The 72,089-nt window shown below is 40.6% G+C and overlaps 1 long non-coding RNA gene across 1 annotated transcript; it reads right to left on the reverse strand.

Moving 5' to 3' along the window:
* Positions 1-28,936: 28,936 nt before the first annotated feature.
* Positions 28,937-41,465, reverse strand: LOC311095542. The gene is made up of 4 exons (XR_014608858.1): positions 41,354-41,465; positions 40,942-41,071; positions 29,952-30,026; positions 28,937-29,834 (listed from the first exon to the last, which is right to left on the reverse strand). It is a non-coding gene; the product is annotated as an uncharacterized lncRNA (long non-coding RNA).
* Between the last annotated feature and the right edge of the window lie 30,624 nt (positions 41,466-72,089).

Here is a 72,089-nt window from a genome sequence, read left to right on the forward strand (position 1 = left end):
GGAAATTCCGCTCTGAAAAGGCCTTAAAAGAAAATGCATCTCCAAAGACGAGCTGGAGTTGGCGGTTTTGCAAGCTGTTGTAGAGATTTTTTTTATCGCTACTATCTGAACAAATATTTAAAACTCTTGCTACAGAGAGTTGTTCAATTAAAATGTGTTATTGTATATTAATAGAGAATGTGAACCTACGTCACATTGCGTTGCATGCTGGGGCGGCGCCACCATTCTGGGAGGAAAACCCTCTGTTATTAATTTGGCTTGAAAAAGCAACTTACTGATATTGTATATAACGTTACCGGTAAACATTATTATTATTCTTTTTCTTCTGAGCCAAAAGTTTGACTGTATCTCTTCCTAGAGCTTTAAAGCTACAACCAAACTCGGCGCAGACCTTCAGACTGTTCTGACTTTATCTTTTCTAACTGATGGTTTTTCTTAAAAATGCTGATCAAAACTCGGAAAATCTCTCATTGACTTTCAATGATGGAATGTTAAAGGTCCCATTCCATGGATAATTTTATTATTTTATAATGTTTCCTGGGGTGCCCTTATAATGTTAGTGTGTTTTTTAGATCAAAATTTTTTATAATTTAGAAATAAAAGGCATATTTCCTAGCCTGATTTCATCACCTGGTTTGAACACTCTGTTTGAAGGGGCGTGTCTGCTGTGAGACTTCAGTGTAAACGCCCTCTGCTGTGATTGGCTGACATGCTTGCATATGAAATATCTGGCATTACATGTGGAACTATCTGGAAAACTTTTACTATTACAGCTATTATACGTTTTTACTATTACAGCTATCGGGATTAACGAATCGTGAGAAGTTTTTTAAGTATTTAGATCTATTCCCATCACATAAAAGGTTGCAGTGATGATGAGCATTGAGCAGATGACAGCCTGTTGATCGCGTGAAAAAAGATCTTATCATTGCAACGCAGTTTCTGCACTCTCACTAATGATTTCACCAATGCAAACATGAGGCATATAAATACAGTAAGAGCTTCGTTGTGCAGTGTAACAGCGTCATTGATTTCATAACGAGTTTTGGCAAGTGTCCAGATAAACTCGCGCTGTGTGATTGATTGACAGCTTGGACAATTGGAAAGGGATTGTTCTTTGATCGCTTTCTGTATATTAATCACAGTTTAAGTAAGATTATTTTCATCCTACTAAGAGAAACGATGTGAAGTTGATCGCTACTTCCATATTAAATCACTACTTACCGCTTGCTGGAATATAGTTGAAATTGCCCCCTTCGTCAGTATGAAACGCTGAGAGAAGCCTGCTTGATATTATCCCAGGTTAGAAAAACAGTCCGTGGTGAAATGGACAGAGCAAACTAACAACTTCGAATTAAACTTTTGCGGTATCCGATTATAGATAAACATCAACCACGTCTGTCGTTCGCCATCAATACGCCTGTGTTCCTGTGGGTGGAGGTTACGGTTCTAGTGACATCATTAAAGAAGGAAGTAGAGGGGTGTAGTCCAATCCAGCCGTTTTTTGTAGGCGACTTCTGTTAAATAAAATATCTCGCTTGGCATTGAACTTTGAGCTTTATAATTTTACAGATATTATTTATACTCTAACAACAACATTACACACTAACTAAAGTTTGAAACATGGGATCACGAAGAACGGGACCTTTAAGGTTTTCAAACTCCTAACTGTCAAAAATTCTCTCAATAACTTTCTCACACACATTCTCTCTCTCTCTCTCTCTCTCTCTCTCTCTCTCTCTCTCTCTCTCTCTCTCTCTCTCTCTCTCTCAGACACACACACACTCGTTTTAATGTACTAATAAGTCAGTAATGTTAAAAGACATGCAGATATGCCAAGAATATGAACACAACGTGATCGGTGTAGACGTAGTACAACCATCTACCAAGTTTTATTCATTTATATGATTACACTGTCAATACTGTACTTGATACTGTAAGAACTGAAACAAAATGACGTAATATTTAAGAAATGTTGTCAACTGTATTCTACTGTTACAAAAAAAGTTGTAAAGTTTTTTTCCAAATACATCGGCAGTACTGATGAAAGGTTTACATATTCATTATGTGCTGTTATCCTGTTTAAAACTTAAAGCCCAAATGATTAATTGATTAACCAATAAAATCCATTAAAATGAACAGGGACAGACCTTAATGAAATGTTTTATGTTTAATGTTTTACTTGCATTGCATTCATTTTCAATTACCACAATAAGATATATCTAGATGAAACATTTATTAAAGATTTATTAAAAATATGCCAAAACATCTGAAAATATATTTACCACCTGAAAAAGAGAAATTGAGTTTTGCAATGAATTGCTTTACATTTATGTAATCATCTTGTATCTAAGTGACTTATTTGTGTGTACAGACTGGACCATATTACGGACATAAAATGATGACGGGCTATCTTGCTGCACAAGGAGTTTGTGCATCAGAGGTTCGAGTGGGCCGGACATTGGCACAGATGCATGAACCTTATCATCAAGCTCGATGCCAGTTAGGGTGCTTTCACATCTGTAGTTCGGTTCATTTGGTCCGGACTCAGGGCGAAAAATGATACATTGTAGCATTTTTCAGGCGTTTTGGTTCCTTTTCCCACCACACTGATCGCTCTGGTCCGAATCAGTTTATGAGTTGATAAAACGAACCAAAATGCAGTCACGTAACAGCATCCATATCACTCATTGGCCAGATGTGTCTTGAACGCATTTCCATATCTGCACTTCGATTGGTCAGAATTAACGTGCAGGAGAATTCCAACAGAACTCCCAGAGGTAAACAAAGAGGTGGAAAATCCGACAGACAACACGCGCTGTTTACTATGGAGAGACGACTGCGTGGACTGCTTGTATCCCTGGTCATAGTGTGGGCAGGTGCAAATCCTGCTGGAAAATGAAGTCAGCATCTCCATAAAGCTTGTCTGCTGAAGGAAGCATGAAGTGCTCTGGAAATGTCCTGGTAGACGGCTGCGTTGAGTGGACAGCACAGTGGACCAACACCAGCCGATGACATGGCTCCCCAAACCAACACAGACTGTGGAAACTTCACACTGGACTTCAAGCATCTTGGATTGTGTGCCTCTCCATTCTTCCTCCAGACTCTGGGACCTTGGTTTCCAAATGAGATGCAAAATTTCAGAAAAGAGGACTTTGGTCCACTGTGCTTTATTAAATCCAGAGTCAACGCAGCCGTCTACCAGGACATTTTCAGAGCACTTCATGCTTCCTTCATTTTCCAGCAGGATTTGCACCGGCCCACACTGCCAAAAGAACCAAAACATGGTTCAATGACCATGGTCTCACTGTGTAATTACTGTGTGATTTCATGTAATATTAAAATTTTCTGAGATTTTGATTTTGTGGTTTTCACAAGCTGTAAGCCATAATCATCAAAATCATAACAAATAAAGGCTTGAGATATCTCACTTTGCATGTAATGAGTCTATATAATATACAAGTTTCACTTTTTTAACGGAATTACTGAAATAAATCAACTTTTTGATGATATTGTAATTATATGACCAGCACCTGTATATTCATGCATACATTGCTAGGGCACGTCTCTCACATGATTCTCAGCACTAAAGCTGTTGGTCACAATGTAAGCAAAAGCACAAGCAACAGGTAGCATACACATTCATGCATACATATGCATACACATATACAATACATATGAAAAGTGAGTAGTCACAGGAAAGAACAATATTACAGAATCACAGAAAAGGTCTATAATCTATCTCGTCATTTAATCCTGGATAGTCCATTGCTTTAAAAACTCCATATCCAAAAGGTTTCACGTTGCAATAACTGTTTTAGAATGTCACCTCCACGTATTGATTTTTTAATAATTTCAGTGCCCTGAATTCTCAAAGATGATGGGTCACTATGATGTATTTCTTTATAGTGTTTGGCCATAGGGTAATCTTCATTATTGACTCGAATTGCGTATTTGTGTTCATAAAACCGCTCTTTTAGTTTTCTTTTAGTTCTGCCCACATAGAAACACCCACATGGGCACTGTAGGCGGTAGACCACATATTCAGAGTTACAGTTAATCAAACCATTAGTCTTAAATTCTCTCTCCGTTCTCAGATCACAAAAAGTCTTACTTTGAATGACACCCTCACAATGACTGTAAGATCCACACCTATAGGTTCCCCACAACCCTTTTTCTAGCCATGTTTTTTGTTTAGGACCTGGAAGGTAACTTCTTACAAGTTTGTCCCTTATGGATGGTGCCTTCTTGAACACAGTCATAGGCGGCTCTGGAAAAACGTCTTTCAGAATAGAATCACTTTGAATTAACCCCCAATTGGACTTAATTATTTGTTTCATTTCAGAGGCACTACTACTAAATTGGGTAACAAAGACAGGTCTAGAGTTGTTTCTAGCCATGTCTTTCCTCCGCTTTTTTTTCTTTAGTAGATCAGAGCGTGTTGTGGAGCGTGCTTTCATTATTGCTTTTTCTATCATTGGTGAGTAGCCCCTAGCCCTGAACCTTAATGACATATCTTGAGCCTGCATTTCGAAATCAGAGTCAGTGTTGCAGATGCGTCTAAGGGGCTGTTTACACCTGGCCTTAATGCGTTTTCTCAGATCGGATAGCTATCTGATTTATCAAAACGGTTCCATTTTCACCTGGTCACATAAATGTGTTTTGCGAAACGGATTTAAATCCGATCTTCAATTCCCGCGCTATATGCAGATTTAACGGAGTGCACGTCACCGAAAGCAACAGATATGAGCTGCATTTTATTGATCATCAGCTAAAATTTCTGAATCAAAGCCCGCAATAAGAGAAAGCGGAAACAGCCCTGGTAAGATCATTTCGCTTCTCTACTTTTAATGATGATGATTGTGTGTTAAGCATCTGCGACTTACTTTCACTTTGATTTGCGATAGTTTGCACGTTGGTTTAATGAATATATGCTCAGCTTCTCATCTGCGGTGGTGCCGTGTTCCAGTAGCGTCATCATATCTGGCTATAACATTACATATAGCCTATAACACGCTCTCACACGTTTATTTTTTTTAGCATTTTTGGGAGGAGCACAATTTACATATGTGGTTTCAACAACCAGATGCATTTACACTTATCCAGTTTCATCTGGAATGCGGCCCAGACCACCTCCTGAAGTGGTTTGAGCGATCGGATTCAAATCCGTCTCGAATGCGTTTCGGAGGGCATTTACACCTGGTCTTTTCACGATCGGATAGCTATCCCATCTGAGAAAACGCATGAAGTGGCCAGGTGTAAACGGCCCCTAAGATGCTGAAATTGTCCAAAAGGAATGTTATCTTTCAGGCTCCTTGGATGGAAGCTGTCAGCCCTCAATAAAGTGTTTCTATCTGTGCATTTCCTATATATTGTTGTGTACAAAAGATTATTGTCATCTATGGAGATAGTCAAGTCCAAAAAATTAATAGATGTTTTTGAATGTTCAATTGACAGTTTTATATTTGGGTTAGTTGTATTGATGTACTCATGAAACTGCAAAATATCTTCCTCATTCCCAGACCAAACAAAGAGGATATCATCAATAAAGCGTCCCCAAAATACTATCTTGTCACAGAATTTGTTACTAGATCGATTATATATGTATTGCTCTTCCCAGTGACCTAAAAATAAATTGGCATAATTAGGAGCAAAACATGCACCCATCGCTGTGCCCTTGAGCTGTCTAAAGAAATCGTCTTGGAAGAGGAACACATTATTGTGTAAAATCCATTCTGTGAGAGAAAGTAAAAAATGGTTGGGTGGTGACGTCTCCGACCTATGTAACAAATAATGTTGTAAGGCTGATAGCCCTTCCTGGTGGTCAATATTGGTATATAGGGAGGCTACATCTAGAGTCACCAAATAACAATTTTTGACATTTGTGATATTCATAAGTTTACATAGCACATCAGTAGTGTCTTCAATGAAAGAAGGGAGATCCCGCACTAGAGGTTTTATAAAAAAGTCCACAAATTGGGAGCAGGGCTCAGTCAAAGATCCATTGCCTGAGATAATGGGTCTACCCTCAGGTTGTTCTAAATTCTTATGGATCTTAGGCAACATGTAGAAACATGGCGTTTGGGGATTCTCATTCATTAGAAAAGCAAAATCATTGTCTGAGATCCATTTTTGGTCTCTACCAAAGGATAAAATGTCCCTCAGTTCATTTTTCATTTTTACAATTGGATTTCTCTGCAATTGTTCATAATAAATATTATTTCCTAGTTGTCTTTGAGCTTCAATAATATATGAACATTTATCCATTACTACAACTGCACCCCCTTTGTCAGCAGGCTTTATTATTATCTGCTCATTCTTTGTTAGAGAATTCAGTGCATCTCTTTCGCGTTTTGAGAGATTGTGTTTTATTCTGTTCTGTCTTTTGTCAAACATATTGTCTATGTCATGAGAAACCTTTTTGGTAAAAGCAGTCAAGGTGTGATTAGAACTCATAGGCATAAAGTTTGACTTAGACTTAAAATGTCTCTTAGCATCATGAGTGGTATCAAAGTTCAATTCAGGTGTGCTATTCAAGAGTTTATTCGACTGATGGTACCATACCTTCAAATGAAGGTTTCTATAGAACCTAAAAAGGTCCACCTTAGTTTTAAATGCATTAGCTTCACTTGTAGGGGAAAAAGTCAATCCTTTTGATAGCACATTCACAGAGTCTTGGATCTTTTGGTTCCGAAGATTCCAACGTGGTTTTTGAAGAGCTTGACCGACCTCTCCCTCTTCTGTTTTTTTTCTTCTTCCTCCTCCCTTCCAAGTCGATTGTCGACCTCGAGCTGTTGAGTGTGGTTGTTCCTCCAAAAAATCCTCGGACATGTGTGTAGCATCAGATTCCTCTCCACTTGTACTTAGGTTGAAGGACACAAATCGCTGACGGCGTTGTGGTCTTGTAGTTTCTTTCCATTGGTAGACGTTGCCATCTTTGTAGTCTCTCTCATCCCTCTTGAATTTTTTCAGCTTATACTGTTTTAACTCCATAGTAAATTTTTCCAAGCTTTCTTTCAATTTATCTTCAAATGGGGTTGTTTGTATGTCCTCTTTAACTTTTGATATTTCTTCTCTCAGTTCACGTATTCTCTCCTGCACTTGTTCTCTTTCTTTTTTTGTTTTCTCTATAATTAACAAGATGAGATCAAGAGAGCATTTATTTAGGATGGCCTCCCACTTCTCTCGGAAAGCAACATCCTCTATACCAAAAGAGGGAAATTTCTTGATGCGCAGCCCCCTTGGAATGCGTTTTTCTCTCCAATAGTCCGACAAGGTGATGGTATGCCAATGTAATCGAATGTCTTTCAAATCAGATAGTCTCTTCAAATCAGAATATAAATAATCCCGGTCTTCCACCTCATGTGGAGAAACTTCAGGCAGAAGGGAGTGAGGTACCACAATGTGTTTGCCCTCCTCAGTGGAGTATGAAAAGGAGTTTGCTTTTGTATCAGTCATATTTTGTGACACAGTCAGTAATCACAAATTTAACAGGAACACTCACTTCTTCGAGTGGAGCAGCAAGCCAACAAAGGTCAACCTTGTAGTGACCACAAAGATACTGTTTAGATTCAAGATGAATGGCGTGCTCAATTCCTTTTAAGTTTGATTTGGGTGCTCTTCGGTCCAAGGTAGAACATCTTAACCCCCTGGGGTCGGCTATCGCGCCGGCGCGATAGGCTCGTTTTTTTCCTTATCATTGCAAAAATAAAAAATAAAAAAAATATTAATTTTGATCTTATATGCTTGTGTTATACATCAATCGATCCTGTTTAGTGTGTTTTTTTTTTTGTGTATACTCATATAAAAACAAAGTGTTGTGCTTTTCGCCAAATAAAGAAAAATAAACACGATGCGAGTTCTGCCTACTCTCCGTCAGTGTAGTCCATTCTGAAATGCGTCCGAAAATGAACTGTAACTCAGCGAATACTTCTCACACAGACACGTGAGATATGTCTTTATGAAGCTTGAATTCTCTTCTTTTAAGCGAAGTAATTAATATAAAAAACAAATGTTTTCAACTCATGTAATCCGTTTGAAAGCAAGGAGAGGTGCCGTTTTTCCTTCTCCCTTCATTATCTCTATAATGAGTTGAGGCCGCCCCGCCCCGGCACTATTCAAATGGTAAATAGTTTAGGTGATCTATGCTTCGCACCCGCCCCCCGATCAATGCCTTAAAAACACGAAGTTTCATCAGATCAGATTCACTGATAGTTCATCGCGTTTAGAGAGGATGGCTCGTTTCTCCGGTAAAGACGCCCTTCAGATGATTCTGGACAGCGAGGAAGAATGCACCTTTTCCTCAGAGGAAGATTGTAACTCAGACGACGAACGGCAGCATTTTCAAGAGCGAATTGATCCCGCCGAGGATACAAGTTCGGAGTAAGTTGTTTACTGTTATATAATTCCTTTTCTGATAATATAGAACTTTATATATATTTAATTTCTGAATTTTCAGACTATATTTTCCCTAGTTTTGGCTAGCTTTTGACACCTTACAGGAACGATTGCCTTACAATATCCCCTAACATTCGTGTAACTTATATGCTCAAGTGTAAACTTTTTTAAATGTGATATTGCTCTTTAAACATATTTGTATATTAAATATATTTCACTCAGTTTTGATTAGCTTATGACACTGATTCATGCTAAAATACTGCCTTATGCGTAATGTAGATTGTTTGCGAATATCTGCTTATAGGTTATATAATGTGGTTTAGTGCAAATATATTTCAGCCTCCGGTAAAATGTGATACTGTCTAAATACATTATATTTTTATATAAATGTTCTGGTTTTGGTTGGCCTATAACAGTATTTATCATGCTGCCTTATGCACAGATGTTTGTGAATACAGACTTTGTAAATGTTTTAGTGATGTGTCGTTCGCGAACGATCCGTTTATTGCGTGCAATGCCCATCAATACTCGCGGTGACGTGGTATATGGCTCATAAATAGATATTTCTCCGTCCTATCGCCCATCAACAGACATTGTGCGTCCATAACCATCAATTGCTCATCAGTTTACTTTGAATAATGTATGCTAACAGTTGTATATTGTTGTTGTTATTTTAGGAATGTGTCTGCTTCATGCTCTCCTTCTCCAGCACCCCGCAGAGGGGCACGCAGGTGTCGCTCAGTTCTCAGTGCGATCGAGAATAATACTGAGTAAGTACATATGTAATATTTTACAGATGAAATGTAGCCTAAATAATATAAAAGTAGCCTACCTTTTCTTGTGTGAAATTACAAAAAACGTTTTTTTTTTATCCGTGGCCATTAGAGATTGATAATCTCTAATGGTGAGTGATTTTATTTAGTTAGTGATTACTCTTTTAGACTGATTTAGTTAGTCTATGACATTAGTGATTGATAATGATAATACAATTTATTTAACTGTGTTATCAGCATGCTCACATGTTTTTTTTTTTTGTTTTGTTTTTTTACAGATGTGACAATGAACATGTCCAAGCACCTGTCCCGAAGAGAGCCAAGGCTAACCAGCAGGCAAGCAACAGGCAGTCCACTCTGGCATGGAAAGCAGAGACTGATGTTGACATGGTTCCGCAGACTGTGCAATTCTGTCCTGCACGAGAAACAGGACCACAACGGAGTTCTGTTGACTCACATTCGCCTATGAGTCTATTCAAACAATTTTTTTTCAGAAAGTGCTGTCTCAACTCTGTGCCACAACACAAATGCTCAGGCTGCCAAGGCAACTGCAACGGGCTGCAAATATAAATGGACAGATGTCAGCATCAGTGAGATGTACTGCTACATTGGGTTGCTGTTCTACATGGCCATGGTGAAGGTCAGCTCCATCAGGGACTACTGGCGGCAAAGCAGTGATTTCTCTGTACCCTTTCCAGCTACAGTTATGTCCCGGGACAGATACCGCACCATTTCATGGAATGTGCACATGAGTCACCCAGATGCAGATATGGATAATGACAGAAAGAGGGGCACACATGAACATGACCGTCTTTTTAGGGTCAAACCTCTCATGGACACTATCCGTCATGCTTGTAAAGCCATCTATCATCCTAAAAGAAACTTAGCTGTGGATGAAAGAATGGTGGCATGCAAAGCACACACAGGTATGACGCAGTACATGAAAGCTAAGCCAACCAGGTGGGGTTTCAAGTTGTTTGTTCTTGCAGACTCATCGAATGGATACACTGTGGACTTTTCTGTGTACACAGGAAAGAACAACTTTCCCACAGGCCATGGACTGTCATATGATGCTGTAACATCTCTTTTAGACCTCACATTTTTGGGTTCTGGGTACCATGTGTACATGGACAATTTTTATACAAGTCCAAAGCTCCTAAAAGACTTGTTTGCAATGAAGTTTGGTGCATGTGGGACTTACAGGGACAACAGGAAGGACTGCCCTCGGAATGCAGCTAATTCACTCTCTAAAAAATCTGCCAGAGGATCCATCAGGTGGATTCGGGATGGACCTCTTGTATTTGTGAAGTGGATGGACACACGAGAGGTATCTGTCTGTTCTACCATCCATCCTGCTTATACAGGAGACACTGCGCAGAGAAAGGTGAAAACACAAGATACATGGAGGACAAAGACATTTCCATGTCCTGCACCTGTGACTGCATACAACAAACACATGGGGGGTGTTGACCTGTCTGACCAGCTGATACAGTACTACACAACACAGCACAAAACCATGAAGTGGTACAGAAAGATCTTTCTACACTTCTTGGACATTGCTTCCACCAACTCTTTCATTGTGCACAAAGAGCTACATGGTAACTTGTCCCATAAAGAGTTTATGGAGCAACTCATAACAGAGCTCTGTGGTGTGTCACAGAAAACCACACCAAAACCGACCAATAGTGACCATGTACCGGTTCCAGGAGCTGAGCTGGCATCAGATGACAGGGATGCTGCCACAGTTGGTCGCCGCAATTGTGTGCATTGCACAGCAGTGCGTGGTAAAAGACAATTAACACCATGGAAATGCCAGGCATGCAATGTTCATTTATGTCTTCAGTTAAACAGGAACTGTTTTCAGGAGTGGCATAAAGATGTGTGACTGTGTTCAGATGTGTGTGCTCTGCTGACCACCTTCCACTAACCATCAGCCTTCAGAAATCATTCTGATATGATGACTATTTTTTAAAATCAAAGTTGGAAACTGTTGTGCTGCTTAATATATATTTTTTATAACCTGTGATAGTTTTTTCAGGATTCTTTATTTTGCTCACATTTGATTTGTTTGTAGCCCGCATAAACGGGGCACAGGCATTTACTGTGAGATACCTGCCTTTACTTTTGTTTATCGCTCACAATTGCTTTGTTTATAGCAGACTGATTCATTTATTTTGCTCACATTTGATTTGCTTAGAGCAAATTTAGAACATTTAGTTCCTCCACATAGAGGAATTACAATAAAACAGATTAAAAAACAAAACCTTTGAATCTCCTCTTCTTTGTTCAGGCACTAGATGGCCCATTAGCCACTGGGGGAGTGTATGTCACACCCCTGGTCTGAATCTCATTAATATTGATGGGCCATGCATGCATAAACCCCTCCCATGCATAAACCTCTTCTGACAAAAAAAACTGTTTTAGAAAGTTCAAATCAATGTATTGTTTTATGAGAACGATTAGGCAGGATGATTTTCACATCATTTTGAAGCTAGAATTCGAAGTGACAACATTCATTAGACAAAAGTCTTATTGACACATATTTATTATGAGTTTTGTGGTCTTATTTCTGCAACTTTCATTTTAATTTTTTTCAATATCCACGCATAAACATTATTCTCTTAAAAATTCAAACATATACATGCATGTTGATCAGATATTTTGGTAGCCCTGTTTGTGCTATATAGAGTGAATTTACACCTTTGCCATTAACATGTTTATAAATAACTGAAAAAAGCACAAATGTCAGAGCATGTCAGAACACCTCCAGGGCCCAGAAAATCACTCAGACCCCAGAGGGTTAAGAGGCAGTGTAGAGAAAAAAAATATCTGATAGCCGAGGCAATCCTTAATTAAAATGTCTTTATTGCAAAAATGACATGTCCTAACTGGACCACTTTAAAGCTACCAGTTCTGCAGCCTGAGCTGAAAAATGATCTGGAAGACGACCTGAAGCTACCACCTCAATGGTGGACGTTACTGCATAACCTGCTCATCTGTTCCCTTCAATTACTTGAGCTGAACCATCAACAAACAACTCAAATTCTGCATTTTCTATGGGAGTTTCTGCTATTTCACTTGTCGCTGCATATGTAAGCGTAACACAATCATGAGTCATTTCGCCTTCATCCTCTAACACAACTTCAGTCATTGCAGACATCATACATGTTGAGGGGTTCGTGACTGGTGCACGCTGTAAAACAATGTTCGGGGCTGTGATAGTAGTTAACCAATTTCCCCAACGAGAGGAAGTGACAGAAGTGACTTTTGCTTGATTCATTAGTGCGGATACTGCATGAGGGCATCTTATGTTTACAGTCTGTCCTAACACCATTCCTGATGAAGCCTGAAGCGCTAGATGAACTGCCTGTACTGTTCTGAGGCATGGTCCCATACCTTGAGCTACTATGTCAAGTTTACCAGAATAGTAATGAATTGGACGTAAACTGCCCCCATGATCTTGCATTAGACATGCAGTCACAAAGCCTAGGCTAAGTGTTCATGGACATAAAGCACAAAGGGTCTATCAGATTGGGCAATTCCTAATCCTGGTGCTTGACATAGTGCTCTTTTCAAATCATTGAATGCTTTGAGGTGAAGTTCTTCCATACAAACAATATCTGAATCTTTACCATGGCCTTTCAACAAGTCATAGAGAGGCTGAGCAATCGAGGCATATTCTTCAATCCACGGTCTACAGTAACCTGCTGTTCCTAAAAATGAGCGGAGTGTGCTATATGTGTAGAGAAGATGCCCACTGCCTAGTGCCCATCCCTACACACAAGCACAGCCCTTCACACAGGGCCCACGCTCATAAATTCGACTCCGGTCGATCGCGCACACAACATAGTAAACGTGCCCACTGCCTAGTGCCCACAAACACTATGTTCTGCATGTCTCATGGTTTCTGTAAAGATGAAACCTGTGTGCATTCGCTCTGCTCAAGCAGACAGTGCGCTCACTGCAGTAAATGTGCCCGCTCTCCCGCGCCCACATTCACTCAGAGACATTATATGTCCTACGGGACTCGCCCAGCCCTCCCTCGCTCGGTTAAACACCGCAGCTGGGTTGAGCGCGGGCATTCTGCCCGCTGTGATCAGCACGCTTCCCCCTCAAATGTCACAGGCATAACGCCTATGTTACAGCGCACCAAAAGCGCCTCTGCCGCCAAACGAGCAGAGAGCGCTTCGTAAAAAAATAAAAAATAAAAATAAAAATCCCGGCCACGGCCGATGGTGCTACAAGTGTAGAGCAGATGCCCACTGTCCAGTCCCCATCCCTACGCACGAGCACAGCCCTTCACACAGGGCCCGCGCTCATAAAATCGACTCAGGTCGATTGCGCACTCAACATAGTAAACGTGCCCACTGCCCAGTGTCCACAAACACTATGTCATACATGTCGCACGGTTTCTGTAAAAACGAAACCTGTGCACGCTCGCTCTGCTCAGGCAGACAGCGCGTCCAAAGCAGTAAATGTGCCCGCTCCCCCGCGCCCACACTTACTCACAGACATTATGAGTCCTACGGGACTCGCTCAGCCCTCCCTCACTCGGTTAAGTACCGTAGCGGGGTCAAGAGCGAGCGTTCTGCCCGCTGTGATCAGCGCGCTCCCTGCCTCGAATGTCACAGGCATGACGCCTATTCTACAGCACGCCGAAGCGCTTCTGCCGCCCAGCGAGCAGAGCGCGCTTCGCATTCAACCCCTAGCCAGCCATGCGGATGCATGGGCAGCGCTTCCAGGGGTTTCGGAATGGGTGCTAGACATTATAAAGAGAGGCTACTCGCTACAGTTTTGCCGACGCCCTCGCCGCTTCACAGCGCGTGTCGAAACCACAGTGAATTCAGAAGTAGCACACCTACTTCGAGCCGAAATATCAAAACTGATGAGCAAAGGGGCTATAGAGCCTTTATCTCAAGCTCAAAGCGAAGGGGGGCTGTACAGCAGATACTTCCTGGTACCGAAAAAAAACGGGGGTCTCAGACCCATACTGGATCTAAGACAGCTGAACAAAGCATTGGCGAAACGCAGTTTCAAAATGCTCACGACCAGAAAAATCCTTGCGCATATTCGCTGAGGAGACTGGTTTATGTCAATAGATCTGAAGGACGCGTATTTTCAAATACAGATAGCGTCACGTCACAGGCGATACTTGAGATTCGCCTTAGAGGGCCAGGCATATCAGTACACAGTCCTGCCGTTCGGTTTGTCCCTAGCGCCCCGTACATTTACGAAGTGCATGGATGCAGCGCTCGCACCTCTCAGACTCCAAGGCATGCGAGTGCTGAACTATTTGGACGACTGGCTGATTCTAGCTCAATCACGATCAGAACTCGTGGAGCACAGGACCATTTTACTCGATCACCTCGAGAATCTAGGTCTCAGAGTCAATTGGGCGAAGAGCTCTCTGAACCCCAGTCAAACGATATCGTTTCTGGGCACAGTTCTGGACTCACAGTCTATGATAGCGCGGCTGTCTTTCCGCTGCGGCGCGACCGTCCCGCTCAGGAAATTTCAAAGGATGCTCGGTCTTATGGCCTCAGCATCATCAGTCCTTCAGTTGGGCTTGCTCCGCTTGCGCCCTCTGCAGTTCTGGTTGAAAGCGCGGGTACCGCGCAGAGCGTGGGCATCCGGTCAGCTTCATCTCAAGGTCGATCAAAGTTGCCTGGCAGCTCTGAAACCTTGGAAAGCAAGCGACTGGTACCAATCAGGTGTAAGCCTGGGGACTTCCTCGAGAGTGAAAGTGGTGTCGACAGATGCCTCCACCTCGGGACGGGGAGCGCTGCTCGAGGGCAGACCGTTCTTCGGCCAGTGGTCAGAACGGGAGAAGCTTCAACATATCAACTGCCTGGAAATGCTGGCAGTGGACAACGCGCTGACGCGTTTTCGTCCCCAAATAAAGGGCCACCACGTCTTAGTCCGCTCGGACAACATGTCAGTGGTGTCCTACATAAATCGCCAAGGTGGTCTCAGATCCCGAAATCTATACAGACTGGCGGAACGCCTTCTGGTATGGGCTCAGCACAACCTGCGCTTGTTGAGAGCTGTGCACGTGCCTGGGCTGCAGAATTTGGGGCCAGACAGACTGTCCAGGAACAACATTCCGGCGAGCGAATGGTCTCTACACCCGCAAACAGTCCAGCTGTTGTGGGAGAGATTCGGCAGAGCGGAAGTAGACCTGTTCGCGTCTCACGAAAACGCTCACTGCCCTGTGTTCTTTTCCAAGAGCGAGAGCGCGCTGTCCCAAACGTGGCCGCGCTGCCCGCTCTATGCTTTTCCCCCCGTCTCTCTCCTGCCTCAGGTGATAGAAAGGATCAGGGAAATAAAATGCTCAGTGCTGCTTGTAGCACCACTCTGGAAGAACCAACCATGGTTCCCAGTTCTGATGCAGTTAGCGGACACTGCCCCATGGCCAGTGCCTTTGAGGAGGAACCTCCTCTCTCAGGCCAGGGGTTTGATTTGGCATCCTCACCCGGAGCTGTGGTCCCTCCACGTGTGGGCGCTCAACGGGTACCCGCTGATCTCTCAGTGGGAGTGTTAAATACTATCACTCAGGCTAGAGCTCCGTCTACCAGACGGCTCTATTCCTCGAAGTGGTCGGTATTCTCCGGCTGGTGCACAGCTCGAGGCTTTTCACCCTTCAGCTGTGGGGTGACGGAGGTTCTCTCCTTCCTACAGGAGCTGCTGGATAAGGGCAGAGCCCCCTCCACGCTCAAAGTCTATGTGGCAGCTATCGCAGCGTTTTCTAAGACAACGCTCGGTCAGTCAATAGGAAGGAACGATTTAGTCATCCGCTTCCTCAGGGGAGCTAGGAGGCTGAATCCTCCCAGGCCTCCCTCAGTCCCTATGTGGGACCTTTCTACGGTGTTGGAAGCCATGAAAGGTGACCCTTTCGAGCCTATCCAGACGATTAGCCTCAAACATTTGTCTTTCAAGACAGTGTTTTTGTTGGCTCTCGCTTCAGTGAAGCGCGTAGGTGACCTGCATGCGCTTTCGGTGAGCGCGACGTGCTTAGAGTTTGGGCCAAGCGACTCAAGAGTCATACTCAAACCTAGGCATGGTTACGTTCCAAAATCCCTCAACACACCGTTTCGGGCTCAGGTCATTTCCCTGTCTGCCCTGCCGGTGTCGGGCGAGGAAGGGGACGCAAGCTTTCTTTGTCCAGTAAGGGCGCTAAGAGCTTATGTGTCTCGCTCGTCTGTTTTTCGACAGACTGAGCAGCTATTTGTCTCGATCAGTGGACATTCCAAGGGAATGGCTGTTTTGAAACAGAGCCTATCCAGATGGATAGTTGACGCCATAGCGCTGGCGTACACTGCCAAGGGCCTTCAGTGCCCGTTGGGTGTCAGAGCGCACTCCACGAGAGGCGTCGCCTCTTCGTGGGCTTGGTCTAGCGGGATTTCCTTACAAGACATATGTATGGCGGCAGGTTGGGCCTCGCCGTCTACATTTATAAGGTTCTATAACCTGGAGGTTTCCACCTGGCATGCTAAGCTGCTGTCGGTATAGACGAATCAGTGCTGTCTGATTAGGACACCGAGATCGTGAGCGCTGCGCGCCACTGACTGTTTATGCTATGGGCAGTATTGTGTTAGACCCACATTTCCCACATTAGTTCAGGCTTGTCCCGCCTTGTCTATGTGATGTCATGTTAGCATTGCGTCTACGGACGCTGCTGTATATGGATGGAGGGATTCCCCTCCTGTTTTCCAGGACTCTCTGTGAGTCCCTCTGGTGATTGTGCACTGTAATTCCTGGGCTTTGCCTCCAGGTTTATTGGTGTTTGATCCCAGCACGCACGGCACTTTGCATTGGGTCCCCATAGCGTTTTTCAAACGCAGTACGAGAGACCTCTCGTAAGAGAACGTACTCGGTTACTAACGTAACCTCGGTTCTCTCTAGAAGAGGGAACGAGTACTGCGTTCCTTGCCGTGCATGCGACTCACTCTGGTTCGCTTCGGCGATGAAAAATCAGAGAATCAGCCTTCTCGAGCTTCCTTTATAGGGCTAGGCCACGCCCATTTCGGCGGGAAGTAGCGCGGAGGGCGAGAAGCGCCCTCATTGGCCTGACGTCACCTCAGGCCTCGCTCGATAGGCTGATGCAGTTGCCGCAGAGCAGCCAATGAGCGAGCGAGCCGTCTCGCCCATGGCCGCGTGCTGCTGCAACGCGCTTTGCAATAATTCAAAATTATAAGGATAATTTTTTGGCTTCAGTATCTCGTGGAAAAGAGGTTTTCCCCCCATAGCGTTTTTCAAACGCAGTACTCGTTCCCTCTTCTAGAGAGAACCGAGGTTACGTTAGTAACCGAGTACGTTTTTTAAAGGGTAATCCGTACTCACAACCAGTCCAGGCAAAGGTCATAATCCAAAAGGCAATCCAAAAACATAAAAGATAAACACTAGAAACAGGCTCGAATTAACAACGGAAGTGTGGGGACAATAGACAAGGACTCTGTGACAAACACTGAAACAGACAGGGTATATATACACAAGTGCTAACAAGGTGACGAGAAACAGCTGTAAGGCAATGAACAATCAGTGACAGACAGGATCATGGGAATTGTAGTGAGAATGCATAGACACCGTGAAAACTGAGGACCTCTAGTGTTTAACCCAGGGAACCACCAGACACTTGTGACACCTTTTGGGTCCCATTTTATATTAAGTGGCTTTAAGTACTATTTACTTACATTGAAATAAGTAATTCGATACAATGGTGTAAATACATGTTTTTTCTAGGGCTGGGCAAGTTAACGCGTTATTATCGCGTTAACGCATTTAATAATTAACGCCGACAATTTTTTTATCGCACGTTAACGCAGTTTTTTTTATTATTATTTTGAAAGTCCGTTGCTCACCGGCTTAGTTTAGCGGGGATGCTCTGCCATGTGTAATCCCTCCTGTTGATGTCCTGATAACTATTTAGACTCAGGAAACTCACAAACAGCGAGGATCAGTCTCTCTTCAGTCTCGCGTCATTTACAAAAAGGTCAAGACAATTCAACTTCGGCAGCGAGCAGGCGTGTGCGCACAACTGCGACAGTTTCACGGGAACGCACCCGCGTGTCGCTGCGCCTTGTGCTCGACCACTTCACCTCACTCTACCAAACGCGAGTGATTTCAATGTTAAAGTCTATGCAAAGACGCATTTATGCACGTCTGGAGGTCCTGCAGCGCGAATGAGGCGTTTAGCGCGGCGCGCACGTCCAGTTCGCATCAAACCTTTTGCTTTTTACGCACGTCAATTTCGCTCTGGACGTGCTGTCATGATTCTGCCCTCTTGTCCTTGTTTTTTCCTTAGTCTTGAGGCAGGATCATGACAGACCCATGTTTTGTGTACAAGCACATGGCCTTTTGTTTGGGCTGTGCGCTTGTGTTGTCTCGTTCCCTTATCCCGCCCCCTTGTTCTCCTCGTTTGTCATTATTGTTTAATCAGTATCACCTGTTGTCCTTATCATTTTCTCTCCTATTTAAGCCCCTTGTGTTTGCTGTCCTGTGCTGGTTCGTTTTGTAATTTCTATGTGAAGATTTATCTAGTGATTGCTGTCTGTTAATTGTCTAGTCTAAGTCTAGTTTTATGATTTGTATCATCATTCTATGTTATTTGCCCCCTTGTGGGTTTTGTTTTCCCTGTTTTTCTGTCTATAATAAATTGTGTGTTTTGAAGACTGTATGTGCTTGGGTTCGTTTCTGAAATTCGTAACAGAACGAACCAGCCAACTTAGAACCCAGCAGACAGTATGTCCTTTCCTGCCAAACGACAATCGGATGACCATGAACAATGGTGGCAGTCGACTGCTGCCGACTGTAAGAGGGGAAAACTTCCATTTCCTCCCCAGGGAGAGATGTCCCTGAGGAAATATGCCCAGGTCCTGGAGGAGAGGAGGTTTTTCTGGCCAGAGGTCCTCCTCAATTCCTACTTCATCGCGGGTCTTAATGTTCCCCCTCCTCTGACTGAACGGGAGGGGCTGATTCGTCGCCCATTCCTTGAAGTGGTGGACCGTTTGTGTCGGGAGGAGCTGCAGGGTCCCACCATGACATCACCACCTGCCTCACTGCCAGTGATCCCGGAGGGTCGTGTTCTAGCCGTCGCTACGCTTGGGGACCAAGCCCTCTCTACCTCGACTCCCGAGACACCTACCGTATCTATCAGTCTCCGCGGAAAACGAGGTAGACGGTTGTCGTGGGAGTCGGCTTCGGAGTCCTCCTCCACAGAACCTACCTTGCCTGCTGTGGTCTCCCCAGTTCCAGCAACGGTCCCCACCGCGCCCTTTTTACCGGTCACAGGTCCGGCTACGGCCTCTGCCCCACGACCCAGGAGAAAGAAGAGGAAGAAGGGAGCCCCCTGTCCTCTGTCTCAATCTTCCCCTGGGTCCGTGTTGAATCCCCAACCCGCCGCTACAACTGAGAGCGCTGTCCCTGAGTCTGCCGCTGACAACGCTGTTACAGAGTCTGCTGCAGAGAGAGCTGTTCCTGAGTCAGCTGCCGAGAGTGTTGTTCCTGAGTCTGCTGCTGATAGCGCTGTTCCTGAGTCTATTGCAGAAAGCGCTGTTCCTGAGCCAGCTGCCGAGGGCGCTGTGTCCGAGTCTGTTGCTGAGAATGCTGTTACCGAATCAGATATGGAAAGCGCTGGTTCCGAGTCTGCTTTGGAGAGCGTTGTTCCTGTCCCAGCTCCTCAGCCAGCCACAACGTTGTCTCTATCTGCTCCTTTGTCGTCTGCTGCACCCCCTGTCATTGTTCCCTTACCGGCTACAGCGGCTTCCACCTCTGCTAAGCCTCTGTGTGTTTCCCCGGTCACCTCTGACTCCGCTCAACCCCGGTTTGTTTCTCCTAAGACTTCTCCTCGTGTGTCTCGATCCAAACCTGCTCGGATTCCTCGCCCTCAGCCCGCTCCTCGTAAACCCAAGACTCCCATCCCACCTATCCACCCTGGACCACCCCCTATGAACTCTGTTGTTCCTCAGCCTCCCCTTCCTTGTTTGTTATTTTTATTATGTCATCCTAACCCAGCTGTTGTGTATTCTTGTATGCCTTTGTTGTTTTTTGTCATGTTTTGTTGGTTCATATCTGTCTCTCAGTCTGTCATGTCTCGCGTTTGATGTGCTCTTGGGGAGCGTCTGGAAGCCGCTCCTTAAGGGGGGGGTTCTGTCATGATTCTGCCCTCTTGTCCTTGTTTTTTCCTTAGTCTTGAGGCAGGATCATGACAGACCCATGTTTTGTGTACAAGCACATGGCCTTTTGTTTGGGCTGTGCGCTTGTGTTGTCTCGTTCCCTTATCCCGCCCCCTTGTTCTCCTCGTTTGTCATTATTGTTTAATCAGTATCACCTGTTGTCCTTATCATTTTCTCTCCTATTTAAGCCCCTTGTTGTTTGCTGTCCTGTGCTGGTTCGTTTTGTAATATCATGTGAGTAGTCTTGTTGTGTGATTTCTATGTGAAGATTTATCTAGTGATTGCTGTCTGTTAATTGTCTAGTCTAAGTCTAGTTTTGTGATTTGTATCATCATTCTATGTTATTTGCCCCCTTGTGGGTTTTGTTTTCCCTGTTTTTCTGTCTATAATAAATTGTGTGTTTTGAAGACTGTCTGCGCTTGGGTTCGTTTCTGAAATTCGTAACACGTGCGAATGGATTCAAAATGTTCAACACGGTAGACGTGAATTTGCCGCGCTATTTGCGTTTGGTGTGAACTGTGAACGCACAGTAACAGGGAAACTTGCTACTGAACACAGACTGTTTCTGCTGCTTCCTGATGAAAGATACCTGTTGATACCTGTTAAAAAAACAAACAAGAAAACAGGACTAACTTGTTTAAAAAGCTAGATAAAAGGTAATGCCCTGGCAGTGGCAAATAGCTTTGGTTTAATATTTGATTTGATTACATTAATGTTTAAGTTGAGATTTACAATAAATATTTTATTGCTACTGTGTAAATGGAATACTGCTGGTAAAAAGCACATTAGGCTATTTGTTTAAAGTTTTTGCAAACCACATGTTTTTGCACTTTTGTGTATATAGCAGTACATTTAGATCTGCTATACACTATACTTTAGAATTCATTATTAAATTTTGCTCGTAACAATGCGATTAAAAATTTTAATCGTTGCCCAGCACTAGTTTTTTCATTGAACTTATATATTAAAAATACCAGCATGTAATTAATTTATGTAATTACATTTGTAATTACACAGTTGACCCTTCCCTTATACCTACCCACCTCACCACACCTGTCCCAAACCTTACCCGTATCAAATCTCAATAGCAGCAAAAGTGTTTTACAATACAACATGAACACAATAAGTACATTGTACTTATTTTTCGATGTAAGTACATAGTACTTAAAGCCACTTAATATAAAGTGGGACCACCTTTTGTTATCTGATCGTTAAGAAAACATTAGCCATGTATACACTTGATTGGACTGCTTCCTAAAACGGGGATGTTCTGTGCATGTTCATTAATGAGTCATTAAGAGTCATGACAAGCGGGAAGCAGAAATGGCCCGTCGGAGATGTCACAGTGTTGCTAAACATGTTTAATGATTAAAAAAAAAATAGTTTAAAGACTACTTTGTACCATCAGAGCGAGCTTCACACTCTAATTCAGAGACCTACTGCTGGATAAATTTAAGCAGTATGGCACAAATAATTGTTTTCACTTTCACCTATTTAGAGCCTGAAGTTATATTAATTTGAACTTGATATTAAATTGAGAAAAAGTAGTAAAGGTAAGAGGTAGGGATGAGCGAGAACAGCATTATCTGTATCTGTATCTGTTAACCATATGAATTATCTGTATCTGTACTCGGACTGGGTGGGGCCTAACCCGGAAGTGGGCGGGATTTAACCCGGAAGTGGGTCGGGTTGTCTTGAAATGGGTGGGGCTTTAACCGGTATGTTATTTTAAGCATGCAATTGATATGGGTTGATCAGAAATTGTTATATTTATTGCTGATTAGAAAACTATTTACATGACAGCATGAGCATTGAGCTTCAGATCAATGGTTTTGATCACGATAACAAACGAACTACAGAACAAGTTTTGCAACAATGAATACAACACATGCGGTTGCAATTATGAAGTAAAATGTAATGAACAAGAGTTTTCATCTCAACTAGGGCTGGGTGATATGGACCAAAAGTCATATCCCGATATATTTAGGCTGAATTTCGATTTATGATATATATATCCCGATATTTTTTATTTTTCATGTTTTATTTTTTTCAAAATTTGTTAACACACACACAAGTACTGTCCCCCTTTACTTAACATAAATTGTAAGAATATGACTAATAGTAAAGACTAGTACTAATAAACATTAGGCCTACGCTAAAGGTATTAAATAGCAGTCCCAAACTAGTTTTTGTTAATACAATGTTGGTATGAGCCACCACAGTCATTTAAAAATATAAAAAAATAACACAAAGAAAAATAGTGGCATTTTGGGGTTAATATGGAAAGGACAGTTACCTATGGAGGGATTATTGGGTCAGATTTAAAACTAAAAGTCTAAAACTAAAAGTCTTAAACGAAAGCTAAAAGTCTAAATTTGAAACTAAAAGTCTAAGTCGAAAATGAATTTGGTATTTAGGATTGGGCATTTTGTATTTAGGATAGAGCATTTTGTATTTAGGATTGGGCATTTGGTCATTTAGGATTTAGGATTGGGCATTTAGGGATTTAGGATTGGGCATTTGAGGATTGAGGATTGAGGAGTGTATGCAAATAAGGAGGCGTGGCCCAAATACTGGAGGCTGGGTTTGAAATGGCTGGTGCGCAGAGGCACCTTATGGACAGCAGAGGGAGCTCCCAGTGCTAAGGAGCACTGCAATGAAACCAAACAGAGCGAGTGAGCAGGGCTGGAGCGAGTACTGTACTTTATGTAAGGGATAATGTATAGCGAATAACAACCCCGATAGGCTGAACTTGAATCAGCCTGTCGTCGGGGTTGTTATTCGCTATAACAACCGCCTCGCTATACATTATCCCACTTATTACATGGCTACCTACAAAATACATAAATAATTTGACACAAAATATTGATTTAAAAAGGAGTTTATTGATTTAAAAACGATTGTATTGCTTCCGCTAAAGAAAATAGTCCGTTCCGCGTCCATAGCAACGCTCTGTTTTTCATGGCAACGGTGTGTTATACTACGCAGCGGTCTGTTATCAAGAAATAACAGACCGCATTCTACATCGGAATTCAACCAAGCCAAGTAAAAAATATATATATTTTAATGCACCGCATCAGAAAAAACAAGGTTAGGAAACAGTAACTGTACGTTCACAACGCCGCCGACTTTAAGCTCTCAGGGATTAAAGTGAAAAAAATTCTTCTGACTGAATTTTTTTTTTAGGCCAAGTCATATTCCTTGAACTTTTTAAATAGTCGAGACCAATAGTGTTTTAAGGGGAGACGTTTTAAACCGCTTTAATATTGCCAGTAGGCGTATTTTAAAAGCTATTTTAATTTATGAAAACCAGGCAGGGAGCATGTGTACTGTAGAGCACGAACGGCAGCATTGTGATTTTTTTAGTCCACGAACTAAAAGGCTTGCCATTCTCCCCCCATTTCGCTAAGCCTTCCCCTTTACTTAAACTTTCGTTAAGTAAAGGGGAAAAGTACTTGTGTGTGTTAACAAATTTTGTGTAAACATGTGTTATAATTTGCCTATATATTATAAATATATATATATATATATATATATATATATATATATATATATATATATATATATATTTATAATATATAGGCAAATTATAACACATGCACACATTTTTTTAACACACACAAGTACTTTTCCATAAATTAGTACTTTTCCAAACATAAATTGTAAGAATATGACTAATAGTAAAGACTAGTACTAATAAATAAACATTAGGCTTATGCTAAAGCTATTAAATAGCAGTCCCAAACTAGTTTTTGTTAATACAATGTTGGTATGAGCCACCACAGTCATTTAAAAATATAAAAAATAACACAAAGAAAAATAATGGCATTTTGGGGTTAATATGGAAACGACAGTTACTTTGGTGAATACACAATATTAACACTGTTAATGAAACATGGAAACTGCTCCTGGTGAATAGAATGAAAATCATACCTGCATTACTTTTATTTCGTGTAATTTACAACGTAACGGCGTTGCATGCTCGTAGTTTCTTTTGCACTTGATCAGTGTGCGCTACGAGTAACTTTACAGGATAACGGCTGACAGGACAAGAAAGTCCGTTTTTCTGAGGTGAAAGACTTTATTTCAGCGTACACTTATGTCACTGCCTGGTAGTTCCTATTGTGCTGGGTTTTCTGAAGTAGTCATGATTCGCCTCTCATAACATAACATGCTCTAAACACGCACGCAGAGTGGAAAAGGAGGAGGGGCGCGGGGAGCAAGGATCACAGCGCAAATTTGAACTATATATCGATATATGCGATATGGTCTAATTCCATATCGCATTTCAAAAATATATCGATATATCGCCCAGCCCTACCTGCATTATAAGTGTGTCCATGGTAACTGAAATATAGCTCTCTACCTCAGCGCTCAACTGTAGCCTGACACGCACTTTCCGTGAGCGGTAATTGAAAACCCGGAGTGGATCATCAGCGAAGTGATTACAGAGTGCTTAGAGTGGAGAGAGGAACGTGCTTTTGCTCCACTCCAGGCTTTGATCACATCCCCCTCAGCAGGGTGAATAAGCGTCTTTCCTTAATTTAAGACCTATTCAAACTAAAATTAAGACATTTATTACACTATTTGAGAAATGAAAGCCTATTTACAGCCTTAAAATTATGAAAAGTGAATTTAAGACATTAAGGACAGACTGGAACCATATTGACGGAAATCCGTCATAGACTTGCTGCAATTAACGGAAATCCGTCGTAGCGACGGAGAACTTTAATCCCTGAGCTCTGGCCGCCCTGTCAAGGACGCTTGTCAAAAAGTACGGGGAAGCTTGTTGACGCTTGTTGACAATGACAACGGTTGTTGATAGTGAATGCGCGCGCGCAGATCTATTGTAACAGTACACAGTGATATTGTGAAAGCCGTGGCAAGAGACAAGCAGCTTCTTTATTACTATACCTTTGTGCTGTCTATTACAACGTATGCTTAAACAGGTGGTTCCTATCATTATCGGATTAATTGCACAGTTTAACCATCATAGAGTGAAAATTTATCATTTGCATGTCAGTTTAACAAGGGCGCGCTTGACAGGGCATATATAAGAACGAGCAGAGAGAGAGAGCCCCGGCCGCGCGCGCACACTCACTATTAATAATAATAATAATAATAGTTATTCTCGTCGTCAGACCGATAGCACTCCTTTCACTGGTGACTTTGTGTGTGAGGCCACATAAATGTTACAACGCTGTCATTAAGTTGAAGTTATCACATTGTAAAGTACAGTCCTCGCTCCAGCCCTGCTCACTCGCTCTGGGGTGCGTTTCCCGAAAGCATCGTTAGCCAACTATGGTCGCAAGTTCATCGCAATGTCCATTGAACTCTATTGGTAACGAGGGAACTTGCGACCATAGTTGGCTAACGATGCTTTCGGGAAACGCACCCCTGTTTGGTTTCATTACAGTGTGCTCCTGGGAGCTCCCTCTGCTGTCCATAAGGTGCCTCTGCGCACCAGCCATTTCAAACCCAGCCTCCAGTATTTGGGCCACGCCTCCTTATTTGCATACACTCCTCAATCCTCAATCCTCAAATTCCCAATCCTAAATCCCCAAATTCCCAATCCTAAATCCTAAATGGCTAAATGATTAAATGCCCAATCCTAAATACCAAATTCCCAATCCTAAATCCCTAAATGCCCAATCCTAAATCCTAAATGACCAAATGCCCTATCCTAAATACCAAATGCCCAATCCTAAATACAAAATTCATTTTCGACTTAGACTTTTAGTTTTCGACTTAAACTTTTAGTTTCAAATTTAGACTTTTAGTTTTCGTTTAAGACTTTTAGTTTTAGACTTTTAGTTTTAAATCTGACCCAATAATCTCTCCATAGTTACCATGGTGAATACACAATACTAACAAGAACTGTTAATGAAACATGGAAACTGCTCCTGGTGAATAGAATGAAAATCGTACCTGCATTACTTTTATTTTGTGTAATTTACAACGTAACGGCGTTGCACTTTATATACAGTGAGGCGATACACAGCGCGCGACGCCGCATTTGCGCGTGCAATTGAGTGTGCGCTACGACTACAGTATAACGGCTGACAGGACAAGAAAGTCCGTTTTTCTGAGGTGAAAGACTTTATTTCATGTTATAACATAACATGCTCTAAACACGCACGCAAAGTGGAAAAGGAGGGACGGGGGCGCGGGGAGCAGTGCAGAGAGCTCCGGTTCAGCTTGCTTGGAGCAAGGATCACAAATTTGAATTATACCGATGCGATATGCTCAGAAGAAATATATATATATATTCTTTCGATATATCGCCCAGCCCTAATCTCAACATAACTTTCTTTTTGTTTAAATCCGAGCACAGATATTGACTCGTATTACTCGTATAATACTCGTACTCGACAAAAGTGCTTTATCCGTACCGGATACTCGTTTCAGCCGAGTATCCGGCTCAACTCTAGTAAGAGGTAGCTATAAGGTGCATATTTTGTTTGAATATAAGAGGATGTTTGTGTGGTGTACGCAAATGCAAATATATATACAGATTTGAAGCTTGCAACAAAACAAGCACATCGATCTGATTACTTTATGTAGCGTTAAAGTAAACAGTATGTTTGGAATCATCAATCGGAATGAATACATTCGGCATCAAGTAATATGTATCAATCAAGGCAACTTGCGGTCAGATTAATAAAAAAAAAAACTACGCATCTGTAGAGATTATAAATGTATGAGTTGTCCCACACAATAAGAAATCTCAACACTGTTTGGCCAAACTGTCTTTATATTGTTATTACTGTGATGAGTTTTCACTGTGATGCTTTAAAGGATTAGTTCACTTTCTAAAAAAATTTGCTGATAATTTACTCACCACGATGTCATCCAAGATATCCATGTCTTTCTTTCTTCAGTGGAAAAAGAAATTACGTTTTTTGAGGAAAACATTCCAGGATTTTTCTACACAGAATGGACTTCAATGGCAACAACGATCCCAATGTTCAATTACGGACAATTTTGAAGTTGGAGGAGAAGATGAGATGGAGTATTTCGCCCTTCGCTGCCTTTTTGAACCAGAGCACACAGACAAATAACAGATGACGTGAAGTGTCACCTTTCCAACGTGATGACGTAATGCTTGGCGCATCTCAGAGATGGTACATGATGGGCATTTGTGGTTAAAAAAGTATATAATTGTTGTTGTTGTTTTTTTAAATAACAGATCGATTCGCTAGATAAGACCCTTATTTCTCGACTGGGATCGTGTAGAGACTCTGAAGCTGCATTGAGATGGACATTTGAACCTTCTTTGAACATTGGAATATTTGGTTTCCATTAAAGTCCATTAAATGGAGAAAAATCCTGAAATTTTTTCCTCAAAAACCTTAATTTCTTTTTTTTTAACTGAAGAAAGAAAGGCATGGATATGGGGGGGGGGGGGACCTGAAACTGTTAAGTTAATCACTAACCAGTTGGCCGTATCTTACTGGAGAAAGCAACTTTAAAGTTGCTGTCATAATAATTCAACCAAATTTAGGTAATTGCATGTGACATAGACAACATACAACGGCTAATTAGTAAATAATGTGGTACAATAAAAAATATAATATCATAAACACTACTGTATTATCTGCTGTTGCTAATGTAACCTCTTAACAACATTCAATAGTAACTACTTTATAAAGAAATGCTAAGGCTAACAAAAATTTTACTCACCGATTATCGTCAACCGGAAGGGCCTCAAGAACTGTATCTGCTGCTATGACATGGCACGACTTAACATGATTATCTTATTTTTAAAAATATTTTATTTCAAAGTACATTTTAAGACATACGTTTTATTTTCTCCTTCCAGTTAAATTAGAGAACACACACACACATAAAAGAAAAGCGCAAGCAACGCAAGTCTACTCTGTGTAGAAAACGTCTTACCTGCTTTCAACGCTTCTATGTCTGTGGGCAGGAGTACGGGGATCACGGCCTCCCCACGGTCTCCTGGAATACTCAGTTTGATAAAAATACTTAGATCGCTTCCCTCGTCTTTGTTTTCCCAGACTGTTTCATGCAAAACTTTTAAACCTACCCCACGAATCTGTGACTGACGCAGCAACACAATCACACTTTTTGGTGTTTCCATAATCTGAAGAAGAACTGATCATTCCAGAAGAACTGATCATTTAATAAAAAATAATGTCCAGTAGGGGGCAAACAATTTTACCTAAGTGATTAAATACCTTTAAACTAGGTTGAAAAAGTTTTAAACTAGTTTCAACCAAAATAATAATAATAATAAAAAATGTATTGGAATAATACAGTTTCAATTGAAGGAACTGTCTCTAAGATAAAGCAGAAGCTGGTAACATCCAGTTAAATCTGAGTTAATTATTTGACCTTAAGTATTCAAAAGTAACTGAACTTTGACTAAAAGCTATAAAACACACCAAAGCAACTTGTATTAACATACCTTGTGCCTATTTATTATTTCTATAAATTTACTACTGTCAGACACGGTACTTTACTCATTTTGTATATGAATGCAATATTCACATACTTAGAAACAAGTGTAGACATCACATTTCAATCGCCAGGATTCAAATTTCATGTTAAAGGTTTGTATGATGTATGAAATTAAACACATTTAATGTCATTTGGCATTTTACAAATTTTAAGTAAAAGACACAATGTTATAGAAAATTAAAATAAAAGTAAAATAAATAACACTAACCAAACATTTTAACTGGGGTGAGTAGAGTTTTGTACAGTACATGTATAATGATTACAACCGAGAACATAGGCTGGCCATTTCCATAACTTAGATGAACCAGTCTTGCAAAGTGCACAGTGCCTGACAACATAACATTTTTGGACTTCTGGAAATAAAATAAATACATAAATAAACAAATAATGAATGCGAAAAATAAATAAAATACACATTTCAGGTTTTTAGGCCGATTTACCGCAACTCCAAAAAGGAGGGCAAATGAGTGTCTGGCTTGAGGCTGCGCCGGACGCCGGACAGGGGGCTTAAAATCCGGACGTATGGCCACCCTACGAGAACATCACACAAGGACGAAGAACTTTCTTCTGGTTATGAACAGTCTTGTTTAGTCTCATTTAAATTTATACACCTTTTTAATGTCATGAATTAGGCGGCAATAGTTGCACTCAATGAGACAAAGATTTCTTTTTAATGAATGTTCAGTAAGGTTTCCTCTGTAGCGATATATATTTTCTTTATATGAGCGCCATGGAGCCATGTGCTGGGTGTGGGCGCCCGATTGTGGATGGACGAAGAAGCGTCTGTGGTTCACCTGATTGTGAATGTAACCCTGCTGTTGCAAGGTATTGTATGCTCTCCATCTATCACTGAGAATTTGACTCCCAGTTCTTTTGTATGATGGGTAGCAGATGCCTTCTGGAACGGCTTTTGACCAACTGGTCTTCGACGTGTGCCCCTCACCTCCATCAATCCAAAGACCCATGTACGTTTTCTTCTCCAGGCTCTCCCAAATCGTCCACGGTTGTACTACAAATAGTCAAATCAAAATGAAACAGCCATGTTATTATTCATTACCAGAAGAACATTTAATTTTAAAATATTTTTATCTTGCTTATCACCATCATCTGGCATTCAGTGTTGTACCTTTCTTTTGTGGCAGAATTTGCTTTCATCAGTGACAACAAAAGATTGTCTACCACCAATTCTCATCTTTTTTTTCTTCTTAAAGTGTAAATTGCAGGTTCAATTTTTCACAAAGATAATGCAATGTGTTTATTAAACATAAAAATAAAAACCGCCCACCATTGTTTTTTATACCAAAATGTTGATTATAATATGAAAATTCTGCACTTTTAACAGTGGTTTTAAGCACTCCCGCTCCCTTCCACTAGATGAGGCGTGACGTCATAAGAGGAACTCACTAGTAGAGTTACCGGCATAATCCATAGTACGCTAGCAAAATGGTAAACCGTTGTGTTTGTGCCAGATGTACAAATTCGTCAAAAACAGGGCACAGGGTCCACAATTTCCCCAAGGACAAAAGGTTGATTCGTGCCTGGATTGTTGCTACCAAGCGGGCGATTTTACTGCTGCCTCTATGACCTAGTCAGCTGTCATATGCAGCGAGCACTTGAGCACACTGACGATGACTATGACCCTGGAGACCTGCGTCGGCTTAACATGGGGTTTAAATCCCGGGTTAAACTCATTTCGGATGCCATTCCCTCACGGCATTCCCATTCCTGCTCCTCTGCCTGTCCTGTCCGGATAAAGAAGCCTGTGAAGATTGGGTGTGCCTGCCGAAAGCAAGAGTTGACTGAGGTAAGTCTCAGCTATTCTAAAATAGTTGGCTAGCAAGTTAGCTCAGTATGTGCGTCAGTGAGAGCTGTTTTTGTACAGTCAAGTGTCAGTTCTAGTCAGGTGGTAATTGCCAGAATTAGCCAGGTTAGTTGTAAGTAGTGCTATGACAGGGAGGAGCTGGGTCTTCATGAGTTTTTTGAAGAGGGATGTCCCTGCTCTAGTATAACGATAGGGACTGGTAGCGCCGCGCGTTCTACCACCAGTGAGGACGGATTGGCCTGAGCGTACTGGTGGCAGAGCTAGACGTTCATCTGAGGAGCGCAACAAATACCAGTGCCACCTAGCTTCGCCTTTACTTTGTTTTTGAGAGTGCACTCTGTAACGATATTAGCTCAAAGGGGAAATAATAATAATAATCCATAATTACCAATTATGATTAATTATTAATATTTTGGTCATTTAATTAGATTAACTTTGAGGCAAGCCAAATTAATATTACAATCAATTAATCAGTTCCAACGAACTCTTTGATTATTCATTTAATCTAAGAAGAGTGTATCTTTCAGGGTCATTGAAAAATAATTATTTCTTATCGTGTACAGCAATTAGAGCATACTGTAACAGGATCTAAATCGTAAAAGGGACTTTGTATGCAAACAGAGGATCAGAAACCAAATGCATAATTGTGCACAAGTTTTATTAACTAAATCACAAACATAACTAAACTAAACAAACCAACAAACATACATACATTCATCCATACATGCATAGGTAAAGGGGTGAGTGATGTGGAACCGGAAGCAGGAAATAGAAATATGGAAAAGATCTATTTAACATTGAAAAGAACCAAGATACTGTAATAAATGTATCACATTTTGTCTAACCTTTGAGTCTTTTCACAGGTATAATAACAATAACCAAATAATAATAAACAAATTTTATTAAAATTAAATTCATGTCTTCTGTCTACTGTTTTTTAGATTTATTTCAATGAGGGGGAAAATTGATTTAAATTATTTAAATAAACTCTTAAAAAACTGAAAGGGGTAATTAACCCTCTGGGGTCTGGGCTGTTTTTGGGGCCCTTGAGGTGTTCTGACATGCCCTGACATTTGTGCTTTTTTCAGTTGCTTATAAACATATTAATGGCAAAGGTGTAAATTCACTCTATATATGTTACATCTTTGGTTGAAGCAGAGGAGGAAGCAGGATCCACGTGCAGTAGTCTTTTATTAAATAACCTCAAAATTTAACATATACAAGCACAAACTCAGGACTAAGACTCGGGGAACAGAACAACCGCAATAGTGCAACAATAAACAAGAACTGACAAAGACTGAACTAAACACAGGGCTTAAATACACAGACAGACAAGCTAAACAAGATAACAAGGGGGCGTGGCTAATCAGAAACACCTGGGGAGACTAATCAACATAACAGGGAACTGATGAACACAGGACAGGACAGAGGAACACAGATATAAATCATTACATAACCCCCCCTCTATGGGTGGCTCCCGATGCCCATCAAAACAAAAACAATAGTTCAGGAGGGCGGTGGAGAGGAGGTGGGCGGGATGGAGGGCCCGGCCCGTGGAGCGGCAGAAGACCTGGAGTCTGTGGCAGGACGGGAGGCCAGGACGGATCCGGCTGTGCAGGCGGCCAGGGTGGATCCGGCTGTGCAGGTGGCCAGGGCGGATCAGGCTGTGGAGGTGACCACGGCGGAGAGGACCCTTCGGGTGGCCACGGCGGTGAGGACCCTTCGGGTGGCCACGGCGGTGAGGACCCTTCGGGTGGCCAGGGCGGTGAAGGCTTATTGCCCCCCCCAAAATTTTCTTGGGGAGGTTAACGGACTTGGGCTCCGGGTAGGAGGAGTCCAGTGGCGAAGGCGTGTCAGGGCTGGATGAGACAGGCGGTGAAGGCAGGTCAGGGCTGGACGAGGTCTGCGACGAGGGCAGGTCAGGACTGGACAGGACCAGCGATGAAGAGGGCTTTGAGCTGAGCAGGACCAGCGGCGAAGAGGGCTTTGAGCTGGGCAGGACCAGCGGCAAAGAGGGCTCTGAGAGCTGGGCAGGACCAGCGGCGAAGAGGGCTCTGAGCTGGGCAGGACCAGCGGCGAAGAGGGCTCTGAGCTGGGCAGGACCAGCGGCGAAGAGGGCTCTGAGCTGGGCAGGACCAGCGGCGAAGAGGGCTCTGAGCGGGACAAGACCAGCGGCGAAGAGGGCTCTGAGCTGGGCAGGGCCAGCGGCGAAGAGGGCTCTGAGCTGGACAGGACCAGCGGCGAAGAAAACTCTGGGCTGGACGGGATCAGCGACGAAGGAAACTCTGGGCTGGACGGAACCAGCGGCGAAGGAAGCTCTGGCTCGGGGGGCATGACGCTCTCAGTCGCAGGCTCGGCGGGCATGACGCTCTCAGTCGCAGGCTCGGCGGGCATGACGCTCTCAGTCGCAGGCTCGGCAGGACTGGCGTGAAGTGCAGGCTCGGCTAGACTGGCGTGAAGTGCAGGCTCGGCTAGACTGGCGTGAAGTGCAGACTCGGCTGGACTGGCGTGAAGTGCAGGCTCGTCTCTGGATCGGCAGAAGTGACGTGAACCATCTCTGGATCAGCAGAAATGACGTGAACCATCTCTGGATCGGCAGAAGTGACGTGAAGCTCTGGCTCAGGCACTGCAGGGCTGACGTGAAGAGGCTGAGGCTCTGGCGTGAATGCACTGGCGAGCGGTGTGAGCACTGGAGTTGCCAATATTAACGTGGGCATGATGTGAATTGGCTCAGTGTTTGGTAATACTGTGAGCTTGCGTGGCTCCTCATTTGTAAAGCCCACAGTAACTGATGAACCGCTCCAAAAAAGGGCAAAGTTAATAAATCCAGCAAGCGAGCCTCGAGGTCCATCCTTAACAAGTTTTGACTGGTAATGTTTATTGAGCCCATAACAATAAAAGTCAATGAGTGCGTAATCTGGAAAGTCGATGAGGTGTGAAAGGTCTAGGAAATCTCGGGTGTGGTCCTCCAGTGGTCGGTTACCTTGACGGAGCTGAAGGATGCGTACTGCTGGATCCATTGTATGGGTCAGTTCTTCTGTTACATCTTTGGTTGAAGCAGAGGAGGAAGCAGGATCCACGTGCAGTAGTCTTTTATTAAATAACCTCAAAATTTAACATTTACAAGCACAAACTCAGGACTAAGACTCGGGGAACAGAACAACCGCAATGGTGCAACAATAAACAAGAACTGACAAAGACTGAACTAAACACAGGGCTTAAATACACAGACAGACAAGCTAAACAAGATAACAAGGGGGCGTGGCTAATCAAAAACACCTGGGGAGACTAATCAACATAACAGGGAACTGATGAACACGGGACAGGACAGAGGAACACAGATATAAATCATTACAATATAGCACAAACAGGGCTACCATAATATGTGAGCCACGTGTATGTACATGTTTTCATTTTTGAGAGAATAATGTTTATGCATGGTTATTGAAAAAACTAAAAACTAAAGTTTCTGAAATAAGGCCACAAAACACATAGTAAATATGTGTCAATAAGACTTTTGACTAATGGATGTCCTCGCCTAGAGTTTTTTCTTCAAAATGATGTGTAAATCATCCTGCCTAATCATTCACATAAAACGATACATTGATTTAAGTTTTGTGAAACACTTCTAGTTTGGAAAGCCAATATGCGGATGGGGCGTAAACGATCATGCATATTTAGTAGTTCACACCTGATGTGCTGAAGGGCCGCTGTGCCTTGGTGAAAACACCATAAACCTAAAAAGCTGCCTCAAAGATCCACCAAAAGTAATGATTATGAATATGTAAAACATTGCAATAAGACATTTTAATTGTTTATTAACTTCTGGCAAAGATGAAGTTGACGATAGGCTATTGACTCGCGATCTTCGCAGTAGGCTAGTGAACGCACCGGAGAAATGCACATTTATTAGGCTACATAGTTTTTTGTTTTGGATGGTTTTGTTTAGAACCAGCGAGCAGCACGCAAGAGACACTACAAGAGCGCGCAAGTGGTTTTTTCTAGAATACTCGGTTCTCCTGTTATTTCAGTGCAGTATTTTAGTCGAGGTAAGGCCATCTTCGATTCTCTGCTTATTTTGTATTTTTAACTTCACATAATTCTGTATTTTAGTTAGACGCGCTGCTTTATTTAACATAAAGCCGCGAGTGATAATAATTATTATTGCAGTCTAATTTGCACTTAAGCCGTTGCTCCTATTGCAGTTTCGTCTCGGCACATCTTCGCGTTATTCACACTTAATTGCCCGACCGAAACAGCTTATGTAAGAATAGATATAAATAGTGAAGTCTCAGATAACTCCATAAGGACCAGCGAGCAGGACCAGCGAGCAGCACGCAAGAGACACTACAAGAGCGCGCAAGTGGTTTTTTCTAGAATACTCTGTTCTCCTGTTATTTCAGTGCAGTATTTTAGTCGAGGTAAGGCCATCTTCGATTCTCTGCTTATTTTGTATTTTTAACTTCACATAATTCTGTATTTTAGTTAGACGCGCTGCTTTATTTAACAAAGCCGCGAGTGATAATTATTATTGCAGTCTAATTTGCACTTAAGCCGTTGCTCCTATTGCAGTTTCGTCTCGGCACATCTTCGCGTTATTCACACTTAATTGCCCGACCGAAACAGCTGTACTCACTCAAGCGGTGATAGCATTATCTGTATATCTGTGTAATTTGCGCGCTGTCGCGAAAGCGTCAGCGGAAGCGTTCAGCTCTCGTGTTCAGCCCTCTCGTGTGAAGACCGACTCGGGTAAAGACCATCGACTCTACCTGCGCGACTCCACCGATCAAGGACACCAGAAAGGCACTTAAGTATCTAATTTTCCCTTTTCCTTCACTCTTTTTATCTTATTGTTCACCTTAATCAACATGTGCTTTCAATACATTACTGTTATCTCTCGGCAACGCCCTTTCATCACGCGCAAAAGGCAGCGCAATACTGCCAATCTGCTTCCCATTCTCTCATCCGCACACACTCCTCTCTCTCTTTCCGTGGGTCTATGGAATTGCCAGTCAGCAGTCAATAAAGCTGACTTCATTCCAGCCTTTGCATCTCATTCTACTCTTAATATCTTGGGCTTGACTGAAACCTGGATTCGTCCAGAAGACTCAGCAACCCCCGCTGCTCTCTCTAGCAATTTCTCCTTCTCTCACTCCCCTCGCCAGTCTGGGAGAGGTGGGGGTACAGGGCTCCTCGTTTCTAACAATTACAAATACTATGCGCTCTCTTCTATATGCAACAACAACTCATTTGAACATCATGCTATTACACTCACAACTCCCATTAAAATCCATATTGTAGTCATTTATCGTCCCCCAGGTCAACTGGGTAATTTTGTGGATGAGCTGGATGTGCTGCTGTCCACTTTCCCTGAGGACGGCACCCCACTTCTAGTCTTTGGTGACTTCAACATCCATCTCAACAAGCCGTATGCAGCAGACTTCATCTCTCTCCTAGCCTCTTTCGATCTCACACAACTCATCACCACAGGTACTCACAAATCAGGCAACCAATTGGACCTGGTTTACACACGCGACTGCACCACAGACAACATCTTGGTGAGACCTCTCCATGTTTCAGATCATTTCCTCATTACTTTCAGTCTACAACTCTCTACCCCTGCACCACCACCCCCACCACCAGTCACCTTCAGGCGAAACCTGCGCTCACTTTCCCCCTCCCATCTTTCCTCTGCCGTCTCATCTTCTCTTCCCCCACCCTCACAATTCTCATCTCTGGATGTGAATACCGCAACAGATACCCTATGCTCCACTCTAACCTCTTCTCTAGACATTATCTGCCCTCTCTCCTCCAGGCCAGCACGCGCCACTCCCTCTAACCCCTGGTTATCTGAGGTTCTTAGGGAACACCGGACCGAACTCAGGGCAGCGGAGAGGAAATGGCGCAAATCAAAAGACGCATCTGACCTGAGTACGTATCAATTTCTCCTCTCTTCCTTTTCTGTTGATGTTCATGCTGCAAAATCTTCATACTTCCACAACAAGATCACCAGCTCCTCCAACACACGATTACTCTTCAAGACATTCAACTCTCTCCTCTGTCCACCTCCACCACCACCCGCCTCCTCCTTAACTGCTGACGATTTTGCGATCTCCTTCACCAACAAAACAATATCTATCAGCAGTCAGTTCTCAGCTCCTCACACACAGGAACCCAGACCGACCCCTTCCACAGCCAATAACCCTCTGTCCTCCTTTTCTCCACTAACCGAGGAAGAAGTGTCTACACTTCTCTTCTCCAGTCACCCTACCACCTGCCCTCTAGACCCCATCCCTTCACACCTTCTACAAGCCATCTCTCCCACACTTCTACCAGCACTCACACACATCATCAACTCATCCCTCCATACTGGCATTTTCCCTACAGCATTCAAGCAAGCTCGGGTTACTCCACTGCTTAAAAAACCAACGCTAAACACATCATTTGTAGAACATTACAGACCTATCTCTCTCCTACCATTCATTGCGAAGACACTTGAAAGAGCTGTTTTCAACCAAGTAACATCCTTTCTGTCTCTCAACAACCAGCTGGATGTCAACCAATCCGGCTTCAAGAAAGGGCATTCAACTGAGACTGCATTACTGTCTGTCACAGAAGCCCTACGGATCGCAAAAGCTGCTTCCAAATCTTCAGTCCTCATCCTCCTGGATCTGTCTGCTGCCTTCGACACTGTGAATCATCAAATCCTTCTGTCCAGCCTCTCATCACTGGGCATCACAGGAACTTCACTCCACTGGTTTGAGTCCTATCTCACAGGTAGGTCCTTCAAGGTCGCATGGAGAGGCGAGGTATCCAGAGCACATCAACTGACCACAGGGGTTCCCCAGGGCTCAGTTCTTGGTCCCCTCCTCTTCTCCATCTACACCACATCACTGGGACACATCATACAAGCACACGGCTTCTCCTACCACTGCTATGCTGATGACACACAGCTCTTCCTCTCGTTTCAACCAGATGACCCCACAGTAGCTGCACGGATCTCAAGCTGCCTGGCGGACATCTCGACGTGGATGAAGGAACATCACCTGCAGCTCAACTTGGCAAAGACTGAGCTTCTCGTCCTCCCTGCCAATCCGTCTCTACAGCACAACTTCACTATCCAGCTAGAGTCATCGTCAATCACCCCATCAAGGTCGGTCAGAAATCTTGGAGTAACGTTTGATGACCAGCTGACCTTCACAGATCACATTTCAAAGACAGCTCGATCATGCAGGTTTGCACTGCACAACATCAGGAAGATCAGGCCTTTCCTAACTGAGCATGCAACACAACTTCTCGTCCAGGCCCTGGTCATTTCTAGGCTTGACTACTGTAATGCTCTTCTGGCCGGACTTCCAGCATGTGCAACTAAACCCCTACAGATGATCCAAAACGCTGCAGCTCGTCTTGTCTTCAACGAGCCAAAGAGGTCCCACGTCACTCCTCTGTTCATCTCACTGCACTGGCTACCTCTCACTGCTCGCATCAAGTTCAAGGCATTGACGCTTGCTTACAGATCTATCACAGGCTCAGCTCCCTCCTACTTTCACTCACTCCTACGAGTCTACATCCCTACCAGAAGCCTACGATCGGCCAACGAGCGACGTCTCGTGGTTCCATCCCAGAAAGCCACAAAATCACTTTCCAGAACATTCTCATTCACAGTTCCATGCTGGTGGAACGCTCTCCCCACCCTCATCCGGAATGCAGAATCCCTGACAACCTTCAAAAAACATCTGAAAACCCATCTCTTCCGTGAGCACTTAACCACATAAAAAAAAAAAAAAAAATACTCACTTATCGGGCTTATGCTACTCTGAATAATGCCTGAACTTTGTATCTTGAGCACTTCTTGCGCTGCTTTTTTTTTTTTTTGTTGCCTCTTCATGATGACTCGCTTAATCCAGTCCTACTTTGTAAGTCGCTTTGGATAAAAGCGTCTGCTAAATGACTAAATGTAAATGTAGAACCAGCTTTCTGTAAATATATTTCACATTTTTTAGACATGTGAGGCGAGTAGGCTACGGTCTGGTTAATGATGATCTCTAGTTCAAGCACCTTATGTTGTGATTGCTAGCCTATATTTACTTTTTATGTATTAAATCCAGGAAATTTGTTAATGAAAAAATTATTAAAATTAAGATACAATTAATACAAAACGAAATTCGTTTTAAAGAAAGGATTTGTACTTTCTGTTTGAGGTCTCTGTGAAAGTTTGAAAGTCTTTTAGTGCTGCTTTCAGAGCGCTCGCGTCCATAATGGAGAACTTTCACGTAATATTGTTTTTTCCTCATAAATGCGAACACGAAAAATAAAAGACAAAAGACTTTTAAGTAAAACTTACTCCGAAATTGTGTCCTCGGCGGAATTCGCTCTTCAAAAAGAGTTACAATCTTCCTCTGAGGAAAAGGTGCATTCTTCCTCGCTGTCCAGAATCATCTGAAGGGCGTCTTTACCAGAGAAGCGTGCCATACTCAAAACGCGATGAACTATCAGTAAGTCTGATGAAGAAACTGTGTTTTTATGGCATTGATCGGGGGGCGTATGCGATGCATACTAGATCACCTAAACTATTTACCATGTGAATCGCGCCGGGGGCGGGGCGGCCTCAGCTGATTATAGAGATAATACCTCTCCTTGCTTTCAAACGGATTACATGAGTTGAAAACATTTGTTTTTTATATAAATTACTTCATTTAAAAGAAGAGATTTCAAGCTTCATAAAGACAAATCTCGCGCGCCTGTGTGAGAAGTATTCGCTGAGTTACAGTTCATTCTTCGTGTTTATTTTTCTTTATTTGGCAAAAAGCACAACACTTTGTTTTTATTGTGAGTATACACAAAAATAATACACATTTAACAGAATAGATTGATGTATGAAACTCCTATGGAAAATCAAAGTCAAAAGAGTATTTATGAGTTTCTTTCACACTGATAAAAAAAAAAGCCAGCTGGTATCGCCGGCGATACCGCCGACCTCAGGGGGTTAAGCTAATCTTCATCCAAATGAGGCCTTTCAAATCCGTTGTAGGCACCTTCTTGGAAGTGATGTCGGATGGCTGAAACCACGCAGGATGGTATCGGCTTACGTATGTGCCTCCCCAGAATGCCATATGCCCAACGTGTACAGCCTGCCTGTATGCTGTATTGCCTAGGGATAGGGATGTAGCAAACTTGATGTTGGTTTTTATCTAAATGTAATTACTCATGCATTAAGTATGGTACTCTTCAATGTTGTATTTCTTTGAAAGCTATAGATGCCTTACATAACTACAGAAAAGTTGGTTGTATGTTTTATTTGATAAAAAACAAGTAATAAAAACTCGTTGAGTGTTTTAGCGCAATTTTCTGACCTCATGGGATCACAACACTAAGAGATAGTAAATCTTTTCCTGGATTTTTTTTTGTGCGTTCCCGAGATTAGACCTTCCTTAACATAATGCCGAAAACCCGAAGTCTCTAGGTAGTCTGGTTGAGGAGTAGATAGAAGTGCAAGATTGGTGCGCACAGACAGAACAGAAATCATGAGTTAACAATCGCAATTTTGTCTGGTGGAAAATTGCGCTAAAAAATATGGATAAAATAACTCAACTGTAAACATACTCGTGTGTGCTGACTTCAAGGGGACCGTGATCCTGCCTGAAATGAGAATAAGCTATTCGCAAAACAAACGGGTTCAGGCACGTCAGGTCAGATCAGCCGGTCGCAGGTCGAGCTGTTCCACGTTCACCTCACGGCAGCACACACTCTCCACTGCTGATTCAACTGGGTGGCATAGCCCACACAAACACAGTGATGGGGACATCGATCTCTCTTTTTCTTTTCTGACAATAAACATCGCTAATTAAATCGTGAGAAATTGATAAAGTGTGGATTGAGGAAGGGTATTACATGACGTTTGAGGTGTCGATGAGACTAGCGATTGGTGCCTGTGCAGTGTGTGCATCTCTACAGCTCTGATTTGGACTGACACCATGTAAGTAAATAATGTCTTCAGTCGTTGTCCCTCCTTGCTATTCTACATGACGGCTGTGGTCCATAAAGATTTTGATGGTTTCCCACATCCTCAGTCATTCTCCAAATAGCCATAATACAGTAGGAATCTAGCTGAGTATGGGTTGCGAGTGCCTCTTATGACGTCATCACCCAGTTACTGAAAAAACACGCTACCTTTGAAGAAACTCCAATAAATGTTATTTTAATGCATTTTAAGACAGACATAATTACATATATACATATAGAGCACTTTAATTTACACATTAATTGGCTGTGGTGGTTAACCTGCAACTTACACTTTAAATCTTTGAATGGCAGTGACGCAGCAGTGGCGAAGAGTATCATACACTTTAGTGATTGATGCACTACTTCCACAAACCCCTTCCTCAATCATGTCCAGATGTCTTTTCCGGAGACCTTGAGCAAAACTGACAATTCAAAATGAATAGTGTTAATCCATATGCGAGATAGCCACATGTTCACAAAAAAAAAAAAAAAAAAAAAAAGCTACATTATATAATGTATCCAGTGATTGTTGAATTAAAAAATAATATTTAACGAATATGTTGTGTCAGAGGGTTGTGAGACAAACTGAGCTAAAATATACAATTCTCTAAAGGGAAAAATATAACTATTGTTTCTCATATAAATTATAAAATAATGAATTTAAGTCAATTCATTAAAAAAAAAAAAAAAAAAAAACCACTAACTTGTGCATTATCTCGAGCCAGGTTGAAAGATCCATGTGTGAACCTTCAAAGACCGAACCCTTCTTTATGGTTCTTAAAAAAATGTCCCCATGGCAGCTTCTTCGACATCTCCTATAGAAATCATTAAACAAAAATGTTAAAATAATAATAATAATTAAAAAAACATGTAATTTGATATTGCACAACATTTAGATACACCTTAACAAGGATTCAAAGAGTTTGTATTGTTGTATGTTTATATCATATTACAGAAGTAAGCTATCCTTGTATGAGCTGCATCTCTTTCGACAATACGTTGAATATGTATTCATGAAAAATCGACTCTATGGCGGTAAAATCTGTTATTAAAATTATTGTGAAAATCTACAATTTAAATTTCAAAAAAATATTTAAATAAAATAAGTCCAAAATGATGATCTATACAGACAGCGCCACACAATGTTTAGGCACATATGACAAATCTGGGCAATATTTCCCTGTGCAATCTGTATTATTTTCCCAATATTTCCCAATACAATCTGTCAGTGCAATTAAGTTTTCACTGACAGATACCACATCTGTCCCTAACACTGTGCTGTCTGACACGCATGCATAAATAAAGTCTAATATTTATTTATTTTTTACTTTACCCCAGCTGCTTATATATTCCCAGGGTTAGAGGAGAAATATACTCTGCATTTACAGCATACAAACATGGATATACAATAACTATGTTACTACAATGCTGTAAATGCATATTTGTGTGTGTGTGTGTGTGTGTGTGTGTGTGTGCGCGCGCGTGTGTATGAGAGATCTCTACATCCTGACATCTCTTGATAAAGTTCAGGGTCATGTCTTGCTACAGCTTCAAATGACTTTGGTCTAAAAAGTTATTGGGTATAGTTGATGAACAGAGGAGTTCGAATATGGTAGTTGGACACAAACAAAGCGTACAGCATCTTTATGTGTCTCATTCAGCAGACGTGTAATTTGTTGTGACTGTGTATGTGTTCATTATGTAAGTGTGGATGTTTGCATGAAAGTTTTTTTTTTTTGCAATGTCAATATGTGTCTATAAGTCTGTGTATTCTGTGGCTTTTGTTTGTTTCTCTATCCACGTGTGTGTTAAGACAACATGAGAAACACTTTTACAGGAACTTCCCCAAACAGAAAAAGGAAAATCTGCTCATCTGCAAGATTGCTGTACAGTGGGGCGGGAAGGGGGGTGCTGCGGCCCCCCTCATCATAGCATCAGCACTCCCTGGTGGGGGGCTGTGGACTAACATAATATTGTACTTAAAAACATGAAATAAAATGGGCATCAATGGACGGCGTTAACTAACGCTCTTATGCCTAATGTAGTGAGTGTTCAAGCTACAGAGAAAATGAAATAAAGTTTAAATTTGTCAGAGCTCGTGAGCGGAGAGGGCATTTCTGAATATTTCCTCGCTCATTCCGCTCAGGGTCGCTCGCTCAACCCAGAATGGCCTGCTGGTACCAAAATATGTGGAATAAGGGCTGCCTCCGACTAAAGTTTTTTTCTAGTCGACTAGTAGTTGTTCATTTAAGCCATTAGTGGACAAATTGCCCCTTTATATTAATTTGATTAAATAGGCTATATACAGTATAATAAGCGTTTACGTAATATAGCCGTACTCAAGCGCACGACCGCACGCATAAAGCTTGCCACAAAGAACCGGCAAAACTAATGATTATGAATGTGTCAAAAATAGCAAGGAGACATTTAATTGTTTATTAATAAATTGGTGTTTTCTGTGTCGCTCCAAAGATGAAGTTGACGATGCGGACTCACCATGAACGCCAGAGAGAAATGCACATTTCATATGGATTACATATTCAGAGAGTAGTCTATTTCTTTTGGTTTTGAATAGTTTCGTTTAAAAGTAGACATTTCAAGCTTTCTATAATAGATAGCCTATATTTCTCAAATCTGTGAGGCACAAGCTGAGTTTCGGCGCCTTCCAGTTCACGTGCAATGCAAGTGATTGTGCCTGCGCCTTATTACATTGTCTGCTATGTTTGCTTATCATTTATTAAATACAGGCAATTGGTTGATAAAACATTGATCAAAGGGGGTTTCAAGCATCAAAAAAATAAATGTAATACAGCTTTAAAAAAAAAATTTTTTCCTGTACATTAGAATGTGTCCTGTAATTCTATATATATTTTTTAGAAAAATCTAGGGACCCTATTTTATGATTTCAGAATGGCTTCTTGATCCTGTTACACTGAATGATCACTTTACATACTCCATTTTCGGTACAAAAGTCCCCTGGTTATTTAAGTACTTAATAAAAATAAGACATAGTCCTTTTAATATAACAGACAACACTTATTTGAAAATCCCAAGAAAACAAATATACTTTTTACTTGGTATTTTATATGTTTATTTAAAGATGCAATGGCAAAATCAAACTCCGGACCATTGCGCTCAATGAAAACTTTACACTTTGGAACATTATTTCCCCCATATTGATGTTTTATTTTCACAAAAGATATTTGAAATATTAAAGTAGATACTTTTTTTATGTATATAAAATGACTTTTGTCAATTTAATTTTATTGCTGCTTCCAAAAGCTTAAGAGAAACATCACATTTGTTTTTTGGTATGGCATTATCAGGGTTTGCACTGGGCAGCACCACTGAGTCAAAGACGAAGGGCATCTGGATGTGTTGTGTGTCCCATCCCACTAAAATAGGAACCACTCTGGTGCTGCTGGACACTGAGGGACTCGGAGACGTGGACAAGGTGACTGTCAAACTAGTTTCATCATATAGTGTCTATCTATCTATTGCTACATTCACACAGAACTTTGATTCCATAAAATGCTAGAGAGCTGGACCCGGAATGTTACAAAATTCAATTCCATGACCAGAACCTATTAACATTATAATCGATCCCAGATTGTCGTAGTGATGACTTTAGTTATAGTTCAACTATTTAGAGGGAAGAAGAAAGAGATAGTCTGTATACAGACAAAGATGCATATGGCCAGGGAACTACTCTCCATCCATGCAGAATGCGAAATGAACTGTGATCTATGATGTTAGTGACAAAACAAACATGAATATCAATATCTTCAGGATCTTAAATATCATATTATGCACCAATCTCACAATTACAGATCATTCTTAAGAACACCATTCATAAAAATGTCAGGTGTTTTGTGTCTCTATTATGGCTTGTGGTTTCATGTCAAATCAGTATATCCTATTTGTCTCAGGGGGACTCAAAGCATGACACCAAGATCTTCTCTCTGGCCGTCCTCCTGAGCAGCACTATAGTCGTGAACAGCCGAGGAACTATTGACAACAGGGCCATAGAGGAACTGCAGCCTCTACACTGGCAACATAGTATGTTACAATTCCTCGGCTTGCAGATTATGTTTCAAAACGTTTTTCGTGCATTTAAATGACAAAGATTCAATGTCACTATGGCCTTCATATTATGTGTGTATTTTGGAAATTGGCCATTAGCTACATTTGGTAAAAAAATAACTCTCTTCTCTTCCGAGATGACTGGTTTTCTATATGGTGCCTGGCTCATAGTGAATGACTCTTCTTTAACTAACACTAAACAGATATGTCACTGAGCTAACAGAGTACATCAAGATCAAATCACCTGATGAAGTTGTAGATGATTCAGAGTTTGTGAAGTTCTTGCCCAATTTCATCTGGGCTGTGAGGGATCAATGGCCAAGACGCAACCGAGGATGAATATCTAGAGTTTGCTCTGAGGCTAAAACTAGGTAATACTGTCAGCCTGAAAGTTTATTGAATGAACTGCTTTATCAGACTGTGCAGCTAGTTTATGGATATGTGCTTAGTCTTTCCCAGTTCCAGTAACTGATTTTAGCTTCCTGTGGTTGTCTACAGTGACATCCAAGCTCATTTATCATTAATATTTTTTAGAGATATATTGGAGGCTTACAGTTTCTTTGATTTTAAAGAATTAATTTTGTACACTGTGTATCATTTGACTGAAGGAAAGCTTTGTGTTCTCTTGAAGGTAACTCGAGTCAAGTGAATAATTACAACCTTCCAAGAGAGTGCGTTCAAAAATACTTCCCATCACGAAAATGTTTCACCTTCCCATTCCCAACCAAACCAGATAATGTCTCTCATCTGGAGACACTGGACCCAGCTGAGATTTCAAAAACATTCTTGGAGGTCACTGATCGTTTCTCCCAGTTTATCTAATTTTTCAGCCTAGTGAAAAATCTGAAAGATGGATGCATGGTCACCGGCAGAGGTAAATCAATCTTAATGTTTTGTCAGTTTTGGTTTATGGTGGGCAGGTCTTCCAGTTTTTGCACATGATATTCACCAACATTTTCATGACATGACGCTTGAAAAATCAAAAACAGCTTCAGAAACGAAGCCTCTTTGTTATCCAGATTACCTGCCATTTGCTACTCTGTAAACAGCCACCGTCCATTAAATTTTGTACTTTTTTTAATTCCTTGTGTTTGTCCCTTCTGCCTCCCTAAAGTTTTGGGTCATCTTGCGAAAATGTACGTGGATACCATTTCCAGTTTCCAGACCCCAGTATGGGTGCCATATTGGACAGATCTGGAAGATGTCAGCAAGGGATGCTCACTCCTCCTCAACTGTGGCTGTGTGGTTGCTGTAAGGGCAACTGTAAGTGCCACCGAGCTGGACTTCGCTGTACCACATTGTGCAAGTGTGAGGGAGGCTGTACTAATAATGATGAAGAGTGAAAAAAATTTTTTTTTAATAAATACATGATGTTTGAGTATGTATTGTTTTTTTGTGTGTGTGTTATTTTACTAAAATGTAATATTGATCCTTAACATGATGAAAAGCCTAATATAACTTTTCACTGTGGCATAGTTCTGAAGTTGTGTTCATTTAAAGCCTCAACAATGGTCCTTTTGGTCACAACATGTGATTGACACTATAGTGATAGTGACCTGTCCAATCAACAAAGAAAAGCATACCTTGGAGGTAAAAATATGTAGTAAGTAATAAGTAATATTTCAATGTGACTTTTTCAGAGATATTGACAGTTTATTTGAGCTAAATATGACTATGATAATAGATTTAACATGGAAATGGACTTAAAATAAGAAGAATATATCAGAATTGGATTCCTTGTATTAAAGTAGAAAAAATTACATTATACAACAATTTAAGACTAAAAGAAGCTGAGATATAACCTTTTCTCTTTTCGGCGGGGGCCAATTTGGATTTTATGGATAACTGCCACTAGGGGGGCCACCCCAACTTGTATCCATGGTTTTTTAAAAACCTTAGGCCCATACCTAACACCCTGCCAAAAATCAAACACTTTTCCAGAAGTGCCCAATCTTCATGATTTTTCACGTATTCCTTCCCAGCTATGTGTGGTGAAAGGTTTGCCATTCTATCATGTTATCATATACATTTTATTTCACAACATATTGTCTGTGTTAAAGCTGTGTCTCCTTGTAATATAATATAATAATCTACAATGTACTATATCAGTAATTTGGGATTCATTTAAATCTAATTTGCATCTTTGTTTTGTCTTATCCTTCATAATGCACAAGAAACGCTGTAATGGAAAGGTCACTCAATGGGCATCTAGGTTTACAGATATGTCCAAAATAACATCAGTAGAATGCCTTTTTACCATTTTTTTTTCAGGTGTGCTGAAACATAAACTTTGATATATTTTACTGGCAAATTGAAAGTTTTAATGTGTTTTGTGACCCTTTTCAGTCTACAGGACACGTTGAACTACAGTACAGACAGCTGTGTGCTACGCGAGGAAATCTATGGCCGATATGTCTAGGTGATTTTCTTTTTTTTCATCAGTCATTTGTTTACTTAAGACGTCATTAAATTCAAAGTTAAGTAATTTTGTTTTCAATTTTTTTTGCTGCTTTTTAATAGTGACGATGATGTACTCCAGTGGCTTGCAAGCAAAGATTTTAAGATCTGCATCACCTGGGACAACCTTCCCCAAAGAGGCCTAATTCAGTGGCAGAGACAGAAGAAGGGCTCACCTGTCAACAAACTCAATGTGACTTTCATTGGCGAAGCTGGAATCGACACTGGAGCCTTAAGCAAAGAATTGTTGACTGGTAATGTATATTTAGGACAATCTCTGGCACCAAACACTACTGAAATCAGGTTCATAGGTGCAGTATTTTTTATTTACTGAACTGTTTTCTGTCATTAATTATTGTATTTAGAAATGATGCGTGGCATTGAGAGGCGACTGTTTGAGGGCAGTGGCAAGAAGGGAAAGAGTCCTGTCTACTCGATTTGTGACCTAGAAAATGGTTTCTACAGGTTTGCATTGTTTTATAGTTGTCCTACATTATGCAGTTTATGCAAGTAAAAGTAAAAAGTTGCAATTACAATGTCTGCACTGTTTGTTGATGACATGCAGAACTGCAGGAGAAGTGTTTTCTGTCAGCCTAGCTCAGGGTGGCCCAACACCATGCTTTTCTTCAGAAATTGGTGTTACCAGTTTCTTACAACAGGGGACTTTGATGCTCTGCATCTGACCAAAGATGATGTGAATGATCTTGAGTATGCTTTACTCATAGAAAGGGTGAGTACATCTGCTATGAACAGCCATGCAAACCCATTAAAGGCTCTTCTTAATGTACAGTATTTCATTGCTATACTGTTAATGCGTTTGTTGTAATTTTAAGTCAAGTCAAGTCAAGTCAAGTGTATTTATATAGCGCTTTTCACAATACAGATTGCATCAAAGCAGCTTCACAGCATTAAACCAAAATAACACAACAAGGTTGTTTCTAGTGTAAATTTATTGATTGATAAAATTAAATTAATATCCCCAAAATATCCCCAACTGAGCAAGGCAAAGGCAACAGTGGCAAGGAACCGAAAAATTTTAGGTGGAGGCAGCAACTGATCTCTCGTATTGCGCAAGTTGCTTACTCTATGGGAACCCCTTGTCAACGCCGTGCGCGCCGAGCATCCACTGCATGAGTTCCAGGGGAGCCCGGGGAACACAATATGCGGGAACAGGCGGCCAGCAACGCGGGCCAGCACATGTCATAAGCACTTCATAGGAATACAGAGCGGCTTTGCCGGTCTATGTATAAACGTGGAGAATGTGGCCAGCCGCGCGGGCCAGCACAGTACATAAGCACATCATAGGGAGAAATAGAGCGGCTCCGCCGGTCTATGTATAGAGAGTATAACCCCTAGCACAGCTAAGCGGAGAATAGGCGGCCAGCAACGCAGGCCAGCACCAGTGCACAAGCGCGTGATGGGGAAAATACAGAGCGGCTCCGCCGGTCTGTATATAGAGAATCTCATCCCTTAGTGCAGCTCACCAGAAAAGCTAGTAGTACACGAAAGTAGTCTGCACATGAACGACTGGGCAGAACATACATATCACTTAAACTGATAACAGTTTAGCCTGCAAGGCGGGAACTTCCAGGTTATAAATTCTCACGAATGTAGAAGGGGAGGCCCAGCCTGCCACCATACAAATGTCATGAATAGAAATCCCGCTGGACCAAGCCCACGATGAGGCCATGCCTCTAGTAGAATGGGCTCTGATGCCCAAAGGGCACTGCAGGTGTTTGGACGCATAAGCTGCTGCAATAGCGTCCACTATCCATCTGGACAGGCTATATTTCGAGGCGGCGAGACCCCTGGTGCACCCACCAAACGAAACAAAGAGCTGCTCAGATTGCCTAAAGGCAGCGGAGCGTGTGATGTAAACTCTCAGCGCCCTGACGGGGCATAAGAGGTTATCACTGTCCTCGCTATCGGATGCTGGCAGAGCCGACAGGGAGATGATCTGCGCCCTAAAGGGAGTGCCAGTCGCTTTGGGGATGTACCCGTGTCTCAGTTTTAGGATGACTTTGGAGTCATTTGGTCCGAACTCGAGACATGCGGGGCTAACAGCATGTTGATCCCCCACGCGTTTTACTGACGACAGACCTGTCAGAAAACGGTTTTGAGCGAAAGGTATTTCAGATCCACAGATTCTAGCGGTTCAAAGGGAAACGCTTTCAGGGCCTCTAGGACCAGAGAAAGATCCCAAATAGGAACCGAGGGGGGCCGCGGGGGGTTCATCCTCCTGGCTCCTCTAAGGATGCAGATGATAAGCTCGCTCCTTCCTATTGCACGGCTGCGCGTCGTCTCCGCGAGCGCTGCAATAGCCGCAACGTATTCCAAGTTGGTTCGGGGTTTGAACCCGTGTCATCTAAATGATAGACTTGTAAGTTCTACCACTCGGCCAACACTTGACTCGTTATGCAATGCTCAAACGTGTCTAATGTGTGTTCGCTCGCATGCAAGAAACGCTCTTTATTCGTCTCATTCCTCAGTAGAATAGTACAAATAATCAGCTTCATTACACATAATTTACTTTTTTTGTTATTTTTGGTATTAAATTTGTTTTTGTGTTTTTTGTGTGCGTTTTATCGCACTGCTCCCCAGGGAATAGTCTTGTCGCCCACCGACGTCTAGGCCTACAATATAATACAGGTTATATTGTTATCGTCTCTATTTTTTTACTTGTTATTCTATTTTTCTGGCCTTATAAAATGCTCTATTCTGTTTACCATAGTTGTAGTATTTCATCCTTACTAATAATTGACATTAACGCTTACTTATGGCAATTGAAAAAAATGCAGCAATTGCTGCTGTTTTGCATAATATCCCTTTGCGCCACCTGGCGGTCATTTCGCGAATGACTTTGAAATGCGACTGGTTTATTTTTGCCGCGGCACCTGGCGGGGCGGTAATAGGCATTCTGGTCCTTGGGTGGTACCAATTAGTGAAAATTGTGTCCTGGGCCCATGGACTAATACATATCTACGTTTGAGCAGATATCCACAAACACAGTAAAAGTAAACACGGGTCTAAATATTATAATATTCACCATATATCTAGCAACAGTTCAACTGCAATGTGAAGTTTATGCAACAATAACAAACTAATATGTAAGAATTTCTTACCTTACATCTTTCTTGTCTTCAAATCACGTTCTTCTTCTTCTGAGGTAAATCCAATTTAAGCTCACGGCACGTCTTTCAAACTCGACGAAAAGCAGAGACTTGTGAAGTGTTTTGGTGTTTTGTTGTTGAGGTAACAAGCGCGATCACGTTCCATGTGGAGATTTGCATGTGAATCTCTTTTGCGCTCGAGGAATAATGAGTTTAAAAATAATGAGTTTGAGATACTGGTCATCTTGTTGGTTTTATACAAATTACTTAAACAGAGAATATTTGTTTTCAGTTTGAATCCGATCATTTAAAAGTACACACTTAAATGTTTATAAAGGTATATGGCTCATAAATGTGTGACAAGTATTCGCTGAGTTTTGTTTCAGTTTATAGACGTGCTCAAGAAAAAAAAGTTCACCGCAACGGAGAGGCAGAACGCACACCCTGTTTATTTTCTTTATTTTACAAAAGCACAATGTTTTGATTTGATTGTAAGTGGACACATACAAAAGTAGAAATATCACAGTTTTTTCATATTTTTTTCTGTATGCCCATAAATGACGGAGTAATTTAAGTTTATAGTGCTACAATGTGAAGAAAATCCAGCAAAACGCGCGGGTGCGTTTGCCGACCTCAGAGAGTTAAAATACATATTTGAATGAATTCTAGTTGTCTGTCATATTGAAGGTAGTATTGGTCTATTTAAGAGTGCTTATTATGGGTATTATTGTATTGATTACTGATGCTAATTCTTTTCTCAAATAAGTGAAGGGTTTTGTGAAAGAGAAACCAGATTGCACAAGACCTTTGTACGTTTTTGTAAACTTAACTAAATTAATGACAGAAATCCTGTCTGGCACCCCAGCATTAAAAAAAAAAAAACCAAAACAAAGAGTGTGTGAAAACGTTACAATGTACCGCTGCTAACCGTTATGCTAACACTACGAAGCTATAGTTATATGTTAAGCTGAAATGAGATGACGTTATATTGCACATATATGGATATATTGTATAGACATATAAAATCATAACACTACTGAATGTGTTCATTTTGTTGTTTTAGGTAGATGCCATGGGGAAGAATTGCTATCGGACTAACCCCACAGCTGACCGACAAACACACACACAGCTGCCAGCATGTTTGAAGACACACACACACGGTAAGAGCACAAAACCTTTACAATTGTTCAAATAAAATTAATTTACTTTTTCCTTACAACGTGTCTGTTTTCTTTGGTTAGCCAGAAGTAAAATTAAATAAACTGATATTCAGGGGACTAATCGCGAAAGTCCGCTAAACGTCCTGAATGGCTGCTTTGAACGTCCTCTTGAACGTCTGGAGGATGTCTTTGCGAACATCCTGGGACATCAAGTGGACCCTACAGGGGGATGTTCTGGGGGCATTTTTTTCTCTATGCGTTTCCCAAAAAGGAAAAAACATTAACGTGCAAAAAGTATGCGCTTAAGTCGCTTTCTGTTCAAGGAGTGTTGAAATATCAATTACTCGTCATTTTGGCTTCATAATGGCTTATAACTCTTGGCATTATCTGCTAACATTATTCTGCCCCTTCAGTTAGACAGAACAAATAAATGTCACATTAGACAAGGCAGATGTAGGTTGTGTTTGAATAATTACGTCTCGAGATGTTGTGGTTCAATGTCAACATTGTGACAACGCTGTAACAACCTTCACCACACAGCGTAGTTATAGCAACCTTTTGCCCATGTTGTTAAAACGCTGTTAGAAGGTTGGGTACGTTGTGCCAAAGTTCTGTGTTTGCTGGGAAGTCACTATGACTGTTAGCTATTTCTAAAGTAAGCTACATAACGGACGATTCGCCAGTGTCCCAATTCCCTGCATCATTTCGTTCACTTCTTGCTTCTAGTGCACTCAGCCTCCATGCACTATACAGGCTTTGGATTTGAGAATCAGTAAACAAGTGAGCGATTTCAGACACATCAACAGTGACACAGAGTCCACTCCTCATCACTGAATATAATTTTCCCAAAAATTCACTCAAGACATAACAGGTCATGTTTGCATGAATACTCGCCAAGACAGATATTTTAAAATACTGTAATTCTGTGTATATGTGTGTATCGGGATGGAGCACTGTCTGGGGTCTTTGTGCGGATCTGTCAGTCAGAGCGAATAAGATCGTTTAGTTTACATCCGCATGAGTTTCATGAACTGAAGTTCACTTGTACCCTACAGTGACTACAGTGGCAACATGAACTGGAAATCTGTCATAGTCTTGCACAGTTGTGCTGATGGCACAATCAATGTAGTCATTGAAGTCTTTGTTATATTTCAGGAACCGCTCTAACTGAACAGGATGGGGAAATTCTGAGTTACAGTTTTCCAAAAGTTGTGAAGCATCACAAAAAATCTTTTTGCATGTTTCTGTATTGTCTTTATAGATGCAAACAAGTACAGCTTTGGTCCGTTGTCCAGTGACTAAAGACCCAGGAGTCATTGGCCCAGGATCATCTTCACATGCGTGTGTAATAAATAAATGTATACATTAAAACATAATACTAGTGATAGCAATTTCAAAACACTGCTTCATGAAGCTTCGAGACCTTCATGAATCTTTTGTTCTGAATCAGTGGTTCGGAGAGTGTATCAAACTGCCAGAGTCACGTGACTTCAGTAACCGAGGCTTCATTACGTCACAACTGTTTCAAAACACTTTCAAAACAAGTTTCAGTGGTTCAGCACTGGGGGCGATGATCTCTGTCGACCCATGATCATGAGGAGTCTCTGAGAACCAGTGAACAAGTGTATGTGGGTTTACCTGATCTCTGAGCAGTTTTATACATTTGTAGATGTTTTAATTAGACATTAGTGTAATTAAAATGAATAATGGTAGTTAATAGTCTCTTATTGGCTTGTTTAGCTGAGCCAATCATAGAACAAACAAAACAAACCCTGACAATTGATAAAAGAATATATAGACACTTGATAATTTATTACACTTATTAGATGATTCGATAATTGCATTTGAAAGATTTTACTTTCAATAAAATTGTAATAGATTTGTAAAAGGTGTTTTTATGCACGTTTAGCTTGGGTTTTGCTGCATTTACACTGTTCTGGCCACTAGGGGTCACCAAGGAGACGGTGTCAGAGTGTTTCGAAGCCTCAACACAATAACGGCACATTTGCTTCAACAGTGTTTCACGAAGCCTCGATCTGCCCACCTCTACTGAAGACTCAGATTAAAGATACCAACTCAAACTTTAATAATTACTCTCTGGAATAAGCTGACAGGCAGGGGAAACATACATTAATGCAATGGTGACCAGACCCAGGCTGAAAGCAAGGGTGCATCTTAAATAGCAAACAGAAACGAGATAATTAATCAGATACAGCTGGGTCAAATTAATTCAATTACATTAACCATGGAAACAAAAGAGTGTCGGGGAAACCAAACAAATGAACACAAGAATTGATCAAAAATACAAACAGAAAGTCCACACACAAAACTGAAACGTGACATCCATTATCATTTTGTACAATTATTTTGCAATTAACTGTCTATGCCATTTTGACATTAAAGTTAAAGGAACCGTATGTAAGATTGTGGCCAAAACTGGTACTGCAATCACTTTCAATCACATTACTGTAGAGCTGTAACCTTATTAAAATACAGTAAATGATTGACTGGACAAATTAAAATAAACCATTATTTGTATTAAAATTGATGTTATGATGCTTACCTAGAGCAATTAGGTTGGTGGTAGCAACCACATGGTAGTGATGTGACATTTGAACCGAGGCGTCGGAGCGTGTGTCGAGAAAAAGTGGGTGTGCCAGATGAAGCCGCGATTCGAGGCTTGTGTTGTTAATGTGAAAATCACGTGACTAATGACAAACGAGGCCTCGGTTTGTGTAAATACGTCATCGGTTCGGTCTGAGTGTCGCTTCCGGATAAAAGGCGGTTCGAAACTCGCGCCACCTTGTGGGTGTTGTCAGGAGTAGTAGAAGCAGTTGTAGTGTCAGAGAGTTAGAAAACTATCATTGTCATTGTCGTTATTGTGTCATATATGTGTGAGGGCTGTATATTATTACAGTATCAGGTTAGAATAGTTATAGTATATTATTATTATAGTAGGCCTATATTATAGTCTTGTTATATTAATTAGATAAGATTGGATTGCTCTGGATTTTTGCATCTGGACTGGACTGCTTTGATTTGGATTGCCCTTTTGGATTTGTTTGCTTTTTGTGACTCTTCCTTTTCCAGGTAATGGAGCAGCAAGAAAGAGGGAATCCTCCCCTGTCTGGGCTCAACAGAAGCATCAGTGTCCTCATTTATACCACTGCCATTTTTACATTCTCCTGCATCCTCTGTTCCTTATGAAAGGATCTTTTCCAAGGCTAGAGAGATTTTGTCCAAGAAGAGGAATCGTCTAAACCCCAACACACTTGAAATAATTCTGTTTCTCAATAAAAAATCTATTTTTATTTTCCTTCCTTCCGGACTATTCTGTTGCAGTTTACTTTAATCTGTTATCTATAATCTGTTAAATTAATAAATGTACTTTATTACACTCCCTCTAACATAAGCACTGCACTCGTGTTACTGTTGTTGTTCATACTGTCCCTATCCAAACAATTTATGAATAATTAATTAACTGTGTGTGAGACTCTGCACAAGTAAATTCAGACAGAGAAAGATACATATTTTATATTATACACAGTAATGGACAAATGTCTGATCATGTCTTTTTATTATTGCAAATGAAAGGTTACAGACATCAACAGTGAGTACAAAATAAATAAATAAATATTTTTTATTTATAAAAATATTTTTATAAAATATACATTTAAATATAAATATACAAATAAATATAAATATTTATTTGTATATTTACATTACAAATCAATATTTTTATTTATAAAAGTATTTTTATAAAATATATATATTTTTTTATATATAAAAAATATTTTTTATAAAATTAGGGAGGGAGGGAGGGAGGGAACGACACTGGTTCAGAATGAATTAATTTGTCTGCTATTTCTTTGCACAGTAGCTAGGTGTCACTAGTGAGCAATGCTGAATGAAGCTTCGAGTAATGAACCTTTAGCTGAAGCAATGGCCTGCGAGGTCTCAGTGGTTCAGGAAGCCTCATTTTGCCATCACTACCACATGGAGAAGGAAGGCCTAAAGAGATGTCTGGATCTGCTGGAGTCAAGCGATTTAGAAGTGGATTACATCGTCACCGAAAAAATCAGTATCTCCTTTCGCCCACAGTCCTTTCAGTCATTTATGTAGCGGGTCAGGTGGTCGAGTTGGGAAGTGTACCTTTAAGGCCGGCTGATTATTTGGATCAGGTGGCGTAAGTGACGCATCCCTTTAAAGGTGTTGAGAGGAACAGAAAAATGGTGCAGTGTGATTGAAGAGTGAGTCTCTTGGTGTATCGGCTGTGCGAAGGGGAGAACGTGAGTCTTTTTGGGAGGTTATGTTTATTTGTTGTTAATATTGAGCTGCTTTGTTTGTAGCTCGGTTGGGCGTCTGCGTTTATGGTGTCCAGTAAATGGTGCCAGCAGTGACGAGCTACAGAAACTTGCTTTCATAATAGTGAGTAGTGATCCAACACAGGTTTTGCGGCAACGTAAGTAACGCAGATCTTTTTGGAGGTCCATGCCTAGTTGTTGATAGTAAATTCATTGAACCGCTCAACACGGCTGTTTGTTTGTAGCTCGGTCTGGCGTCTGCGTTTATGGTGTCCAGTAAATGGTACCTGCAGTGACGAGCCTACAGGAACTTGCTTTCATATAGCGAGTAGTGATCTTACATAGGTCTTGCAGCAACGTAAGTAACGCAAGTCTTTTTGGAAGTCCATGCCTATTTGTTTTTAAATTCATTGAACTGCTTAACACGGCTCATTGTTTGTTTGTAGCTCGGTCTGGTGTCCAGTAAATGGTACCAGCAGGACGAGCTTACAGAAACTTGCTTTCATAATAGTGAGTTGTGATCCTATAAGAGTTGCAGTAATGTAAGTTCACTGACTCTGTTTCTTTTAGATATAGTGTATAAGGTTTAGCGCTGATTATTCTCTTGTTAATTTCACCTATGAATAGAAACGATACGTTGCGAGTGTGCACAGTTATTAGTCATCCACACCACATCGCTACGGGGCATACGGCGTTGATTCAAAGAAAAACGTAAGTTTGATCCTTTTCCTGTTTTAATCTTCCAATTAGAGATTGGTTATTGTTTTAAATTGTCATAGCATCATAAACCACTTATGCTTGTGATTTACAGGAGGATTGCCTACGTCGGTCACTAGCCACTGTTTTTCCTGAGCTTAATCATTCTGGTGTGTGTGTGTGTGTGTGTGTGTGGGGGTGTGTGTGTGGGGGTGTGTGTGTGGGGGTGTGTGTGTGGGGGTGTGTGTGTGGGGGTGTGTGTGTGGGGGTGTGTGTGTGGGGGTGTGTGTGTGGGGGTGTGTGTGTGGGGGTGTGTGTGTGGGGGTGTGTGTGTGGGTGTTTTTTTGGAGCGGCTACTCTCTGGATGACCCGGACCTAGTTGGGCTTAGGATTGAGCCCTGCTTGTGGTAGCCTATTCATTTAAATGTTGTGTTTGCTTTATTTCTTTGTGTGTGTGTGTGTGTGTGTGTGTGTGGGTGTTTTTTTGGAGCGGCTACTCTCTGGATGACCCGGACCTAGTTGGGCTTAGGATTGAGCCCTGCTTGTGGTAGCCTATTCATTTAAATGTTGTGTTTGCTTTATTTCTTTGTGTATTTTCTGTTTGGCAGTCATACTCCCAACATTCGGCCGATGGGCATCGAGCAATATCTCCTTTAGGAACGGCGTCTATTTTGTGATGAAATGTTCACTAGTGAAGTGTGAAATGCTGTGTTAGTGTATGTTTGCACGGCCAAATTGGTTTGAAGTGTTTTTGCAGTGTTTTGTGAACAGTACCTATTTATTCGACTTTATGCACTGTAGTTTTGATATTGTTAGACTTTATACCCTGTAACTCATTTACTATGAGGCTTTTATTCACTGTGACCTATTTATTGCAAAATTGTTTACTGTTACCTGGGGGGACTATTTGTCTGCCCTGATTGCCAATTCTTATATTTGTGAGTGTTCAATAAATTTATAATTGAGTACATCAGTCCCATTTCTGTTCCTTCATTGGACGCAACCTGCCTAATTATCTAAAAGGGGAGCGTGGGTTTTTGGGGTCTCTATTCTAAATATCCAAATTGTGCGTTGGAGCGCCCCCTAGGGGTTACATTTATGTATCCACATTACTCCTTCCTGCAGGCGTTTTCTACAGACTCCAAACAAAGAGCATATCAATACTCATTCAACGTTTAGCAATATGTCAAAACATCACCAGTTAAGCATAAAATACATTCACTTAACTTTGAATACAGGTAAGTAATGGGATACCCTCTCACATAGCAAATCACAATCTTCCCCCCTCCACCTGTTAACTTCCAATCCTTCTTTTCTCCCTCACCTTAGACAAACCATGTCCTAGCGACAACTTCCTCCCCAGTGACCCTAGTGGCCGGGAGGAAAATTATATTCTGTAATAGTGGAACTGTTACATGCTTTTAATCTATTGCGTTGCATTACACGTACTAAGTGTCAAAAGCACAAGTATTGCATAAACAATACACTACATGTCGCACTTCCTTGCAGCAAAGATTTCCAGAGGCTTGACATTTTGATACAGTTCCCACACGTGCACCTAATTAATTCGGCAATTAGCCTAATTTGTCTGTTACGCATTACACTGAACGAACAAATGGCGACAGACAGGAAAAATAATCCGATAACAGCACGTCACTTATCAGACATTCTTACTCCGATTCTGCATGTTCCGTCGGCCTGAAGTGCCATAAACTACATTGACACTTACCACTGAGAAACGTCCTGCTCCAGTCGTGTTTGTGATTGGCTCTCTGGTTCATCAGCATCTGTGGACGTTTCATCTTCGGACTCTGGCTCGAATTGATAAGGCAAAATTGATGCCATGTCTGTTCATACACTGTATACAATTTTCAACACTTGACAAGACATAATCCATTAATGGTGAAACAATCTCTGCACACAGTACACCAATCACAACCGACCGGGTCATCTGACCAATCACCGCAGATTAGCGTTACGCAAATGAGGGGTTTGGAAAAATGATTTGTTGAACGAATCAGGCAAATATAAATGCATATTATAAGAAAATTAAAGTGTTTTTTGTCCTTGCATGCATATAAAGCTGTTGTTGGGGACTCCCAAAACAAAAAAAGGAACATTTCAAATGCCATAATAGGGGCCCTTTAAGTAGAGATGGTTTAAGTAGATATTATCCGTGTTTTTTACTGAAACCACAGTCAGAGCTCAGATGTGAGAGCTGAGATCAAACCAGCAGATAAACTGGAAACCAGCAGATAAACCAGAAATCAGCAGATAAACCAGAAACCAGCAGATAAACCAGAAACCAGCAGATAAACCAGAAACCAGCAGATAAACCGGAAACCAGCAGTAGAAAAAAGAAGAAAGAGCAAAAACACAGACATAAAATAAACATTCTGACATTAGAGGGTTGTAGCTGACTTAATGTTTAGCTGACAGAGTGTTTAAAGGGGTCATATAATGCCATTTTTGTACAAGCTAATATGATTCTTTAGGGTCTAAATTAAAAGTTTGTAATATACTTTAATTAAAAATTCTCATTAGTATTGTAAGAAAACACTCATTTTACCTGGTCAAAAACAGCTCTGTTTTCATCACGCCGTTTCAGTGCATGCGTCTTTAAATGATAATGAGCTTTGCTCACCCCGCCCCTCTGTTCTGTGCGTACACAGTTTTTAATAATAACACAATAACCATAACGCGTTGTTCATTATAAACGTGGGATTATGAATTATATTGAGAACGTTGTACATAGAAAACATGCCGTAATGTATAAATCTGGTGTGTGAAATGATTCGCGCAAACATGAAAGCATTGCTGTTGATCATGGGGAATATTCCCTTCGAAAACAAACTCAGCCACTGCGTCTTCAGCGGTTCGGATTTAGGAACATCAAAATGATGCTGTGTTCCTTATTACACCCAAGAACAGAACACCACAATCGCTTAGACGCCATTCTGCTCATAGACAGTGCTCCAGCGTATCAACAATGACCGCGCGGGCTATGATTGACAGCTCGCTCGCGAGTGAGGGCGGGTCTGGGTTGAAACGCTGCTGTCAATCAACAAGCGTGGGAGGGGCGTCGATTTTGTGACGTCACAAAATGGAACGGCTTGATTTGAGACGGGGAAAACATATAAGAAGATTTTTGAAAAAAACACTGGATGGATTTTTATCATTTTATGATGGTTGTGTACAGGCACTGCCAACACACACTTCAGTACAATCAACTTGTAAAAGTGCATGTACCATTATATGACCCCTTTAAAAATAAACATTCTGACATAAACACTTTGTCAGCTAAACATCAAGTCAGATACACTCTTTACTTCTGAATATAATATTTTTCTTCACAGCCATCATTTGTAATAGCCTAATCACAAACTGTTTGCTCAAGCGTAGCGTTTTCTCGGAGTTCACTGTGTAGCCTGCTCCCTCAAACACACCGAACCAACAATTACTAAAAACACACACAAAAACTGATTTTGCACGGGCACTTACTTTGCACTAGTTTAAATTAATTGTAAAATTAAGTTCATGTTAAAAATGTTAGTGTTTTAATGTTAATGTTAAGATAATAACTTTCATGTTACTTAGTGACTTCTATCACTAATTAAAGATGTTTTCAGCCGTTATAATTTAAACATCAAAAACATGATATTTGATTGTACTGAACATAAGCTACAATTTATATAGGCTATTCATGCATGAAGGAAATAAGGATGAATCCCAGGAGCTCTAAAATAATGCACCGACTTCAAATGATGAATGCAGCCAAGGAAATATGGGGCGGCGTTTGTAAAGCGGCTCACGCTGAAAATAACAGCAACATTTTGTCACATTTAGCTTCAAACAATGTTTAAAAAACTGGTATGAATTTTTGACGGTCACTTTTTAGCACATTTACAACAATATTTGTCAACTTAGAGATATTTTAAATGGTTAAATCTAAATATTAAATGTTACACCTAAATCTTAAATGTTAAATCTAAATTCTAAATCTAAATGTTAAATCTAAATCTAAATGTTAAATCTAAATATTAAATCTAAATCTAAATGTTAAATCTAAATATTAAATCTAAATGTTAAATCTAAATCTAAATGTTGAATCTAAATGTTAATCTAAATCTAAATGTTGAGTCTATATGTTTCGGGTGAAACTAAATATTTAACTAATATGCAAATTTTGATTTGATAAATGATATACATTTAGATTCAACATTTAGATTCAACATTTAGATTCAACATTTAGATTCAACATTTAGATTTAACATTTAGATTTAGATTTAACATTTAGATTTAGATTTAGATTTAACATTTAGATTTAGATTTAATATTTAGATTTAACATTTACATTTAGATTTAACATTTACATTTAGATTTAATATTTAGATTTAACATTTCGGTTTAGATTTAGCATTTAGATTTAAAATTTAACATTTAGGTGTAACATTTAATATTTAGATGTAACTATTTAAAATATCTCTAAGTTGACAAATATTGTTGTAAATGTGCTAAAAATTGACCGTCAAAAATTCATACCAGTTTTTTAAACATTGTTTGAAGCTAAATGTGACAAAATGTTGCTGTTATTTTCAGCGTGAGCCGCTTTACAAACGGCGCTCCATAATATGGGGCCCCATAAGGAAAACGTGAAGAATGGAAAAGCACATTGCTGGAAAGAAAGTGGAAAATAACACAGGTAAGACAAATAAAAGTATCCTAACCATTTACTAGAGTCCGGACTCGAGTCCAATTTTGAATGAACTCGGACTTGTCACGCACTCGGGTGAATTTGTACTCGGACTTGTCACGGACTCTGACATTTTAGACTCGGAAAATTTGCCGAGTACAGTCGAGTCCGGGCACTGGAGGACACAATATTTTATTATTCAAAAACGAAACGAAGCTATAACGTTAGTGTTGTTTCAGCGTTGAGCATTGTAGCCAATCACAGACATGTATATTACGCGCATGAACGCAGTGGCAAATCAGAGGCGTTTTAGTCACCATGCGGAGAATTCACTCAAAATGTTCAGAATCAGCGCAAGCTTTATCCTTTCGCAAAAATCTCCTTATAAACAACAAAGTCTAGACGCGATGTAAATAAGAGATTCACTGCAGTGCGGACAACTTCAGTGTTTATGATGAGAATTTCAGTGAGAGTGCAGAACGCGGTAAGTAGCCTAAGTGATGGCTTAAAGGGAGCGCTATTGACGATCTAAATAATAGTTTTGTTTTTCATGCTTCTAGAGGACCAGTGGTTACATTCACACTGTAGAGGGGTTTTCAAGATGGCGGAGTGAGTGGTAGCACTTTTGCAGGCTCCTGTAAAAAGCTTATTTTTAGTCCTTGTAATGTGATAAACTAGTGTAACATCCCCTCTGTAAAATAGATATTTAACGTAGTGTCAACATTTTCTTCGTTTTTTTGGAATCATGTCCGACCACAAGTACAATTTGGCTGCTCTCCACGAGGCATGCGATGATTTTGACATTGAGGGAGAAATGGAAGCAGAGCAACATTCATCCAAAGAAGACAAAATTAACAAAGAACATACGCCGATTAAACAACCAAATCCAAAGAAACAGAGACACCAAAGTGAAATTGAGGACGTGAATACTGGCGCTGCAATTCTTCATGCAGTACAAGCTCTGACCAGAAAAATGGACGAGCAGACGGAACTTTTGAAAAGTTTCGACAGACGTATCGAAGCTAACACAACCGCAACTAAAGAAAACAGAGAAGAAATCTGCGCGCTTCAAAAAAAAATAGGAGGCCTTCAGAGAGAAAACAGCTTGTTAAAAGAAGCATGTGCAGAGCAAACCCGATATAAAAGAAGGTGGAATCTGAGAATGATTGGTCTCCCTGAAAAGGATGGAGAGGACACGAGAGAAGTTGTCATCGGGATACTGACAAGAGTTGTTCCAATGTCTGTGGAGCGGCTGCGAGACACCGTAGACACCGTTCACCGGCTGGGAAGGAAAGGCGACGCCGCTACCTCGAATAACACACCGAGAGCGATCATCATCCAGTTCGGGATGAGAACGGTGCGGGATGATGTTTGGAAAAAGTCGAAGGATGCGAGAGTGTGTAGAGACATGCACATACGTTTCAAAGAAGACTTCTCGAAAGAAGACCGGGAGGCGCGTGCAAAGCTGTGGCCACTGGTCCAAGAAGCCAGAAAGACGGGTAAAAGGGCATTCTTAAAGGAAGGATACGCGCTGATCGATAACCGCAGAGTGGACCCCAGTTGATCACTTGTTTTTGCTATCATTTGAATGGCTGGTAGAAATTCAGCCTGCACTCACGTTTGACTGAGAAATTTATTTTTTATTGTTGATTGACATAAACGTTCCGATATGTAAGTATCAACACTATCCGCACTTTGTTTGTTAATGCATCACTGAACATTCGGGGTTAAATAAGCCGATGTTATGTTCGGAGCATGGTCAATACGTTGAGGACTACAAAACTTTTTTTTTTGCACGCCAGCATATGGCAGATAGCCTACTGATTGTTTACTTTGGTTACCTGTTAAATGTTTTTTTTTTTTTTTTTTTTTTTTAAAGCTGGTCATAATTTGATTTTTTTTGTTGCTATGGTAGTCTACTAACAATAGCTTCATGGCTGTCAAAATTAAGAAAAACACAAAGTAGACGAAGTTGATTCCATATTTAAATAGACCGTCGTTAAAATAGCTGTTCGGTTTGTAGTTTTCCTTTAGCCTACTCCCTCTATAGTGTATAGAGGATTAGTTACACTAAACATGTAGATTTAGGACTAATGACTCATTCCTGCGCATCAATAACACTCTTTTGTGCACTGTTTATAGGTTATCTACTTATCACCTAAATGTTTTCCTTTATTTCTTTAAATACTAGGGGGTTGAAAGATAATGTAAAACGTAAGGCTATTTTTCTTTTCTGTAAGGAGCAAAGGGCTAATTGTGTTTTTTTGCAAGAAACCCACTCAGTTGAGGCTGACACAAAATTTTGGAAATCGCAATGGGGAGACTCTATCTTTTTCAGTCATGGAACGTCACGCTCGGCAGGAGTTATGATTTTGTTAAATAGATTTCCTGGGAAAATTATTGACCATAAAAGTGACCCTACCGGCTATTGGATAATGGTCGCAACTGAAATTAATGGTATAAACTACATTTTATTATGTGTGTATGGGTATAACAAAAGAGCACAGAATAAAACTCTATTCTCATCCTTAACTAAGTACTTAGAAGAATGGAAATTGCTTTTTTTAACGGATAGAGTAATAATTGGGGGAGATTTTAACCTGGCCCCTGATCTTTGGTTAGACCGCCTACCATCAAAAAGACACTGCCACTCATTTGACGAAACAATAGTTGAATTAATCACAAAGGCCAGTCTAATAGATTATTGGAGAATGAAAAACCCAACCAGTAAACAATTTACCTGGTTTAACTCATCTAATAATGGCCAATGCTCAAGATTGGATTACTGGTTAATCTCAGACAATCTAATTAATGAGGTAAATAGATGTGAAATTTCAGCATCACCCCTAACTGATCATTGTGTAATATTTTTGACACTTTCTCCGGGTGGAAGAGAGAATAACATAAACCCTATATGGAAATTTAATAATACCCTCTTGGAAGATACTGAGTTTTGTAATGCAGTTAAACAACTGGTTAAAGAAGTAGGTGAATTGGAAATGTGTTTTCTGAGTAAATGGGAATGGTTCAAATTCAAAGTTAAACAGATAGCTATTAAGAAAAGTAAGCAATTATCAACACGTAAAAAGATAAGACAAAGGGACATCATTAGTCGCATTAATACGTTGTGCTGTAAAGATGATTTGACAATGGAAGAGCAGACTGAATTAAACAATTTACAGTCCCATCTTGATAATATATATTTGGAAAAGGCCAAGGGAGCATTTATTCGTTCAAGGGCTCGTTGGATCGAAGAGGGGGGAAAAAACTCTTCCTATTTTTTTAGTCTGGAAAAACAAAGACAGACGAAGAAGAAAATTCGGAAGTTAAATATTAATGATGTTATTATTGAAAATCAAGAACAAGTAAACGAAAAAATCAAAGCTTTTTATAGTAATTTGTATAAATCCCTTTTTTCTAAAGAAGATTGTTGTTTTTTCCTAAATAGGATTCAGGGGTTTAAAAAGACAATTGATGATAACTTTAAACAATCTATGGAAGATGAGCTAAGAATTGAGGAGTTAGACTTGGCAGTTCGACAGATGTCTAAGGGGAAGTCACCTGGAATAGATGGGATAACCGTGGAGTTTTTCTGTTTCTTTTGGAGTGATATCAGAGAAATGCTCTATAATGCCTATTTAGATTGTATCTCAAAAGGTAATCTTTCTCCCACTATGAAACATGGTCTCATCACTCTAATTCCCAAACCTAACAAAGATAATCTGTTATTGGATAATTGGAGACCAATTACCTTGTTATGTAATGATTATAAATTATTGGCACTTGTCTATGCTAATCGTCTAAATGAGGGATTATCACATATTATCGATGAGTGTCAATCAGCTTTCATGAGGGGTAGAAATATACATAATCATACCAGATTGCTTCTAGACATGCTTGATTATCGAGATCTCATTGATACTGATGCCTTTATTTTATTTCTCGATTTTTACAAGGCATTTGACACTGTTGAACATGCCTTTTTATTTGAAGTCCTAGATTTTTTAGGTTTTGGGAACAATTTTTGTAAAATAATTAAGATGTTTTATACTGATATATATAGTTCTGTGTCCCTGAATCCTGGTATGACTCCTAGGTTTGAGGTGCTCCGCGGTATTAGACAAGGGTGCCCGATTTCTCCCAAACTGTTTATTCTAGCCACCCAATCACTTATCATGCTCATTAATCACAACCCCGATTTGCATGGGATCTCAATATTTGACAAGGAATTTAAAATTAGTCAATTTGCAGATGACACCGTAATCCTTTTAAGGAATAAATTCATGGTTGATGTTGCCCTTGATTCAGTCTCAATCTTCTCCAAAGCTTCAGGATTAACCCTCAATGTTAAAAAATGTGAGCTACTTCCCATTCACTCGTCAATGGATTCCAGCATCTCTTCAATCGAGGTTAAATCCGAAGTTAAATATCTAGGAATAGTCTTATCTAAAAATGCTATCAGAAGGGAAGATGTTAATTTTTCTAACCGATTAATAGATATGAAAAAATCTTTGAGTCGATGGCTTACCAGAGACCTCACTATCTTTGGTAGAGTTACTTTATCTAAAGCAGAAGGTATTTCCAAAATAATTTATCCATGTCACTCCCTGTATGTTTCTTCCAGTAATATTAAGAAAGTCAACTCAATTATTTTCCAATTCCTGTGGAAAAATAAAACCCATTATATAAGGAAATCTCAGCTTGTTAAAGAGTATGATATTGGTGGTATCAAAGCCTTGGACTTTGAATCAATGTTTGGGACCTTTAAGATTAAGTGGTTGAAAACATATCTATCACAACCAGATTCTATGTGGTTTCACATTCCTAGACATCTATTTAAAAAAGTAGGAGGGCTTGATTTTCTTCTGCAATGTGATTTTGAGGTGACCAAAATTCCAGTTAAATTATCAAACTTCCACAAACAAATTCTCCAATATTGGAAAATGATATTCACCCATAACTTTTCTCCACATGGATCCACCTTATGGAACAATAGGGTCATTCTAATCAATAGGAAATCATTGTTCAGGTATGACTGGTATGATAATGGCGTTGTGTTCGTGATTGATATTATAGATGATAATGGTAACTTCTTTGAATATAAAGCTTTCTTAGACAAATATAATTTAAACTGTACGAATAGAGAATACAGCAAGATCTGTAAAGCAATACCTGTACCATTATTACAGCTAATACAAAACACATTGTTATATTCAATAGTAAGACCCTTACCAACTTTACCAAATTTAGTCATTAATGATTGTAGTTTAGTTGACTTTAAATGTAATAATAAATATATTAATGATGTTTTGAAATCTAAATTGTTTTTTGATTATAATAGAGGATTGTTTGTACAGGTTCCGAATATGGTTGCATTGTCCATAGAAAAAACACATTTTAAATTCATCAAATGGCCCATTTCCCCAAAAGTCAAAGAGACTCACTTTAAAATAATTTATAAGATATATCCGGTTGCTGATTTTCTTAGAAAAAGATTCAAATTTGATGTAGACCCTTGTGTATTTTGCGAGATGGCTGATGAGACTCTGGAACACATGTTCTTCTTTTGCCCCGTGGTCAATAGTTTTTGGTCCGAGTTACATAATTGGCTGTCACTTAAGATTGATAATATCCCTAATCTCACCTTGCCACACATCCTCTTTTATATGGATAATGTAGATTCATCAGTATCAGATTTAGTCAATATGATTATTCTTATGGGTAAATATCACATTCATTGCAGTAAATGGAGATGCTCTAAGCCTTCCTTTGTTTGGTTTATAAATGATTTTAAATTGTTTTTTACCTCACTGAAAAAGGTCAAATCTACTAAAATAGCAAGGAAAATGTGTAGTGATATATCTAGGAAACTACTGTTGTGATTAATCTCCCCTTATGTGTGTGTGTGTGTGTGTGCAGCTCCAATTGGTAATTTTTGCCTGTGACTTGTGTATTTCAAAGTAGCTCCCCCTTGTTGTTGTTTTTTTGTTTGTTTTCTGCTTGGTAAGTACCTTTGTATATTGACAACATTTGTATATATCTGTATTCTTTTCCCCTACGAGAGTTTTGTATGTTGTTGATTTTTGGTAATAAAAAAAAAACAAATAAAAAAAAACAAAAAAACATTCACACTGTAAAGTTTGAGGAGTGATAACAGCATTTAAATGTGCGAGTGAACCCGCTAAATTATAGTCCTGTGAGTCATGAAATTGCGATGATTTGACATAGTAACCATAGCATGAGAACATGAGAACGTGATAATAACCATTGCAACATTTTGGGGTCTAAATAATGTTATGATTTTTGTTACATTATACTTTAGTAATAAGTTTACATACACCTTGCAGAACCTCTAAAATGTTATTTTTTTTATTTTAAAACGTTTTTTTTTTTATACTGCCCTGAAAAAGCTTTTTCACATTACAGATGTTTAAGTAGCCTAGGCTATAGCCTAGTCCACAAGACAAAATACAAACACAAATTACAAGACAAATTACATAAGCTTGATTTTTAATACTGTGTGTCATTGCCTGAATGATCCACAACTGTTTTTTTTGTTTGTTTTTTTGTAATGGTTGTTCATGAATCCCTTTGTCCCGAACAGTTAAACTGCCCAATGGTCTTCAGAAAAATCCTCCAGCTCCTGCACATTCTTTGCTTTTCCAGCATCTTCTGCATATTTGACTCTTTACTAGCAGTGATTGTATGATTTTGAGATCCATCTTTCACACTGGGATTCATACACAACTACTGGTATTACAAACACTGAAAACATTCAGTGATGCACAAGAAGGAAACATCCATTCAGAGCCAGGGCGTGTAAACTGGTGTAAATTGTTCATATTTTGTTTAAAAATTCATAAATACGATATTAACATAAAAGAAAATAAGAAAAATGTACATATCACTATCTTCTTGATCAAACGTTTACCCCTGGCTCTTAATGCATCGTGTTGCATATTCTTGAGCATTACCTTGCAGATTCTGAATAATGTGACCAATCATAAAGCAGATATCCACCATTTTTGTCTGACAAACAAACCAAATCAAAACTAAAAGGTGTGTATTGACATCTTTTTGCATTTCTAATGTTCATTCATGTTTAAATCGTGCTATAACTAAAATAGATGATCAGTTCACATGCTGCTTGAACTAAGGCGCTATACAGTAAAGCGCCACAGAATGGTATTCATTGTTTGAATTTCACCAAATTACTCAATTTTAAAGCTGAGACTTTATTTTATACCAAAAGGACCCTGCTCTGTCTTGTCTGTTGGCGCATTGTCAGTATCCTCTTTGCGCCGCAATAAATTTTTCACTGTGTGAGAACACTGTGTGGATTGAGAGCAGAATGGCTTGTCAGACGTAGCAACAGTAACTAAGAGGGGCGGGTCTTTGTGAAAGCTCAATTTCAAATCATTGAAATCTTTGTGGACTCGGCCGGACTCGACTCGGACTCGGATGTTAAGGACTCGGACTCAAGTCCGACTCGGGCCCATTTGTACTCGGACTTGGACTCGGACTTGATTGGTAAGGACTTGACTCGGACTCGACAAAGGTGGACTCGGACCCAACACTACCATTTACCTGTCAAACTGTTGGTCAGGCGAAGGTGACTGGTTTTATTCAAAAAAAGTTATTTTAGGAAAAATATTATTCCAATTATTGCACTTAAGACGGAGGGAGAACAGGGAAAGGTAGTTCACTTCATCAGTATCTAACCAAGCAGTTCATGTCAGCGTCTCTGTGGATTATCCTTGTTCTCAAACTACTATTTTTCCACGCCACATTTTGTCATTGGAAACGTGAGTGTGCTTCACAAGAAGATGGATGCCTGTCTTAACAGTAAGTGTGTTTTATTATTTGGTAATATTATTAAGAACCTTTATTTATTTATGTATTTATAGGAGAGTCACTGTTTTATTGCGTTACTTAAACAGGTTCTCTGCGCTTCAGGGGACGCGACCGGTGTGAGCCTTTTCGAGATTATTGAGGAACATAATTTTCTGAATCAATCGAGTGGTACGTATAATTATGTTTTATGTTTAAATGTTGCATATTGTGTGTGTGTGTGATGCATAATAATTTTTTTTAATTAATCAGGAGATCCGAACCAGCGGTCTACCATAGTATCAGCGCGTGCATCTTCGCGAGAGAGCGCTAACGTTCCCTGTAAGTGTTGTTGTTTTTGCTTCCTGAGACTGACCCTCTTGTTTTGTGTGTGTGTGTGTGTGTGTGTGTGTGTGTGTGTAAACACATATGTTTCCTCCCTGTTTATACTGTATTGTGCATGTGTAAAAATATCTTATTATCTTTGCTTCTCCTCTCTCTCTCTTTTTTTTTAACCAGCCGGATCGAAACGAGAAACTATCACAGCATTAGTACATGCACCTCTGCAAGACAGCGCACACATTGCACCACTCGGTAAGTGTTTGTAATTCGACATTATCAGCCATTATACTACTATTATATGCTATTATGGCTTTGTTGAATTTGGTTTAAAACTTTCTTATGTGTATTCAACACTTATCAAACCTTCTGAACAGGATTGATGCGTCTGAATGCACTAATGATACGGAGAAGGCTAGTTCTACCAGAAAGACTCGGGAGATAAAATGATGTAACGAAGCATACATTTATTGACAGCCCAGCAAGCATTATAAAGTTCTTGCATATAAATCTGATCTGCATCTCCATCTCCATCAAATCGGATCTGCATCTCCTGCCTGAAGACGAAGGCAGGGGCGCAGCCGACCCCCAAAAGTAGGTGGATTGTAGATCCACCGGGACGGGGCCAGCCTTCCCCCAAAATTGGTAGACAAAAAGTATACGCACCGGTTGTGAATCATGAGGTTCCTGAAAGATAAAAAAGGGAGTTACCATAATCAGTTTAATTAATTATTATTATTTTTTTTATATAAAAAATATATGGGCCCTCTGTTATTCTCAATATATATGATGCCACTTGGAAATATTATAAGGAAACATGGAATTAGTTTCCATTGTTATGCTGATGACACTCAAATATATATTTCATCACGGCCGGATGAAAACGCTAAATTATCCAAATTGACAGACTGTGTTAAAGATATAAAAGATTGGATGACGCGTAATTTTCTTTTATTAAATCCAGACAAGACAGAGGTAATACTTATCGGTTCAAAAAACCGCCCACAAAACCTCTCACAATACAACTTTGACATCGTAGGATGTCCTGTTACTTTATCCTCTACAGTAAAAGACCTGGGTGTTATACTCGATTGTAACCTGTCTTTTGAAAATCATATTTCATATGTTACAAGAACAGCCTTTTTCCACCTTAGAAACATTGCTAAGCTACGTAATATGCTATCAGTTTCTGATGCAGAAAAGTTAGTTCATGCATTCATGACCTCGAGACTAGATTACTGTAATGCTTTATTAGCCGGTTGTCCTGCATCCTCAATAAACAAGCTACTGTTAGTCCAAAATGCAGCCGCTAGAGTTCTTACTAGATCAAGAAAATATGATCATATAACACCGATTTTATCATCACTACATTGGCTACCTATAAAGTTCCGTATTAATTATAAGGTATTGCTACTGACTTATAAAGCCCTAAACGGCTTAGCTCCAGTCTATTTAACGGATCTTCTATTGCCCTATAATCCATCGCGCTCTTTAAGATCAATAAATTCAAGGCTTTTGGTCATACCTAGGATATCCAGATCAACCAAAGGAGGGAGAGCATTTTCACATTTGGCTCCAAAACTCTGGAATAGCCTTCCTGATACTGTTCGTTGCTCGGACTCGCTCTTCCAGTTTAAAACTAGATTAAAGACGCATCTTTTCAGCCAGGCATTCATATAATATTGTTAATCTCACAGTTTCAAACTACAATCCGGCCTCTAGTTCATAAATGCCAGAGGAGAACTGGCCCCCGACTGAGCCTGGGTTCTCCCAAGGTTTTTTTTTTTCTCCATTAGGTCACCTTATGGAGTTTTAGGACACCATTAGGCCGCTTGATGGAGTTTTTTTCGGTTCCTTGCCACTGTTGCCTTTGGCTTGCTCAGTTGGGGATATTTTGGGGATATTTAATTTTATTCTATCAATCAATAAATTCCACTAGAAACAAACTTTGTTGTATTATTTTATTTTAATACTGTGAAGCTGCTTTGATACAATTTGTATTGTGAAAAGCGCTATACAAATATACTTGATTTGATTTGATTTGATATAAGCATTGCCGCTCTAGCCGTACATAGACAGGCCTCTATAGACCACACAGATATAGCCAAGTTAGGCCAGACATAGACAGGCCTCGATAGACCACACAGATATAGCCGCGTTTGGCCAGACATATACAGGCCTCGATAGACCACACAGATATAGCCGCGTTAGGCCAGACATATACAGGCCTCGATAGACCACACAGATATAGCCGCGTTAGGCCAGACATATACAGGCCTCGATATACCACACAGATATAGCCGCGTTTGGCCAGACATATACAGGCCTCGATAGACCACACAGATATAGCCGCGTTAGGCCAGACATATACAGGCCTCGATAGGCCACACAGATATAGCCGCGTTAGGCCAGACATATACAGGCCTCGATATACCACAAAGATATAGCCGCGTTAGATCAGACATATACAGGCCTCTATAGACCACACAGATATAGCCAAGTTAGGCCAGACATATACAGGCCTCGATAGGCCACACAGATATAGCCGCGTTTGGCCAGACATATACAGGCCTCGATAGACCACACAGATATAGCCGCGTTAGGCCACACAGATATAGCCGCGTTAGGCCAGACATATACAGGCCTCGATAGACCACACAGATATAGCCGCGTTAGATCAGACATATACAGGCCTCGATAGGCCACACAGATATAGCCGCGTTAGGCCAGACATATACAGGCCTCGATAGGCCACACAGATATAGCCG

This window comes from Abramis brama, assembly GCF_963993115.1.
Source record: "Abramis brama genome assembly, chromosome: 13".
Taxonomy (NCBI): Eukaryota; Metazoa; Chordata; class Actinopteri; order Cypriniformes; family Leuciscidae; genus Abramis; species Abramis brama.